This window comes from Thamnophis sirtalis, unplaced genomic scaffold (genome assembly GCF_051295495.1).
Source record: "Thamnophis sirtalis isolate CommonGarterSnake01/CBP01778 unplaced genomic scaffold, rThaSir2_p1.2 scaffold_1, whole genome shotgun sequence".
NCBI classification, from domain to species: domain Eukaryota; kingdom Metazoa; phylum Chordata; class Lepidosauria; order Squamata; family Natricidae; genus Thamnophis; species Thamnophis sirtalis.
Window position 1 is genome coordinate 107174829 of NW_028261381.1, and position 72089 is coordinate 107246917.

The 72089-nt window shown below is 40.1% G+C and overlaps 1 long non-coding RNA gene across 2 annotated transcripts; it reads right to left on the bottom strand.

The window, feature by feature from the left end:
• Positions 1 to 12355: 12355 nt before the first annotated feature.
• Positions 12356 to 40151, bottom strand: LOC106548700 (uncharacterized). Of its 2 annotated transcripts, none has more exons than XR_015697449.1 (3): positions 38501 to 40151; positions 35406 to 35529; positions 12356 to 13917 (listed from the first exon to the last, which is right to left on the bottom strand). It is a non-coding gene; the product is annotated as an uncharacterized LOC106548700 (long non-coding RNA). The 2 variants fall into 2 exon arrangements; XR_015697448.1 differs by having other exon boundaries at positions 35393 to 35529.
• Between the last annotated feature and the right edge of the window lie 31938 nt (positions 40152 to 72089).

Consider the following 72089-nt stretch of genomic DNA (forward strand, 5'->3'; position numbering starts at 1 on the left):
TCGCCCACCGTCCTTTGGTCACAATAGAAGATTCTTTTGTTGCATGGCAGTTAAGCATACTGAGAAATATTTGATGAGAAATTTAATCAAAGGCTTTTTTAAAAAAAAATCTAAGCAAAAGACTCACTCATCTTTATCCACCTGCTTAATAGAGAGCTAATTTAGTCTAGTGGTTAAGGCACCAAACTAAAAGATAGGAGATCATGAGTTCTAGTTCTGCTGTAACATGAAAGCCAACTGGGTGACCTTGAGCCTGATGCTCTCTCCCAACCTAACTCATTTCACAGGAGGAAGGCATGTTTGGATAAGTTTGATGCCTTGAGTTATTTGTTAAAAAAAAAAAAAAGCAATAAAGATGGGATACACATAAATAAATAATAACATCATCCAAATCCTCAAATAGACAGGATTTGTTTTTAATGAAGTCATATTGGGTATCCTGGATTAAGGTCTGAGTCTCCAAATGTTTGGTAATTTTATCTTTAATAGCAGAAACACAAATGAAACAGCCTGGATCTCCCCAGGAGCCCTTCCTAAAAATTGGAGTTATGCTGGCCAATTTCCAGTCGTCAATTACAGAAGCCAAGTATAGAGACAAGTTACATACTTTAGTTAGGACATCCACAATGTCAGCTTTAAGCTGCTTAATATTCCTCAAGTGGATGCCATCAGGGCCTGGTAATGAATTCAATTGGTCAATAAGCCTTAGCATTTCTTCCCTTGTTACCACAGCATGGCTCAGTTAATCTGACTCCCTCCCGGAGATTAGTTGCTAAGGCTCAGGGATCTGCCCCAATTTTTCTCCTGTGTAAACAAATCCAAATAATTTCCTTCAGCTTCTCTACAATTTCCTTTTATCTTCTTAACACACCTTTGATCCCTTCTTCATCCAAGGCACCAGCAGCCTCCTTGGCTGGTGTCCTGCTTCTAATGTAGTTGAGGATTCTTTTATTATACTGTATGTCTTTGCAGTTTTGGTAATACGTTCTTCAAAATTTATGTTTGCCTCCCTCACAGTCTCTTTGCATTTCTTTTGCTAGAGAAGTTGTAGTTTATCTTGGGATTGGTATAGTTACAATGGTTATAGCCTGCCTTTCCTCCTGTAGGAAGTTATCACCCAGCCCTCTCCCAGAAAAATGAAATATACTAGGACATATTGAAAAGGCAGAATATTTCTCTGGATGTGAAAAGAAAGAAACATGTTTTAAAAGACAGAATAGCTGCCTGTAGCTTCCTGCCCATCCCCACTTTGTCAATGGGCCATTAAGAAGGCCAAGCTAGTCCACTTTACATAATAAAGGCTTCTCCACTTCAGCTCCAGGGGATGGGATTAAAGCATGATAATATTGGCCCCAACTGACCACATGGCATCTGAGAACTCAACCAAACCTGCATTCAAAACACAGCCTAGAGAGTTGCCCCTGCATGGCCCTATGGGAGTCTGACAACCAATCAGAATACATTTCTTACACAGGATAGGAAACAGAGAGGTGGGACTGAACAGGTTATAAAGAGTCTAGCAAGCCCCTCCCTCAGCCCTTCTCTTCTTCTCCACCAACATTGAAGCATGTGATCACCTTTTCTGTTCTGGGCTCAAGCCATGTGGCCCTGTCCACAATAAACCATCTTTCCAAGCAGCCTCCGTGTCTCCAGTGTCTTTTTCCCCACTTGGAGCTGAACCCAGAAGGCCATTTCTTTCATCACTCCAATAACTCAAGGTAGGATTTGTGGCACACCTAAACCCTGCAATTTCATCCTTACAGCCACCTCCTGAGATAAATTAAGCTGTGAGGTAATCACTGACCCAAAGTCTCCAAGTGAGATTCATGGCTGAATGGTAAATTGAAATAGTCTCTCTAGTTCTAGTCTAACATTCTAGTCACCACATCCTACCAACTTTAACAAAATAGGCTTCTTTCTTGAAAAACCCATAGGATTATTCTGTAGTGTAGATGATTCTACAGAAACAAAGGGTGAATTTTGAGAATGGAGTAGGATTTTACACCTGTTAGAAGTACTGCATGTTTAAAAGAAGCTTTTAATATATATTTTAATATATTTTTATATAAACTCAGAACTGATGCATTTTCTTGGATGATGGGGTTGTCAGATGCTTTGTCAGTTTTTGTCAACTCTTTTGAAGTGTTTCGCATTCAGATAAAAAAATACACTACTCACAACCATTCTCCATTTATAACTATTTAGAGGCAGTGGTTGAAATTTGAAGAACTGCTGCCCTCTGCAGGAATTTGCCTTTGTTCCATCTTTCTGCCTTGTTAATAAGCTTGCAGGAAAACATAATATGGATGTATGATATTGATTCATTTGAAATAGATCCAGCTACTTGTTAATTACAATGTTAATCCCAAGGTGCAGCACAGATAGGTGATTGAAAGTACCTATGACTTTGGGAAATTACTGCTGTTGGTCTACAGTGCATTGGTATCAACAGGATAGATGAAAGAAGCAAAGGATGAAATATACACAACAGAACCTCCCTGAGTTACATACTTGTGTTTGATGTTGGAACACAACTAAGGCTGGTGGTTGCATTGTGACCTCACATCACATTCTTCATGGTTCTTTTTATCATCTTAATTTGCTATAGTGCAGAGGCCAGACTCTCAAACAAGGCCATTTACAAACTGTTCCCACTTTCAGAACATCTAATGTACAGACAAAGTCATACTTATGAATGACCTTCTATTACTAAAATGATGGACATTGTTCTCCTTCCTAAAGCCAATGAAGCCACACAATATTTTCATGAAGTTTTAATATACAGCCTATTCTCAGCACTTTTCAATGGTTCATGAAAATATTGTGTGGCTTCAGCAGTTCATGCCTGGTGGACTTGTAAACAAAGCCAGAACATTTTGGGTTCAAATACACACAAAGATATGAAGAATTTCAAAAATTAATATTTGTTTAATATTCTGAAACCAGAACTGTTTTGCTGGGATTAGTGGACAGAAAGTTAGAAAAGAGCCACAGAAGACTATTGCTGTATATGATTACTGCTGCAATATTATATTATATGCACAAAAATGGGAAAACTTTGAAATATCCACAATGGAGGAATGATTGGTAAAGATGATGGCAAAAGCAAGAAAACATTCCTTCTCTGGAGCAATCTTATGAAGCAGCCTCCCTCTGGTGATTAGGCTGGCCTGCTTTTCACTGATCTTTCAAAAACTCTTAAAAACCAAACTGTTTTCTTGTAATTAAAATCTTTAACAACAAATTATGAAAAAGAAAATCAAGCTGTTTTGGAGAGCCTTCCTTTAATTTGATGATATCTTGATATATATATATATTTAGAATGTGTAACTGTTTTTGTTTTAGTGTTGTTTTATTATTCCTAGTTATACTTTTGGGATGTTTTGGAATTGTACAATTTAGAATATTTTAAATTGTACTACTTACCCTAGAAATGCCACCAAATGTCTTTTTTATTATAGCAGGATAGAAATACATTAAATAGAATAAAATATTCAAAAAAGTTCTCATTTTGCAGGAACACAGATGTTAAAATGAAGACTCCATCTGGAAAAATGCAGCAATTTATGTTATTAAAAAATCTCAGTTTAGACAAAGAGATTTGAGTGAGATTTTGAGTGAGATTTTGCTTTCCATAATTTTTTCTCAATAATATATCTCTACAATATCTGTAAAATATTTAATAGAAACTAATACTGTAATCCCTCTAAACACATTATTCATTTCAATTACATTAACTTTTCCCCAGAAACCTAATGGCAATTTTCTCCCTTGTAATACCTATAATCATATGTCTGCATATAGACATATTCATTCAAAAATAATGTGACATATTTTGAGAAAATTATAATCCCAAACATATTATTCAATTTAACAGAACAGAACAAAGCAGAACAAGAATAGAGTAGAGTAGAGTAGAGTGCAACGCAATGCAACACAACAGCTTTATTGGTCAACTGTGATTGGACCAACAAGGAATTTGTCCCCAATGCCGAAGCTCTTGGTGTACATACAAACAACAAAGTAATATAATCATAAGATACCAATAGGAGAAGCTAGTAGAAAAGATGAGAAGGATGACAATAATATAGCCCTACTATATGGATGAATATATAAAGCCCATTTTCTTATAACAGTCTATCCAATTTTAAAGGAGATAAATTAGATGACTTTGCAAATGAAAAAGATACTCAAAACAATAGATACCATATTGTTACATGACTTCAAAAACCATCAATAATGATACTAAATAATTATCCAAAATAGCTGACAGTAGGATTTTTTTAAAATAAAAAACTACTTGAAAAACTGTTTAACAGTCTCCCTTATACATTTGTTTGCTTTTAAGAACCTTGCAGGGTGCCAATCAGACACAATGTGGAAGCATGAGAGTGGCTTTTTAAAAGTAGTTGCTTAAAGGCATTTTTATTTGGGCAGGTTTTTCCTTGCAAAAGGCACAGGGCTACCAGATCTGACATGCAACATTCAAATGACCAGTAGATGTCAGGGAAGACTAAAATGTTCTCTGAATCTCTTTGCTTGCCATCTAGTATTCTATCCGATCTTTGCAGGAGCAATTTGAGCAGATCTATGTATATAGTAGGAATCCAGAGTCCCAGTTAATTAGTTTGAAAATCATTTGCTCTTTTAGATTCTCTGACAACTATGATAAACATGCAGGTTTTCTGTGTTTATTTCACAGAACTTGGATCATGGTGAAAAAAGCAAGGGAGAAAGCCTAAACCAGTAGGGAGTATGACTCATATAATGAGGAATAAATCTTGTACCATTCTCCACTGATCTGGCAAATGGTCTGTGACACATAGGAATTCAAACATTTGCTCAGCAGTCCCACCAAGAGTGTTACGATCCTTCTAACGCTTTTAGGTCAAACTTCAACTTCTTTTTACAACAATTTCATTTTTTTTTAGGGTTTCAACTCATCTAAAGATGATATCTTCTGTTTCTTATATATAGCCTTTTTTGAGTAACCTATCTTCTCCATCTTCAGTCACCTACACTCAGCAATCACTTCCCTGGTTGCTCTTGACAGAAACAGTGTCCTACTTCTGTTTTACTGTTGAAAAGATACAGTGTTGTATCTTTTCTACTAATCAAATAAAGGCACTAGAGTCAGTCCTACTACTTTGCTGAAACTTCTAGGAGAACTAACTAACTAACTAACTAACTAACACCAGTGAGCCTGCAAGAATTTCAACATATCTGGGCAGCCCAAGTTAATCAAACATACAAAATTGTTGGCATGCTTAATTAATGACAAGAATAACTTAATGCAATGTATGTATCCCATCAAAATACTTCTCCATATTATATTCTAGAAGATTTGGTTACTCTTGTGCACACGCAAAGGTAATGGAATTCAGGCCTGGGTCACAGAACTAGCAATGGCCCAGGCCTGCCATGCCCCCGAACCAGTTCCCTCGCCAGTTCCCTTACAGCCGCCATTTTTATTTTAGTGATTGCACGTGCACAGTTTACTGTATATTGTTCTGCACATGCTCGAAGAACAATTTACATTGAACAATGCACACACAAGCATTGCGCACGGGTTTCAAACTGGTAGTAAAACTGGCAGAAACCCACCCTTGGGTTCCATGTGCTTGTGAAGTGGTTGTTTTGTTTCACCAATGTACAGATCTACACATGTCTCACTGCATTGTGTTGCATATATCACATTGCTCAGTTTTTGTCTGGGTGTTTTATAATTGCAATGGACAAGCTTCTGCCTTAATGTAATCTTGGGTTTAAATGTATGTTAGGTTGATTGAAAATCCTCCTGAGCTTTTCAGATATTCCTCTGCAACGTATGGAATGACTGACTACATTGCTACATTTGTTATTCTCTTCTTTTTCTGTAATATAAGAACTCTTTCTGGGTCTTTTTTTTTTATTTGATGAAGGCGCAGTAAGAATAACATAAAGTTCTGAGGGATTCCTGGATATGTTTTACTTCTTGTTCTTTTCTCTCTTTACTGGTAGGTAAACTTTCAGCCGGATAGTGTAGGATTCTGATCACTCCATTTTGTGCTCCAGTAGGTGGTGAGAATCAAAATGTAAATACTGATTTCTGTATGTGGGTTTTCTGTAAATGTCAATGTTGAATCTTAGTAAAGGTTTATTAATGTTATTAGTAATAATTTTCTGCATTAAAATATTACTTCAGCGTTCTTTTTCTTACTGTAAATGTATTCAAATGCATTTATAATAAATCTGCTTCCTCTTTCGAATGTAACATGACTGGTCTGAAGGGCAGTTATTTGCATGCTCAGCTAATATGGCAGTGAATATATTATAATCAATGTTGATATTAGGCCTTCCCTAATTTTTCTCAGAATGATTTCAGCTGTGTTGGGAAAACTCTCCATATCTGTGAAAGAAAACATGCCAAAAGAATCTCCATCTTATGTAGATTTCCCAAATGGTTTCTCCTCTACACGTCAGTGACACATCCATCGATATTTTCATGATTGTGCATCCTGTTGAATTATTTTCTATTTGCACTCTGCAAAAAATAAAGCCCAATACTGCATTGAAGCAGCTTCTGTCAGCAGAATCCATTTGTGATGGCTGAAGACTGTCACTAGTAAATGATGTGATAAACTCTCTTCTGTAAATGATCTGGTTGAAACATTTAACCCCAAACCAAACTTAGCACTTCCCTGACAATTTGTGCATAATTTTTCTCTGCATCTATAAGAAAGCATGATGCAAAGTCAATTGGGCATTCACTGTCATATTTCATAACATGTGACATAACTGTGTCAATGCCATCTTCTTAGGCATCACAGGCCATTTCACTGCTAAGTGTGATTTATAACTCAGATCTGATGTCACCATTTTCTTCATTTCTGTGAACATCTGTTTGCAATGTTCTGCCCACCGCCGTGCATTTCTTGCTTGCATTAAAGTGTTAAGAGGGTATGAAATTAATTTGGCAGAAATCTGTTATGGTAATTAACAAACCCACCCCCCAGGAGACATATCTGGGACACTTCTGCTTTAGAAGTGCATCCCACTGATGCATACACTCTAAAGAACACATTTGTCCTGTGTTAAGGCTATAATGCATCAACCTGTATAATACTGTCTTGAGGTAACAATAAAGAAGAATATTTGTAGCTTAGGGTTGAAATGAATGGTTCTTGATGCTCTCTTGAGTTTTGTTGTTTTCTTGCAGATGTTTCATTACCCAAACTAGGTAACATCATCAGTGGGTAATGGGACAACTGTCTTGAGGTTTTGCAGACATACCTCATCAATTTTTCTGGTGACAGTTCTGTCATCTAAAGAGTATCAATAGTTGGACAGCCTTGCAGGACTTGGTCCATGGCTCTTTGTCAAAGCACTGATAGAGATGCTACTCCAATAACGTTTCTGATAGATGATAGATAGATAGATAGATAGATAGATAGATAGATAGATAGATAGATAGATAGATAGATAGAGAGAGAGAGAGAGAGAGAGAGAGAGAGAGAGAGAGAGAGAGAGAGACAGACAGACAGACAGACAGACAGATATTCTCTCTCTCTCTCTCTCTCTCTCTCTCTCTCTCTCTGTGTGTGTGTGTGTGTGTGTGTGTGTGTGTGTGTGTGTGTGTTCCAGCATAACACCTGGAACACCTTGAGCAATTTCAATCAAACTTGGTACACAGATTACTTCCTATCGGGAAAAAAATACTGTGGGGGTAAGACACCCCTAACACTCCTCAGTGTGTGTGTGTGTGTGTGTGTGTGTGTGTGTGTGTGTGTGTGTGTGTGTCCTTCTCTGCAGGAACCCGAGCTGTTGCCCAGTTTAACTCCACCATGCATGCACACGCGGCTCCTGCCTACCAGATGATTTTTGGGTCTCTGCCTCACATGCATGGGGGAGGGGCACATAGCGGAGGCACATGCACATGCACAGAGGGCACACACATGCACGGGGTCCTACACCCATGTGGAGGGTGTGGAGAGAGCTCAAGGATGCAGCGCAAGCCTCCTTGCGGTCCATTTTTGCTCCCAGGAGGCTGCAGGGAGGCCTACTAGGCCTAAAACAGGGCACGAGGGGGTCATGTACAGGCAGAGGCAGCGCAGTGGGGTCGCGTAACACTATATTTGTTTGCCCTGTTTAATACACGATTACGTTAAATAAATACCCAGGCAACGCCAGGTTATTAACTAGTAATGATTTATACATAAAAGTGCATTTTTGGTGATCAACACAAAAATAGGTCTATTTTGTTGAAATGCTCCGAAGATTTGCAAAAATGTTCTTAAGGTGTCTCATCTCCATTTTTTGATGCTTCCAAATGTCATTCTGTCCTGGACAACCTGCTGCAAAAGGCTGGACATGGTTTTTTTTTCCCATGGGTAAAATTCTGGCCATTTTTATTGTTCTTTTAATGGAATGAAATTGAGAAGAGTTCCATAATGTTTTCTTTCTTGCTCAAGGGACCATAAATCTATTGTCCTTTTTAATGGTCTTTACCAGTCCTAGAAAGTCAGGCCACAGAAGGAGAGTCCATTGGTACTTGTTTTCTTGGTATAAGACAGCAGTAGAAAGCAGAAAATTCTACCACTCAGGTCTATGTTTTCTGTGGTCCAGGCAGAAGACCAGGTCATTACTATAGCCAAAGTGGTGACAGAAGTTGAACTCTGGAATGAATGTCTTAAGTTAATTTCTTTTGGAGATGATTTAGACATGGGGGAGCAAGCAGCTGATCTGGAAAAACCCTGCTTTTGACTTCCATTGAATGTAGTAAGCTTATATTTCAACAAGCAAGCATTTATTGGATTGTGATGTCAATCAGATGTATTTTGTTACTTTGTCTTGTTATTTGGTGATAGGCAGAAAGAACATCTACAACTCAATAGCATTATACTTCGCTCACATAGGAGCCTGCAGTTTGAAATGACACTTGCAGCTGATATGAGAGCAGTCTTGTATTCAAATAAAACCCTCGTTCTGCCAAATCCATGTAACAATTTGGTGGTATTCTTGCTGGCTTCCCATTGTGCTTAGAGAAAGCTGTCAGTCAAAAGGCAACATAAAAAGCCACCAATGTACTGACATAGGACTTATTTAATCTTTAGCATAACTCTGCACGATTGCTTGCTATTCAATGAGTCACAAAGCATAGCATTAAATGGTGCTTACTAGAATATGAAATCCTCCATTGATTCCACAGTTATCTTGGCAAGGAAATTTCTGTCATGAGTTGATTTTGGTCTCCATAGCAGAGAAAGTGCACTTACCACGTCAGATCTCTATGTGATTTTGCTTTGTTTTATAAACAAGCCCTTTCTTGTGCCAGGCCATGGGGAACATCAAAGAATGTTCCCCATGGCCTGGAATGGAGCTGAAATGCGAACAGAAGAAAAGAAGGACACCCTAGAGCAGGAGTGTCAAACTCAATTTTATTGAAGGATGCATCAGGGTTCTGTTTGACCTCAGGGGCTGGGGTGGTGGGCATGGCCAGGGTGGACATGGCCAGCTTGACATCACTTGGGTGGCGGGCATCTGTGGTGGGCTAAGTGATCTGCCAGCAAAAACAGCTCCAGAGTTCTATTTTCAGCTGCAACAGCCTCATGCACCCCCCCACCCCCCACCCCCCACCGGAGCTCCATTTTCACTGGCAGAGAATGGCAGGAGGTCATCGCAGTCGAAAATGGAGCTCTTGTTTTTTGCTGAAAGAGGCACCGCTGGCCAGTCCTTTGCTGTTTCTAGGGTGGCCCCACAGGCCCGATCTAAGCAGCATGCTGCTGGATCTGGCCCCCGGGCTTTGAGTTTGACACCCCTGCCCTAGAGCAATCCAAAGAATTAAGGGAAAGGGATAGAACAGAGCCCACTTAGAGAGGACTGTAAGAGCACTATGAAGTGGTATATAAGTCTAAGCGCTTTTGTTATTGCTATTGCTAAGCCACAAGCAGCAATTTAGGTGAGAGTTTAAGTCAGGCGAAATAGAATAAGAGAGTCATTCTGCATGCTGGCAGCAAGGGAAGGCAACTGAGAACACTCTCCAGCCTCTTTAGAGGAATTATACACTTTCCAGAAAGAAGTAATGAATAAGATCCATCTCCAGAGGTGGAGCTTATTTGGGTACTGGAGACAGCTCTGTAGATCTGTAACATGCTGGCTTTGTTTTAAGTATTTCCTGCTGCTCTCCATCAAGGGCTGAAATGCTAACGTTCAAAGGCCAATTGTTTGAGAGATGTTCCCAGAGTTTTAAAAATGCAAATATTAGGATTGCTTTTGTATTTCCATTTACTCTACTACACCACACTGGAAGAGGATCCTCAAAAGTCATTTCCAAGTCCATTAAATAAATATGTGAGGTTAAGCTTTGAATGCCTGACAAAACACTAAGAACTATATCTGTCTTAAGGGACGCGGTGGCTCAGTGGCTAAAACATTGAGCTTGTCGATCAGAAAGGATGGCCATTCAGTGGTTCGAATCCCTAGCGCCGCATAACTGAGTGAGCTCCCATTATTTGTCCCAGATTCTGCCAACCTAGCAGTTTGAAAGCATGTAAAAATGCAAGTAGAAAAATAGGAACCATCCTTGTGGGAAAGTAACAGTGTTCTGTGTGCCTTTGGTGTTTAGTCATGCTGGGCACATGACCACAGAGGCATCTTCGGACAGTGTTGGCTCTTCGGCTTTAAAATGGAAATGAGTACTGCCCCCTAGAGTCAGGAATGACTATCACATATGTGTGAGGGGAATCTTTACTTTTACCTTATATCTGTCTTCTGTAATAACAAGACAGTTTTTGTCCTCTTCACTAATCATTTCTCCTATTTTCTCCCCACATCTTCAATGATACCAAATTTGGTTTACATGAGGCCCTTTTCTACCTTCTGTATATTAAATGAATGCTAAAGGAAACCATCAGAAATACCAACAGTACGGCTTCTTCAAGTATTGTTCAGAATGTAGCTGGTTGATTTCTAATATACTGTCCCTTACCAAAATTAATATTAACTGAAAGTTCCTTGCTTTTTTGTGATGCAGCAAAAAAATTATCTGGTGAGAATTACTTTAGAGAAAAATGTTTAAGTCTTTAAAACCTTCTGTAGATTTTCTGTGCCAGATGTGCAACCCTGTTTTATTACTGTTCAACAGTGCCACCTCCTGGTAGGAATGAAAATTCTTTTGCTCTCTTGGAAATAAGATTGGTTCCTCTCTACCTTACTGCAAGTATTTACAGTATATTCAGGTTACAGACTAACCTGAACAAATGCATTTGGAAATGTATTTTTTATGTCTTTGTTGCTCTAATACATACAAATTATAACTGTTGAGTCTCACAATATAATCACTTCAGTGACAAACAACCCAGTCACAAACTCTTAAATTACAGTTATACCTACACAACAAATCTGTAGTATCTATTGTATCAATAAATGTTGAATAAGATCAAAAGCTTGGCATTGAAACAAACCAATCTCAGTGGCATCAAAAGAAACTGATTTTGGGACCAGGATTTTTGTATAATCTTTTTTAAAAAAATCTTGACCACTTTTGTGGGCGCAGTTTTGTCGGCGCGTTGTTGTGGGTGCGTTTATGACATCGTGGTTTTCTCTCCGCGGTTTTGTCGGCGCGCTTTGTTGTGCGTGCATTTGTCGGGTCATGCCCAACAATGCTCCTTTGCTTAAGATGGATGGTGGATGGCGAATTGTGTATGTATTTCTTTAATTTACCATTATGTTTTTTGTGATATCAATATTTGGTTATGTTCAGGTGTGTGTGTGAATATTTGGTATCTGGAGTTCAAACTCTATGCTACATTTTTTTTGAATGAATTAACCAAGTCATTTTGCTTTTTGTGAAATGAAAGTTGGATCAAGAAACAATGAGTTCAAAATAATGGGGTTTCCTTTAGGAATAAAGAGGGGGAACAGTGCCTCGATTGTGTTCAGTTTATTTTTCTGAGTTTAACTTTCAGGAAATAGGTATTTTATAACCAAGCACACTCACCAATGATAGCCATTTCATGAGAGCATATATGATACCCTCAGAATTTCAATTCTCTATTAGTTTTTCGAATCCCAAATGAGAGATCTCTACACAAGAGCCACTAAAGAAGCTTTGCTCCATGTTGCAAAAACTGCTAGATTAAAATTAGAACAGCCAGAATATTAATGGTTCTGCAGACTGTTCTGAAACTCTTTAGATAAGCTAAATGTTTTGCTTATCTTTAATTCACGTATGCTCTTTTAGAACCTGGCAACATCTTATTCCCTTATGTTTTTAATAACGTATCTTTTCTGTGTATGTTATTTATCCCATAGACATAGATGCCCACAAGTAAATTACAAATTAGTCTGTTAACAAGATGTTCTATCAGTTATATTCTATTTTTTTATACACTGGACTTTTTTGTTTAGCCAGTTTGGTCTAGTAGTTAAGGCATCAGCTAGGAACCAAAAAGTTGTGCTCTAGGTATGAAAGCCAGCTGGGTGACCTTGGGCCAGTCACTTTCTCTCAGTCCAAGTCACCTCACAGGGGTGTTGTTAGGTTTGTCTGCCATCTTGAGTTATTTATAAAAATAATAAAAGTGGGATAAACATAAATATAAATACAAATAAACCTGTATTGTTAAAATATATTATTAGGCTTCAACTGTAACACATTATGCCAATTTCAACTTAAATATAACAGAATATAATATTGAATAAATATTATATATAATTTTATATATAATAAATTTCATCACATCCATGCATGTTTCACCTTTTATTCTTTAATCATCTTGCTACTTTTTTCAATATTCAATCCACTCCATCCTGCCACAAATTTCTTGCTCTTCACATTCTTCTCAACCAATTCACTCTTTCTTCGCATATTTGTTTTCTCATTTGACCTCTCCTTTGTACAACCAAACCACCTCAACATCCCTTCTCCATACTAGTCACTCACATCTGTATTCATTCTGAATTTCTTCATCACTCTTCATTTTTAAACCTCTTACTCTTTTGTTCTACCACATTTAAGTAATCCTTTCCCACTGCACTCAACTTTTATCTTTTTCACAACATGTCTAATTTATATCCATAACAAGTTGAGCAGAAACATACTCAGTTATATATAGTAGCTATTTTGCTTCTTTTGATGTACATTCAACTGTAGAGTCATGCAAAATATAGCATAATTCAAACTAACTCTACACTTTCTCTAAATCAGCAAATGTAGAATAACATGTCTTTCTCACATTTGTACATTTCTCAATGACCCGCTGAAGAGAAAAATTTCTCTTCGGTATACTCTGTGCCTAGCATAAAACCACAGTACACTTTCCAAATGTTGCTTATTTTTATTTCTCATATCCTTTCAACCAAAATTTTGCCAAACATTTTTTTTCAAGCACATCTAATAAGTAATAATTAATCCCACACTCACACAATTTTGTTTTTACGCTTCTTACCTTCCCCTTTGAGCAACAGAACGTAACATTGCCTTTTTCCAAGCAACAATGTAGTTTTCACATGCGTATTAATCAGGTTGCACAGCCTTTCCATAAGCAAACCATTATTTGCATTTAAACATTTCTCCAACTGTCAACGCCTGCAGCCTTACCATTTCCTACGACTTCCTTCTCATCTTTTTCCCCTTGGACTCTAACATTGATGCTATCCTGGCAGTTTTCTTGGGCCTGGTTAGGGACAGATCATCATGGAGAAGATCTATCTATGTGGTTCTTTAGAGTCAACAATTACTTGATAACATGTAATCAATCAATCAATCAACATTTATATTGATGATTTTATTTGTGCTCTTTAACATGTAGCTCCTGTTTTAACACAGAATCTTTTCCTCAATCTTTCTCAAGAGTCTGTGTCTGTTTCGGATTCAAGTCTTCTGACAAATATTCCACCAGCAGGGATGTTCTGAGTTTGATATATCCCTCCTCTTCCTTCCTGGAGCATCCAAATAAGAAAAAAATATCCAACTTTTAGATATATAAACAGTTAAAAACTAGTTCATTAGAGAACTAGTGTTCTCTAATGAACTAGTTTCATTAGAGAAACAATGATGATACAAATATACAGAGAGAAACTAGAACAAATTTAAGCAACAGAAGGATTCAGTGCATTGCTTCTCCCTGTGTCCTAGGAGATTTCCTCAAAGCTAGCAATTCATACGCAAAAGACAAAATAGTCTTCTTAAAGATATCTAAATTCCACTCTTTGGAAAAATGCTCATGGCAAATATCTGCCTTTGCTAAAATCTCATGTAGCAATTCTTACTATCTTCATCATGGCTATTTAATCTCTCTTCGTGGATAGGACATTCTCCTTCTTGATCTCTCTGAATCTAATCTGCTTTCTTCTTCCTGACCCTTCAAGCCTCAGTTCCTAAGCTCAGCCAATTCCATGATTTTCTCACCAATGAAACTTCTAGTCTGTCTCTAAACTGCTAACCAATATTCCTAAGCCTTCTGCACCTTCCAAGCTACCATAGCTTATGATCCGCTATAAGTAATAGCATCCCAGTTGGACAAAATGCTATAGAAAGAAAAGTCTCAAGTTTTCTCTCTTTTACTTCTTGTTTTCTCTTGAATAATCAAAATTCTGTCAATTGGCCATCTCAGCAAGTTCCATCATCTTCAATAACCATTTCTGGGTAAAGGTGGGTCTTTCTTCTTTTGAACATATATTAATCTCACTGCAGTTATCATATATAAAAGCAAAAGAAGATTCTGTCCACATTAATCTCACTGCAGTTATCATACATAAAAACAAAGCTGCCTATCCATCAGTCGCAAAAGGAAAACCTTTGATTTCAATTGTATTTTAGTCTTTAAAATCTTCTGAATCGCTATATGTACTTGCATCCAAAACTTTCTGGGTTTTTTTTCCACATCCACCACAATTCTGCTTTATTTATTTTTTAATGAAGTTTGTGCTGTTGTTTAGCTCTGTGAAGCTGGCAAACTCAGGAAACAAGAACCACTTGAACTTCTGGAAAGATCTTTATTGCTAGAAGGATAATGTAACAAAATCTTGAAAGCCTGTCAAAAGCAATTTTCCTGCTCAACTTGCACCTAGAATAATTAAGCTCTGAGTTTATTTCTCACACTTCCACCCACTCCTGGGCTGAGATCTCTCTTTTGCAGCAATCCTTTTTCCTCTTCATTTCATCACAGGCATCTGGCAAACAATTTCCTAGCTCTTTTTTTAAATTTCTAGGAAGATATACCTGCTGAGAGAAGACAGACATTGTGTGTTTGAGACCCTGCAGACTATGAGTCTTGCATCCTGGGAATAAAATATGATATCACTATGACACCAATGAATATGCAGATTCTGAAGCCAGTGCATTCTTACTGGAAAATATAATGGGGAAGCTAAATAAAGCAGCAGAAATTCTAAATGGTTGCTTTTGGTGAGTGTTAGAGGTTCTTGTTTGCTAAGCCTTAGTGGAAAAGCTGTCCATCAGTAATCAAAGCTCTAATGGTTAGATAAGTAGAGTAGGAAGAGCATATTTCCATCTGATGAGTGAATGAATAAAGTTTTCCCTTGTGCCAAAAACTATAAAGGCCAGCAGCTATATTCCAATAGCAGTTTGGGTTTGCAGACTAGGTTTATAGGGTGACAAGAAAAACTAAATGCCAATGCTTATTCTTCATATATGAGACCCTCTAGAAGCCTCTGGAGTCTAATACAGATGTTTCTTGACATGCCAGATCTGAAATATTTATAGCATTAATTGGCAAATTCCCTTCTTCCCTACAACTATGAGGCTTTGCTGATGCTTCCAAAGTAATAACACTTGTATGTAAAGTGTCCAGGTCATTTACAACTTAGATTTAACTTTCCTCTTGCAGACATTGGGGGTCTGCTGGGCTCCAACTGCATAGCAGGGGAAGGGGAAAGGGTTTCAAAAACTTGTCACAAGAGCAGACCAGGATTAATGAAGTCATTGTCCCTAGGCCAGTGATGGCACATGGAGCCATTTTTGAGGGCACGCGAGGCATTGCCCTGTTAGCTCCAGCGAGCATGTGTGCGCTGGCCAGCTGGTTTTTGGCTTTGATTTTCAACCATTTTTCACCTTCCAGAAGCTTTCCTGAATGGGAACGTTTGGAAACAGACTTCCCAAATGTTTCTGAACTTCCAGTTTGCATGTTGGGCTGTTTTTCTCCCTCCCCAGGCCCCTAGAAAGTCTCTGGAGCCTGGGGAGGGCAAAAAATGGATGTACCGGGCCCACTGGAAGTCAGAAAGCAGGGCCTCTGGGGGGGGGAGGATGCCATTTTCACCCTCCCCAGGCTCCAAGAAAGCTGTGTGTGCATGCACAGGGCAGTAGTGGAGTGGTCATGCACACATGTGCAGAGAGCACAGCATGGGGCATTAAATTATGGGGATGGGCACTCAGGCGAGTGCAATAGTGCGTGTGTGTGTTTTTGTCACCCAAGGCAAAAAAGGTTTGTTATCACTGGTCTAAGATGTCTTGATTATTTAGTTCATCTGGAACTTTATCTTTCCCTCCAAGCCTGTTTCATTCCCGCCTACGCACTGATTTAGAAGTTGAAATTCAACAGCATATTCTTACATCAAACACTTGTCCTGTCAAAGGCAGCAAATATCACAGTGGGCTGTCACTGGCTTGACTGCAACTTCAAAGATAGTTCTCAGGTGTGCCATAATATTCATTAACTGTCCAAATCCAGGCTGACTTGAATCAGAAGGGAATTTGCCTACTTTATAGCTTTTTCAGTTGTTAGGGTAATAATTATCTGGTGTGAGTTTGGTCACTGGAGAAACCATATGGATGCAAGGATTTTGTCATTCACAATGAGTAAAGAAGGCAATATATTTGTTTGGATTCCTGTTATATCCCTCTGGCACAGAAGCTCGACTTCACACAACATGGGCAGAGGATCAGTTGGTTAACCTGGTTAATGTTTGGTAGCATTGCCAGAGATTCAATAGCCATCATGCTAATCTATGAGATTTGCAATTTCTATCTTGTCATATATTTTTTTCGGTTCCACCACAATACCGCGAAGCCCTTATCCGCGGAGACATAAGCGCGAGTGCTAATCCGCGCCGTCCGAATCGCTAAAGCAAATGCGACCTTACCATGCTGGCATAAGGGCGGAGGGCAAATCCGCGCCTTCCGAAGCACTCAGCCTAACCTAACCCTAACCCTAACCCTAACCCTAACCCTAACCCTAACCCTAAACCTAAACCTAAACCTAAACCTAAACCTAACCCTAAACCTAACCCCTAAACCTAATCCTAACCCTTACCTTAATTTAAATCGGCTTTCTGCTGCCGCGCTGTTTTAAAGCGTCCTTCTGTCGCCGCGCTGTTGTCGCGGCGGTGATGACGCGTGGAGATGACATCGCGGCTTTAGCGACGCGGTTTTATCACCGCTATTTTGACGAGCGTGGTTTTGTCGTGCCACGCATTTTTTCCATATGGAATTTGTATTTTCTTTTCCTGCATATTGTACTTTCACTCTAGCTTAATAGTAGAAACAGAAGTAATATTTTTATTTGGTGTAGTACCCTAGGTTTTTTTTAAATTTCTTTCCTTTTCTTCCATGTACATTTCCCACCCCAAATATATTCTTGTCTTACAAAATATCTTCAGAGCCTCTCATTGCCCTTGCAGCTTTCACTATCTTTATTAACCTTTTATCATGATCTGTAAATTCATTCCTGGTATTTGTTTTCTTCCTTTGCCATGTATAATGCATAATTAGATTTATACTTCAACAGATGCTCAATAAGCAATCACCATGTTCATTCATTCTTGCATCCATTAATGGTGGAATTATTTTTTTCTCTATTCTCTCATCTTATTCCCACCCATTCATTCATGGCACTTAAGAAAATAATGTTTTCCCTGAGTTTACATCCATTCAAAATATTGAATGAATTTTCCCAAAACTCTGGTTCTTCTATTTTTATCGTCATTCACTGGAGCATAATACACAACCATCGCTAATTTATTAATTCCTATTTTTGTTCACATCTTATTAATTAATTAGTAAATGCACACCTTCATTTTCATGCCTGACTACATGAATTCCATACCACAAGATCAAATGCCTTTCATTCATTCAGCTGTATTTCATCTTTCCTCTTTCTCATAGTTTCACAACTCAAAGCATGTCTACTTTTATTTCATTTCATTAATTCATTAATTCATATTCTTTACAATGTTCACTTATAAGTTTTCATACACCATTGTTGTTTGGATGGTTTCCATGGAATATATTGCAAATTGAAGTCAGCTCTGCAAAAGCAGAAATGACCACTACAGCAAAGACAGAGTAGCTGGTTAGTAGACAAGAGATATGCCCACATGCACTATTTGCAGGGATACTGTAGAACAGCAAGTTTGAGCATTGGGAGATGAAAAGGCTTTTCCACGAGTTTGAGCATTGGGAGATGAAAAGGCTAGCCATCTTTTCCCAGCCACAGCAAAGCCTTGTAAAGCAGAGGTCTCCAACCTTGGCAACTTTAAGACTTGTTGACTTCAATTCTAGAAATCTTAAAGTTGTCAAGGTTGGAGGCCCCTGTTTTAAAGGATTCCAAGTTTGCAAACCTCACTTTCTAATCACTTTTGGAAATTACTGATTAAATATTTCTAAGCTTTTAGAGGCCTCCAGATCAAAAAGTCTGAAAACATTTGGTGAATCTGTCTTCAATCCTGAATAGAAAAAAAAATAACAAAAAACAATAAATATTCTTTAGAATTTAAAGAATCTGAAAAAAAACAATAAAAAGGTAACTAAGATTTTGCTTTTAGAAAGTTTTAAATGGACTAAGTCCAGATAAAATTGGAATATTGAAACTTTTTCAATAAGATTTTGGAATTAATCATTAAGAACAAGAAGGTTTGCAGGTAATAGATCCTGTTTTGGTTTGAACAAGACAAAATAAAGCTAAGTAATGTCATGATTTCAAAAACTGAACACTACAGGAAGCTAAAGTTTTAGGCAGAGAGAAGGTTTACACACCTGCAAAATACTCTAATAATGAAAATACTGAAGAAATGTTTGGAAGAATGGAATCAGAAAATAGTAGCCATGATAGCAACAAGGTCAATAATGATGTTTACTTCTATAATAAACTATATCCAAAAGATGTTATTGGGGAAAAAATTATAGATGTAGAATAAATTTTGGCTGACAAGATATAAATGGTATCAAAGGGGTTTACAAGTGACAGAAGAAGAGAATGGTTCAGAAAAAAGATGTTTCTCTCGATCTACAAAAGAAATTGGCTGAGATGTAAAATTTAAAAGGAAAATGTAAATGATTAACCAAGAGAGTAACCTGCATAATTTTTTTCCTATTAGATTTACAAAAGAGGCTTGTTAAAATCTTGAAGAACTCTGTAGAATGGAACAAAGAAGAAATGAAGAAAAATCAAATCCTATGACAATGTTCAAATCCTATGACAATGTTGGAATAAATTACCAATTTAGACTGTTAGCAGTAAAAGGAATATAAAGTTTGTTTATTTGATCATGATTAAAATAAAATAACCCTTTGAATTGAATTGAATTGAATTGAATTTTATTATTTATATGCCGCCCTTCTCCGAGAGGACTCAGGGTGGCGAACAATTCAAAAGGGGGAAAAGGGGAACATAAAAACGAAATACAAATAATAAAAATAAGCAACAGTCGCACAACCATACATGTCGAGAGGGGAGGGAACTCATCACCCCCAGGCCTGCCGGCAAAGCCAGGTTTTGACGGCTTTTCAGAAGGCCTGGAGAGAGGTGAGGGTGGAGAGAGGTGATTTATGGACTTTCTGCTGACACCAGGGCTAATGTTTTGTCCATTGTTTATAAATAAAGGTGGGATACAGGATATGAAGAGATAAATGTTTGTAATGTTTGAGGGGGTGAACAGCCACTAAATTTATTCATATATTTGATGATAATTAGAAATCATTTTGTTTCTCTTTCCTTATTATAGTCTTACTTTTCTTTGCAACAATGACAACCAAAGCCCAACTTTACAGCAAATGTGTGCCATAAAAGTTTTAATATTTAATGTAAAGATTATCTTCAGAGCCAACATATTATTATCCATATCCCAGTAAGTAGGAGCTACATACATGTGGTGAGCTGAACACAGGAAACAAAGTAACAGGATATGTATATGTATGTATGTATGTATGTATGTATGTATGTATGTATGTATGTATGTGTTGGGTATAAAGATATACTAGAATAGATTTATTGTACAAGGAATGTAGGTTTCATAGCTAGTTTTTATAGATAACATGACTTCTGGACAATGCTGTATGATCCAATGAATTTGTATTGATGTTTCATTAGACATATTGCTAATTTCTTCGGAGCAGTTCTGAAATCCAGCTTGGCAACAAATGTCACATTCTTTGTTCAATGGCTAACTTTTTTCACTTTTTAAAGCATATTTTTCTTGCCAATTTGGGTGAATAGACAGGGAAAAAAATACTTTAACAAGTGGGAAAAAAGCTTCCGATGATCGTGTGGCTCACAGCTGAGCTGTGTGATCCTCAGAAGCTTTTTTTTTACTACCAGTTCGCAGAATATCACCATTATATATATTACACATAAAGAAGCATGATTGGAACTGTTTTGTAAGTCACTAAACGCAAAGGTGTTGGTAATGGTTGACCAAAATGTCCAGATGACACCAAGCTGCTTATCCACTCCCTTTTATTAGTGAATAAGCCCCAGTAAAGAAAATTTATTTATGTTTTAGAAAATATACCAGCTGTCAAGTGCCAGGGAAATCAGGAGATCCAGGCAGTTTGGGTATAAAGAATTATTGCAAGCTTAAGTTCTCTACAAGAATCTGAACGACTAATGGCCCAAGCAAACTAGCAGTAGGTAAGAGTCACAGGAATTCAAGGTGTGTGGACTTAGATCTCTTGAGGGTGCAAAGGGACTTATAGCTGATGATGCATTTGATCTCCCCCTCAGACTCAGCCTAGTCATATCCTAAACTAGCATTGCGCAAAACTCCTATATACTGTAATAAAAGTACTGCATTAATGTACAATTGCCAGCACTTCTTACTATTACCTGTGCTAACTGGTGGTGCTGGGAGTTGTAGTTCAAAATATTTATAGATTGCCCACCCTCACTTAATTCAGTGGATCTTATTTCTGAGTACATGCACAGGACTGTGCTGTAAAGGAACACAGATTTCATGAATCCAGCACAATCCCGAAAATACAAGAATTCTCCTTATGGCAGTTTTCATATTTGAGCATATAACTGTATCTAGGTAAGCAGACTACAGAATATGATGCAAAATTTAAAACATAATAATGGAAAAGTAAGGCTCCAAGGTCTGAATGCTAACTCATACGCATCACATTAGCATAACAAATATAGAAAGAATTACCTGAAATTAAAGACAATATATAAAGAATGAGACTGTAGTTTAGCTCCTATGCTTCCTACGCATGTGAAGCTAATGCTGCCTTATTTGTAGAGATTTTTGAGGGACAGGGGCTCCTTGGTGACATTTAAAAAAAATTGGTAAAATGTAAATGAACGTCATATTGCAGTTAAACCCAATTTTTATTTTAGATGAAAGTAAATGGCAGGGGGAGGAGGACGGGGACTTACCAATTAGGAAAAACCAAATTGTGCTACTTTTTTTGACTGCAAGGCTAGTATCCTAGCAACAGCTGTGCCTGCTGTTCCCTTTCTTGAGGCTTTGCTGACTCACCAGCTGATTCACTCTGACAGCATCTTTATTTGGCTTCTGATTAGCATCACTGTGTGTGGCTTCTGTGCCTGCCCTAGGCCAACCTATATATAGCTTCTGCTTTTCCCCCCATGATGCAGTGAGCTTCACCAGTGATGGTCCTTTCAGAGGGTGAACCGAGGATCTTTTTATTTTTATTGTTTTTGCTCTTTGCTAGACATGTTCTCTTTGGCACCCAGAAGCAGTAATTAAGCTGAAGGAAACAAAGAATTCAATCTGTATAGTTAACATCCTGAAAGGAACTCTCAGTTTTTGTGCACTTGCCAATAGCTGGAGGTCTGTTCTCCTATCGAGGAACATGTGCAATCTACGTGCGCACCAAGAACCCCTGAACATCACAGGAAGCCTCAATGAACTCAAAAGATCCTCCTTATGCAAACAAAGGTTGACACTTAAAGCAAGACAATGTGCTTGAATCAGTTCCTTTCCCATTAATGCAGCTTTACATTAGACCAAGCTGTAGACCAGAGTGAGATAGCTTTGATTCACCTTACTTTCTCTTCTGCCACTTTCAATATCTAGAAGGGGCCGGTCTGCACATGCTCCATGGAAGCCACTTTCAGCTATTAGATGAAAACCTCTACGGAGGAGACCACAGCGATGCAGCATATCAGATTTGCTTTTTCTAGGGTTGCATTGCAGCTGCTTTAAGGAGTTGCAGAGGGATGCTACATTCACATCCAAAATACCTTTTTGCCTTCAATTTGATGTGCTGCAAAACCCAACAATAATGGATATCTTAGAAATTTATAGGGCAACAGAGTAACTCTCGTGTAATGTTCTTTCTTGTCACCCTATACCAAAAAAAAATGTATCTAGCCACTGGACCCAATGGTGCACAAGAAAGTATTAGAGCAAATATATGTCTAAGCATGTATTTTCAGACAAATCAACTATTTTGACAATGCAGATCTCCTTTTCTAGATCTGAGTGAATATTTAAATCAACCATACTGAAAATATTTAAAGATTGTGAAATCATTCAGTGAGAAGAATAAATGAGACTGAAAAAAGTGACTGCGACTTATGTTTTAAAAACTTGCAAAAATAGAAAATCAAACAGAGAAGGCCAAACCACCAATGTCTAAGAGAAGGTCAAACATGCAAACACAAAGAAACCTCCAGAAGACAGATTAATATATAAGATCATTAAGCAGAGTGGCATATTAATTATTAGCCAATAACTCGTATTTAAAGAATGAAATAAAATGGTGAGATAGACATGATGAAGAAATGGTTAATAAGCTCAGAAGCAAAAAAAAAATGAATTTCACGTACCTATTAAAGTTACCAAATAGATACCTAAGGAAAACTAAATATAGGAGTAAATGCAGACCATTATTAGAAAAGGATAATTACAGCACTCAACTTTAAAACTAGTGTCCTTATTGTAATTTTCACTCTTTTTATTGATATTTATATCTTTGCTTGTGTCTTTGGAGAGTTTTTTACACTGTTTCCAACTGTCTTTCATTATTTTGCAACATTGCTTTTATTGATTGTAGGCTATTCACATATCATGTAGAACGTTTAAGGAAAGAGAGAATATATAACAGTTATAATCCTTTTCTGTGACCTCTGATTTAAGATATGGATTATCTATCTAGACGATACTTGGGCTATTGGACAGAAAATATATGGAACCGTTTTCTGAATCTTGCTAAGAAATCAGATGGTTGCTGCCTAGCTCTATGGACTAAATCTGTATACCAGGAGTGTCAAACTTGATTCCATTGAGGGACACATCAGCATTGTGTTTGACCTTGGGAGGCGGGGTGGGGGTGGCCAGCTATACGTCACTTGAGTCAGGGGTGCTTGTGGTGGCCCAAGAGCTCTGCCAGTGAAAATGAGCTGTTTCCAGGGAGGCCCTGTGGGTCAGATCTAAGCACCCCACGAGCCAGATCCAGCCCCCGGGCCTTGAGTTTGACACCCCTGCTGTACACTGAAGTCAAGCATTAGAATGGGGTTGCCTCAAGAAAACATGAAAGAATCTCAATACTTGTTTACTTCCTTTTACTTGTTTTAAGAAGCAAAGAGGGAAAGGCAGATGATATCTCATCACTGAGAGATTTTAGAACTAAAATGTCACAACTAGGACAAATATCAGGGCAGCTTTCCTACTTGTGACATCAGCCCAATTTTCTTTCTCTTTATCAGCTGAGGGAATGGCAGAGAAGCCTGTCATAAAACATAAAACTCGGCTTATGAAATTCTGCATAACAATGTTGGTTCTTATGATACTTGCAGTAATTTATATTTTGATGGGGTTGAGAAAAATAAGGAAAGCAGGAAGAGGAATTTTTCAGAGCATGGAAGATGGAAGAAGGAGCAGTTGGAAATGGATAGTGTTGGTGCAGAACTAGCACAGAAAACATTTCAGATTCTTAGATGAGGAATAACTCTAATAAGTGATTTCCTATGGTGAAAATGTAAAGAAAAGAATAAAACAAATCAGAAAATCATGGTTAACAATACATCACGTAGCTACTGACTAGGACTATGCTTATTTTGTAATGGCTTTTTGGGGGGAAATATGTTCTGTAAGCACTGAGCTTCTCTGCTATTTATTGACCATGTCATTCTGAGATTGCAAGATTGCGCATGCGCGAGTTTTGGATGGCCTCCGGCAGAACGAAACCACTGGAAAATACTATTTGCCTAGCGATTACTCTGGCGGCGACCCCAGAAGCAGGAGGAGGATGTTACAGGGGACCCAGCCAGACGATCGGCTTGAGTGGGGCTGCCTTTGGCCGGTTTCTACCTTGTGTGATCGCGACCGTCTTGGAGACCTCCTTTGATCAGGGGGTGAAGATGGCGGCGGCGGATAGCTTCTTGCAGCGGCGGCGTTCTCTGCCTGTGTCTTAGAGTCCTCAGAGACCTTGGGGACCTGGGAGGCCTGAATGATCTGGCGTCTTTAGAGAGCGTAAGAGAATTTTTGGTCTGTTTTGTCAGCGTGGACCTGGTGAGGGGGTGGTCAGCCTGAATGGTGCCTAGGGTGATCAAGCGGCTAGCTTGCGGCCGCCATTACGGCCCTCCTGAACTCCTCCTCCCCTCAGCGCTTTTCAAACTGCAACGGCCGTTTTTCCATCTTACTGGGTTTGTGAGAGCCTTTGGGACTTGCGGAATTAGATCAGCTGGTCCTCCGCTTTTAAGGAGGGGGGTTATGGGGTGGTGTGGTGCCGGACAGAAGTGGGCAACTGCTATTACTTGTTATCTCTGCTGCCCCTTTGGGTGCCCCCACCCCATCTGACCGGAGTTTCCGCTGCGGCAAGGCCCCCCCAGTTTGCCCTTTTCTGTGGCTGGGGGGGGGCTTCTCTTTTTACCACCTTTATCAGCTATGCTAGCTGGCTCCCCCAGTTCATCTTTATGGACCAAGCCCGTTGGACTCTCAGTTTTACATCTTTGTTCCCGGACTACGACCATTACCGCCCATTACCATCGCAGGAACTCTATCTTAGCCACCTGGACTATTACCTCTCTTCCATCACACTATCAGAGAAAGAGGACACCCTATCTCCTTTGTACCTCATCGGCTTTGACTGGCCTACTGTGCCTTCGTTCCATGAACTTACGATCCTACGTACGGATTTACTCGCCCAACATTAACATCTTTTTAAATATCTGCGCAATTTCTCTCATATGTAGCGTGTATGTGGGTGTGTGTGAGTGAATGATCCCACCTTTTTTAACTTAGTGTAATCCCTTTTTTTATTATATTGTTGTATTTTTAATTTCCTGTGGGGGTTGCGTGAGTGAGCGCTTGGGTGTGTATGTGAGGATTCGGAGTGAAACCGGGCTTCCCCCACACTGAGTGCTCTGCAGAAGTGTTAGGGGGGACCTGGGCCTATTCCCAACCTCAGGATGATTGATTTGAAGTGCCTGCCAGGGAATGTGGGGGCTATGGGGGTGGGTGGAGGGACCACGGACGCGGGAGTGGGCCGGAACATTATGGTCTTAACAGGGAGAGGCAGATATGGCGGGGACTTCAGGGCTAGCCATTACCGGGGAAGGAGGGTTCGCTACATCACAGAGATCCCTCCTTCCGGCCCTATTAGTCCCACTCCAAGGCCAGATGGCGTGAGTAATCAGGACCCTGGTCTCAGGCTGCTGTTGCTAAATGCCAGGTCTGTAGTTCACAAGGCTCCCCTCGTCCGGGACCTAATTTTAGACGAGAGGGCAGACCTGGCAAATATTACTGAAACCTGGCTGGGCCCGGAAGGAGGAGTCCCCTTCACTGAGATGTGCCCACAGGGTTTTCAGGTGCTTCATCAGCCGCGACCCCAGAGAAGGGGTGGGGGTGTGGCTATTGTTATCTGAGAGTCTCTAGTTCCTCGTAGGATCCCTGCTCCGGAGCTTGTCGGCTGTGAGTCCTTGCTGGTGAAGTTGGACCTCGAGGATCAAGTGGGCTTGTTGTTAACATACCTGCCTCCCAACAGCGTTGCAACAGCCCTCCCCTCGCTCCTCGAGTCAGTAGCCGAGCTGGCAATTGAGTTCCCCAGGCTTATGGTGCTGGGGGACTTTAATTTGCCTTCGCTCAGTGAGCACTCTGATGGAGCGCAGGAGTTCATGGCTTCCATGACAGCCATGGGCTTGACCCAAGTAATCCGGGGCCTGACTCACTCAGCGGGTCACACGCTCGACCTCGTATTCCTCTCGGAGCAGTGGAGTTGGGATCTTGGTTTGAGGGGTAGTGAGATCTTGCCCCTGTCATGGTCGGACCACTACCTACTGAGGCTTGACTTTCGGAGGCCAACCCCCCACTATAGGGAGGAGGAACCAATTAGGTGGTTCCACCCCAGGCGTCTTATGGACCCTTTGGGCTTTCAGACGGCATTTGGGCGTTGTTCTTGATACTCTCGCCCGCAGTCCAGCTGAGACCTTGGTTGCTGCTTGGAACTCAGCAGCGTCAGAGGCTCTCAACCGGATTGCGCCTTTACGGCCGATCCAAGGCAGTGGATCCAGGAGGGCTCCTTGGTTTACTGAGGAACTCCGGGAGATGAAGCGCCAAAAGAGACGCCTAGAGCACCACTGGAGATCCAGTAAGTCCGAGTCAGACCGAGCACTATTAAAATCCTGCATCAGAGCCTACCTCCGGGCAATCCGGACGTCAAAAAGAACTCACATTGCCGCTCTGATAGCTTCCGCTGAGTCACGCCCAGCCGCCTTGTTTAGGATAACCCATTCCCTCCTGAATAGGAGGGATACGAGCGATCCTTTGCAAGGTAGAGCTGAGGAATACGCCCAATTTCTCGCGGATAAAGTTGCTTGGCTTCGGACGGACCTGGACTCCAATTGCGCAGAGCCAGCAGAGGCACCGGGGGAGAATCTGGAGCGACATCTCTGGATTGATTTTCAACTCGTTACTCCTGAGGAAGTGGACAAGGCCATGGGAGCTGTGAGTACCTCCACTTCTGCGCTGGACCCGTGTCCCTCCTGGCTGATTGCGAACAGCAGAGAGGTGACATGGGGCTGGATCCAGGCAATAGTTACCGCCTCCCTTCGGGAGGGGTTCTTTCTTGATCTGTTTGGGAATCTTTTGCGTTTGTGCATACCAATAAAAAAAAGTATACTTTGTTGCATCTATCTCCAATTGCTTCAATCCATGAAAAGTCTCCCAATTCCAGTGGACAGAACATCAAATAAATAAAATGCTATCAGACTGGTTTATGCACCAGTTCTTAAAAAATACTTCCCATCCTTGAGCTTATCTTCTAAAATAAAACAAAAGCTGACAAAGATTTTATCAATTAGAAAAAAGGTTTCCAGAAAATTAGTACTACACTGCAAAAAGAAAAGATCTAGCACAAATTCTTGGCTTTACTGATTGCCTATTTCTTCAAATTTAATAGTATTAAAGCATCTGTACCACTGTTTCGCTGTTCCTGGATTTCCCTCTTCCTGGGGATTTTCCAGTTATGTTAGTTCTGCCAGGAAGAAAGATGTTAGTCTTCTGTTTTTCCCCGTCCTGGTTCTCCTTTCCTGGAGTTCTCCTTTTCATTTTAAAAGAACCAATATTTTCTATATGTAATATAGGGAATATCTCCCTTAGAATGTGAGTCCTCTCTCCCTCATGAGAAAGTATATTCTGATTAAGATAAATGGATTCTCTCTGAATCTGACTTCCACTTACATTGCAGCTTCATCCACAAGAGGGGGGAAAAGACATAATTTGATGGCACCACTATCAGATCTACTTTGCCATTTAAATAAAATATAAATACATTCAGAATTATTTCAATTACACATTCCTATGATAAAGATTACTGGTATAGATTTTATAGCTACAACTTCAAAAATTCTAAATCGCTGTGTAAATGCTATAATTTTATGTTGTATATTATCAGTGTGACTATCTTAACTCTCTGGAGATTTAGTTAAATGGATCAATAGAATACCTATTGATGATGTCAACATTTCTTTACCTTTGACAGCCTACATCTTCATCTCTTTGCTTGCAGAGAATAAATTCAGTACCTTCCAGATGTTAGTGAACTACAATTTCCACCAGCTCTTACTAGAGTAACCAGGGATGAGAAATATTGACAATTGTAGGTCATCAACATCTAAAGTATCACAGGTTGTTTCTCCCAAGAGTACAGAATTTTTGTCCCATATAATCAGTCTTTCAGGCTAGGAATCTTTTATTCCCATCCATTGCACATGCAGGAAACCTGATAATAGCATCGATGATAGATAAGGCTGCCAAATCTGAGCTGTAAAAATCCAAATGATCACAAAATGCTGGCAAAGAGATAGAGAACTCTTTACTATCAGTATTTGTGCATACACTAAGTCACGGACTAAAAAATGGAATAAGGTCATCATTTAAAGCAGTTATTTTGAATTTTTCATAAAACTCTACTTACTACCTAGCTAATATTTAGTTGTATTAGCTTTATTCTTGACAGGAATGAAAGTTTGTCTTGCAAAAGCTCATAGAGGAGTGGCTATTGAATTGCAAGATTGATGTTAGCCTTGCAAGATAATCTAGGCAGGAAGCATAGCCAAATGAACTTATTCTATTTATTGTAAAATTATATTAGCAGAATCTGAAAGTACATTTTCCCCTCATTGTTTTACAGCCAAAGATACTAGAGTGGATCCATTCCCCTGGCTGTGACTCTTCCTCTGTCTCTCAAGGTCATTCCCACATACCATTACAACAAGGCAGGCTATAATAAGTAATCAGTTTAAGACTGAAAGTGTCAATTTACAACAGTTATTCTGATGTAAGTTGTAGTGATTCTTTCTCAATGTTATACTCAATTTTGGATGAAAAAGCCAAATAATTTTATGTTTGTAAAATGGATATACTAAATTGAAATAAACATTGATAGATTGTTCTTTTTCTTTTCTATTATCAATATTCTAAGCTATTCTAAAGTGAAACTTTTGAGTCTGTCAATAAAAAACTGAACAAGTCTGTGAACGTAATGACTGCATATTACAAGGAAAACCAGCTGAAGTCAAACTGCTTAAAAACACAATTTTGTGCTTTCCACTTAAAAACCGTGAGATATGATGGAATTGCACCACTCCAAAGTATCTGGGAGTAACTCTGGACTACACACCTATCTTTAAGAACCATTGTTTTAATACCAAACAGAAAATATTTACTAGGAACAACATTTTGAGTAAAATAATAAGTACAAGATGGGCCCCCCAATCGCACACATAAAGAACTTCTGAATTAGCTCCATGTTGCTCTGTTGAATAATATGCCAGCTCTGTTTGGTACAGATGAAAAGAAGCAAAACAGGTGGATGTGGCCCTACATGAAACAGTGAGACTGGTCAAGGGGTGTCTAAAACATTGACCCCAATACAAAAGATGCATTACCAAATTGATATCAAACACCACCAAAATTCTGCTGGAAAGTTGTTAAGATATTTAAAATGCAATAGCTGGAGCAGTGAAGGATTGGACAATGAGTAAGAACACACAGTTATAGCTAATTGCTATAGTTGAAGCTATAGTTGAAGAAAGCTGGCCACTGCTTGAGGGAATCTGAACTATGATTGGTTGCTATGAGTGAAAAGGGGAAGTTTTCTTATTTCCTGCCTTTTTCTTCTGTGTGTCCTGTGTGTTCTCTGTAATTTACCTCATGTAATTTACCAAGCCTTCTGTCAGCGTTCCAAGTATCATGTAGAATTAAATCAGAGTCCAAGGCAAAATGATCCTTAAAGTTCCAATTTAATAAATCAGACATCTTAGCACATCTGTGGAATCCCAATTCTGAAGAACTTCTTGGGATTCCCCCCAGTTAAAAGTTCATGATCTTGTCCCCACACCCACAAATCCATCACATGGTCCAATCGTCTTCTTCCACGCTGGCATCTCCACCCAGCTGCTTCTGGTCAAGTGCAAAGTTGCAGAGACAAAAGATGACCTTGGTCTTCTAGAAAAGAATGACAACAACACATTCCACAATCCTACTCCTTTCTATTCCCCCCTCCCAACTACTACACTAATGAAACAGCATAATGAAATAAGAGAGAGTGTGGCAGGCCAAAGATCCTAAAAGAGATATAATTGCAGGCCTGACACCTGCATTGATTTATCTGACCATCCTTATTATTTACTGTAAATATATTTATTTATTTAAAACTACAAGTTCCTGTCAGCATCTCTGACTCCATTTGTATATTGGCTGCACAATTTCCTGACAAGTTAAGGGCCCAGAAGCGCCCTGAAGTGCCAGTAGTATTTTTCTTAGGTAAAAGTTTCTTTGTGAGTCTGAGAGAGATTGAGGAATATTGGCCTGTAAAGATGGCACAATGCTTCTTATAGGAATGGGAGGAGGATTTCCTGTGGCTACTCTTAATGAGACAAATTATCTTTCATGGAGCCTAAAGACGAAGATGCTTCTCTGACAAAAGTGCTGCACAGAAAGAGTGGGTTAAAGCCACACCCACAGAAAGTCGCCTATTATACGGCCATCAACCTCCAAGGTCAACCCTGAGATGGAGGAACAACTTCCTCAAAACTTCTTCCCCCAGCCCCTTTTACATGTGTTATATTTTTTTATTTTATACTGATCTTATTTGCTCAGTATTGAATGTTATATTTTTATAATTAATTTGAAGGTGCTCCTTCAATTTGAAGGTGAATAAGGAAAGATTCTAAACTATCTAAATGATAGAATATTAATAATTTTGAACTATATTATACAAATGTATATTGAAATCACACAAAGTATTATGATTTATAATAACATAATAAAAAATGGGGAAATGCTTTGTTGTTGTCTAATTGATCCCAAACATCTTCTTAAAGACTTCCAGTGTTGGGGCATTCACAACTTCTGGAGGCAAGCTGTTCCACTGATTAATTGTTCTAACTGTCAGGAAATTTCTCCTCAGTTCTAAGTTGCTTCTCTCCTTGATTATTTTCCACCCATTGCTTCTTGTTCTACCCCCAGGTGCCTTGGAGAATAGTTTGACTCCCTCTTCTTTGTGGCAACTTCTGAGATATTGGAACACTGCTATCATGTCTCTCCTAGTCCTTCTTTTCATTAAACTAGAACATACCCAGTTCCTGCAACCGTTTTTCATATGTTTTAGTCTCCAGTCACGCGAGCGATTGTGGGTGCACCTCGGTACACCCACGTTACACCTATCCTCCGCAAGCTGCGCTGGCTGCCTATTGGACTCCGGATGCACTTCAAGGTGCTAGTCGTTACTTTTAAAGCCCTACATGGTATCGGACCTGGGTACTTGAGAGACCGCCTCCTGCCAATTACCTCCCTGCGACCAATTAGATCCCACAGATTAGGCCTCCTCCGGATTCCATCAGCTAGCCAGTGTCGACTGTCGACCACCCGGAGGAGGGCCTTCTCTGTGGCTGCTCCAGCCCTTTGGAACGATCTCCCCATGGAGATTCGGACTCTCACCACCCTTCAGGCTTTCCGCACAGCCATCAAGACCTGGCTGTTCCGGCAGGCCTGGGGCTGAGAGTTCCCAACTGTTGCGGCTGTTGTGATGTTTTTAATTTGTCTTTGTACTTGTTGTTGTCTTGTTTTGTCTTTTGTATTGCCCCCTTTCCCTATTGGTTTGTCAGCCGCCCTGAGTCCCTTTGGGAATAGGGCGGCATACAAGTTTAATAAACCTAACCTAACCTAACCTAACCAGTCCCCTAATCATCTTTGTTGCTTTTCTCTGCACTCTTTCTAGAGTCTCCACATCTTTTCTACATCGTGGTGACCAAAACTGAATGCAGTATTCCAAGTGTGGCCTTACCAAGGCATTATAAAGTGGTATTAACACTTCACGTGATCTTGATTCTATCCCTCTGTTTATGTAGCCTAGAACTGTGTTGGCTTTTTTGGCAGCTGCTGCACACTGCTGGCTCCTATTTAAATGGTTGTCCACTAGGACTCCAAGATCCCTTTCAGTTACTACTACCACCTATACTGTACCTGTGCATTTCGTTTTTCTTGCCTAAATGTAGAACCTTACCCTTTTCACCATTAAATTTCATTTTATTAGATAGTGCCCAATGTTCATGTTTGTCAAGATCCTTCTGTATCTTAAGCCTGTCTTCTGGAGTGTTGGCTATTCCTGCCAGCTTGGTGTCATCTGCAAATTTGATGAGTTCCCCATTTATTCCCTCATCCAAATCATTGATAAAGCTGTTGAAGAGTAAACAGAGGGCCTAAAACAGAGCCTTGGGTACTCCACTGCATACTTCCCTAACAACAAGATATTCAGAATAGAACAGTGATCACATGATACTGAAAGAATCAGTATCTGAGAATTCAATACTGAGTACTGAAAGAAAATATCCAAAAGGCTACTTCCAATAGGAAGAGCAGAGGACAATTATGAAAGACACTGGTGTTTATGAGGTAACTGAGTTAAAGAAATATTCAGCTGCTTAATATAGCCTGAGGCAAGAGGAAAATTTAATTATACTCACCCACACCCACCCACAAACATATATATACATCAGAGATGGGTTCCTACCAGTTTGCACCTATTGGGTAGAACTGGTTCGTCAAATCTACCGAACCGGTTAGAAGAGGTTCCACCAGTGGATCCGGAAAGCAGGCCACACCTACAGAAGAGGTTCCAAAATTTTTTGAAACCCACCACTGGTCCTTGGATGTGATTATTCTATACTATCATTCTCATATTTATAAAACTCGGTGCCTCTGTGAAAGGTAAGGATGACTACTGCATTTGTGGGGCAATCAGAACATTTCGTGTGTTGAAGTTGTTTTAACGCAAACCAAAGATGCCTTTTAAAAAACAAGTTTACTTCATATTCTTATGCATGCCAGTGCTGTGTGTGAGGTAATTTAAGGTGGTTCTGACAAGTGCCATCGGCATCTTCATATCCGGTCACATGGGTGGCAAGCCACTCCCATCCGGTCACATGAGTGGCAAGCCACTCCCACAAAGGAGAACACATCCACCTAGTAGGTTCGAACAATTTTTGAAACCCACCACTGATATACATATACATACACACACACACACACACACACACACACACACAGAGAGAGAGAGAGAGAGAGAGAGAGACATTGATTGATTGATTGATTGATTGATTGATTGATTGATTGATTGTACTGGGTTGTTTCTAATTAAGAGGATCTCCAGAATGCTTATTGCAGACATGAAAATCACACCAAACGAATGAGCTAACCATCATTAATATCAGAGAGCTAAGCTGTTCCTATATAGAAGGAGGAACTCTAGTCAACAAAACAAAACCTGGTGCTGGCTGAAGCTCAGTTCATGAACTACTTCTTGGAAAATTACCCCCTTAAAAAAAGACAAAATTATCAGGACAACAATATACTATCTCAGCATATTCCGCATGAATATATAGGGAAAGCAAGGAACAAATTCAGTGAACTGTATTTCATGAACAAAGTGTCTAAAGAATTCTCAACTGAAATTCAAGAAACTATTAAATAGGAAGCAAATGAAAACAGCTTATATTGTAATAGTTGAAATGATATATTGAATATTATTGTGAAATGACAAAATGCAAAAAAGAAAAAATAAGTGACAGGAAAAAAATCCCAAATAATTGTTAATTCTAAAGAAAAACAAGAAGAGTAAAAGAGATATATAAGCAAAGAAAAGGGGGACAATAATTGCTCTAAAGAATAGAATAGAATAGAATTCTTTATTGGCTAAGTGTGATTGGACCAATCACTGTTGTATCATCTGCAGATGCCTTAACAGATGGATTGTTTGAGATGCAATCATTGGTATATAGAAAGAAGTGGAGAAAGCACACAGATCAGGGGGGGGCCTGTACAGGTATCTGATGTGATTTTGCCTAGCTTCACCTGCTGCTTCCTGTCTGTTAGGAAGCTTGTGATCCACTTACAAGTGTGTTCAGGTACCGCTAGCTGATTTAGTTTAGTTAGAAGAATGTCCAGCATGATGGTATTGAATGCTGAATTAAAGTCTACAAAGAGGACGCTTGCGTAGGTCTTTGGTGATTCAAGATGTTGTAGGATATAGCGCAGAGCCATATTAACAGCATCATCTGTCGATCTATTTGCTCAGTATGCAAACTGCAGTGGGTCTAACAGCGGATCCATGATGGTTTTCAAGTAGGACATCACTAGCCTTTCAAAGGGGCTACTGTACAGACCTATTTTAAAAAGATGCATATGATAAAGGAATGCAAAGATCTAATGAAAAACAATAAAAAGAAGACATACATAGAACACTTATAGAAATAAAAAGACAAATAATTGACAGGAAACTGGAGCCTGACTGTTCAGAAATGGGCTCAAAATATTACTAACAAAAAAGCGGCAGGAATTGATGAAATACTAGCAATATTCAGATCCAAGCAAATTTGAGCATTTTTATTAGTGAAGCATGTTGCAGATATCTCATAGTGGCACTCAGCCAGATCTCTGTAGCTTGCCATACAAAGGCAACATGTCATCCTAAATATGGGTGTTGGTATACAATTCACTGATACCATAAAAGCAGAGAATTTAAAATACTTCATAGCCCTTATTGGCGCTGGAATAGACTTGAAAATAAGAATTATACATTTGGTAGAATTTGTCTTGCCTGCTGATTAATTGCAACAAGAGTAAAATCCTGCATATTATCCCTTTTAGAATTTGCTTATTGTATATCTCCAGCTTTGGGCTGCAGTTCAAACCAGAAACAGAGCCAATTGTCATGTCAACCTAATTCAATAGTTCCATTTATGTCAATGGCAATCATTTTTTGCATGTATGTTACAAATGAAACCTAAGATATCATACTTTGCTGTCTTGTATGCAGTACCATAATCCAGATATAAACACTAACTACCACACTTTGTGGTTCATTTTGCAGCTTATCTATGGGCTTGGCAAACCGTGCAGCGCAAAAAAAAAAACAGGCCAATGGTCCTTCCTGTTGCATAAACATAAACACCTACTATCTGGAATCTCCTTTTACAACCTTCCCAATAATTGGCAACTGTTATCTAATTTTTATATCATCTTACCATATTGTACTTATCAGCTAAGCATCTTTTATGCTAACATATTTTAATCTTCTGCCAAAGCAAAGTTACACAAAAAAAGTAAACGCAACCCGGACTTTAAATCCTGGTTTTGTACAGGTACTTTTAAGTAGTGTCATGTAATGGTTCCTGCAGTGCTTCCTATGGAGCTGGCCACAATCAAATACCTTTAAAAAGTACCTCTTGACTGAAAAGAGAAGAAATGGTCTCAAAAGAACATTGAGCTTTAATAGCACTGTCTTTCATTTGCTTTTTCATTTTCATTTTGGTAGTTTTGCGTCTTCAGGCTTTGTATCCTGGATACCTGAAAGGAAAAAGCAAGGTTAATAAAGCTCAGAGCTGTTTTAAAAAGGCCTGTTTTGTATTTAGCTGAAACTCAGAAGTCAATATGATGGAAAGTGTGATCAATCAAGACTTGTGGTTCAATGCTTCCGTTGCTCTAAGGCATTAGCAGTGGCCTCCACTGAATGAACAATCCATTGACTTAAAATCTGTCCATCTTGTTCCATTCCAAGCTGCTGTATCTATATCAGTGTTTCTCAACCTTGGCCACTTGAAGATGTCTGGACTTCAACTCCCAGAATTCCCCAGCCAGCATTCACTGGCTGGGGAATTCTGGGAGTTGAAGTCCAGACATCTTCAAGTAGCCAAGGTTGAGAAACACTGATCTATACAATCTGGCCGACATCATCCATCTAATGGTTATCTGTGCAGCAATAACAGATATATTTAAAGAATTTAGGCCCCACTCTTGTGCACCAAAGGATACCCCAGAGCCGATAATAGGATAATAAAAATAAGAGAGTTGTACTTCCATGGTTGCTATTGTTACGTGCCATGCCAATAGCCAATTCTGTCTGCTGATCTGATTGCCAAAATGACTGCTTTCCTGGAGAACACATCCATACATTTAAGCATGTTGAGCTTACAATTACCACATGTGTGCACGCGCGCGCACACACACACACACACACACACTCAATCATATTCCTGAACAGGGTAGTTGTCCTGGCAAGATTTTTTTAGAAGTGGTTTGCCATTGCCTCCTTCCAAAGGCTGAGTGAAAGTGACTGGCACAAAATCACCCAACTGGCTTTATGCCCAAGGCAGTACTAAAACCCATAGTGTATAGTTGAGTGCCTTAAATGTTGTATATCTTCTATATAAAGATAATAAAAGAACAGCATATTTCTTGGGAACAAGAGAAAATAAGAAACATATTTTAGCCAGAATAACTTCAGTTTGCTTTCTTGGGAATCAATTAAACTTGTGCTTGAGTGTTTATTTCATTAGCTCAGCTCAGCTCAGCTCTCATATATATTCATTTCCTCAGCATACCTGTTTTTACTATAATTTATTGTGTAAGTGCTTTATCTGCACAGGTATTCCCTTGAGGGTCTGAAGTTACTGTCAATTTTAGCAAATCCAAGCAATAATGCTGTATCATATGCACAGTTACCAACTAGCAAATCACAATGACCTCCCTTTGTGTCTAATTTGCAGTGCAACATGAAAAGGACTGAAAAACTGATGATGCTTGGCTAATATCATGGGCATACAGAGAGAGAAAAACATGAGCTGGACTGTTTTTAATTCTTGTTTAGCATGCACAACAAATGTTCTCTTCTCCTTTCGTAGATGCTGCAGCGCTTCATCAGTTATTCAGTACACAGCACACCAGATTTGGTACTGTACTTTAGAAAGCTCCCTCTCCCTCTCTCCCTCCCTCCCTCCCTCCCTCCCTCCCCCACCTTCCTCTCCCTCTTCCTCTCAATAGGGACTGGTGATCTGCACTAATCTCACTGTCTTTTTGTCAAGAGAATAAATTACACCCCTCATTCAGATACACACAAATGTACTGTATCTTGATGGTTTCTTCTCTACTTGCTCATCTTTTTCCTCATTATACAGAATCTTTGATGTAGCTCAAACAATACAGTGTGGATTTTGTTTTCGATGACCTAAAAAAAAAACCTTGGGAAGTCAGAAACCAAGAAACAGATTCAACGACAGCTTTACTGTTCCTATTGATATGTTCCCATAGTGGCTTAAGGACATTTTTAAAATTCTACTTTAAAATTCCAAAAGTAAGCTTAATTATATGTATTTTAAAACAGGGTGCTGTAGTTTCCCTGGGGATGATGTCACAGAATGAGTCAGAAGCTTATGGCTGGAAGCCATTTCATTCAAAATGAGTTTTCTCACCATAGAAATAATGTCTGTATTTCTGCAGGTTCAGCAGTGAGTTTTCCATTGTTATGTTGGCAGGGATCTGGCTCACCAGCAAACTCACCAGAGGATGAGTAGAAATAACCTGAACATCATAGCTGTTGCTACATGCCCCAGATAAGTATAATTAAAGCTCTTGCTGCTTCTCCCATCCCTGGGATATATCAAATGCTTGCTTATTTAGAGAAAAGAAAGAAGCACTCTATGCATGTGGTTTGATCACACAAATCATTTTACGGTATGCAATCCATAAACATTTCAGAAAGCTTCAGACTCATCCAAATATGTCATGCTCCTTGATACCAGTGTGATTTAAGGTATTCTTTCACCCAGTTCTTGGAAATGCCCTCATTATTCCATTGTTATTTCAGTATGAATACAAGAGAAAGACAAACATATTATACGGTTTTCAAACATTTCCTATCTTGTATGGCTGCTGACTTTATCTCTTCAGGTAGAGACAGTGGTGGGTTCCTACTGGTTCGGACCAGTTCAGCTGAACCGATAGAGGTTTGGCAATCTGGGTCTCTGGAACCAGCAGTGACTCAGGCCTTCCACGCCCCCAAACCGGTTTTGCTGCTGCCGCCGTAGGTACACCAACTTGTTTTTAGCTTCGGTGCATGCACAGAACATTTTTATTGAACTGTGCATGTATGCATGCGCGCAAAGCGCATAAAGCGCAGACATAAGTAAAATGGAAGTAGCGCCTTCCAGAACCCACCCCTGGGTATGGAGTAAACTTTATGCTTTCCCAGTTCAGAGAACAGAATACACAGGAAATACACTATTATCTGTCAAGAACTTGCGAATTGTATTGATGTTGTATCGAGAAATATGGGCTATACATTCCTGATGACTTCACATATATAATTCCAAAATTGAGAGGACGGATGTACAGAGTGGAGATAACATAGATGGGGGGGCTCTGTTCCTACAAGTTGCACGTGAAACCTGAATCCAAAATTCTGGAAGAGCAATTTATTAAGCGTTATTTTCTCCACATGCCAATAAGGGGGGGATGCTATTGTAACAAAAGGTTGACCTACTTTGTAACTTATTGACCTTAGGATAAACAAACACTGTTCAGAAATTCTACTTCAAGGTATGGGTTCTCCAGGCATCGAAGATTTGCAGATCTTGTGGTAGACAGCTACAACAAGGCAATTAAAGAAGGAGAAATTGGTAGCAGATTCTGTTAGCAGAATTGAAATCTATGAGAATGCCAAACTTTATTTGGCTGCAAAGTAAAACAGCAAAATCACCCCAGCAGAACAGCATTAATCAGCCACCATAAGAGCAAAGAATTTAGTTACTTAAAGGATTATCTTAATATGAAACAAATCTACCATCTTAGAAAAATAAGAAACTTAAGAAACAATGTGAAACAGACTAAATAATAAATACAGAGTTTAATTTTCTGTGGCTCTAATATTACTTCAGGAAAAGAGTATGCTAAACGAAGTCTGCCATATTTTGGCAGAAAAACTCCAGACAACCACTGGATGACAATATCTTTCAGGGAAATATTTTTTTCATAGATATTATTTTAAATATTATTTTAAATGCTACTTTACCATAATATGATTTTATTATGTTACTTTGAATGTGCAGGTTGTAAGATAGACTATGCACATAGTCTATACATATAGGGATTTCATTGAATTATAAAGTTGGAAGATATGTAACAGGCCATCAGGTCCAACTGCCTGCTTACTGAAGCTTCAATGTACCATCCTTGTTAGATGACTATCTAGCTTCTCTTTGAAAACCTCCAATAAAGGGAGAAAGTACACCATACAATAACCTATGCTCTGGAGCAAGTAAGAATAAGTCCTAAACCTCTACAACAGGGGTGTCAAACTCACAGCTTGCGAGTCGGATGTGTCACGTGCTGACTCTGCCCCCACCTGGTTTAACGCAGGGGGGGAAAGCCACCATGATGACAGGAGTGTGATACCCCTGCTCTACAATGTGGTAACCTTTGGGTGTTTAAATATAGTTGTCATGTTCCCATTCAGCTCTCTCCTTTGCTAGCCAAACACACCAAGATCTTTTAACCAATGCTCTTAGGACTTGGTTTTCAGTTCTTTCACCATCTTGGTAGACCTTCTCTAGACTTATCAATATCCCTTTTAAAGTGGAGTGTTCAGGATTGAACACAATATTTCAAGGCAGTCTAAAGAGAGATAATTACGTCCCGCAATCTGGGCTTTATGGGCCTCTTCAAGATTTTAGTGGTGTTCTTTGTAGCTGTGTTACACTGTTGGGCCATGTTGAGCTTGCAATCCACTAGTACACCCAAGTTCTTCTCACATGTGCTGTTCTTAAGCCAAATTTCCTCATTCTCCACATTTGTTTAGAGTTTTTAGAGTTTTATTATTATTTATAGGCCGCCCTTTTCCCTGAGGGGACTCAGGGCGGCTTACAAAATATAGGGAAGGGGGTACAAAACAGTAAACATGAAACAATACATGAGTAAAAATAGTACACAACATTCATTCATCATTCGGGTGGGGACAGATTTTTCTTAGTTCCTACTTGCCTAACTTAATGTTACCTTAACTGTTCTAGCCTGCCTAAATATTTTTGAATTTTTCCCTCCTCTCTCAAATATTAGCCATTCCTCCTAGTATTGTCTACAGATTTGGTAAGCATTCCCTCAAGTCCTTTGTCCATATCATTTATAAAAATGTTGAACAGCACCAGGCTTTGTTCTTACTTTAGACCAGTGTTTCTCAACCCTGGCGACTTTAAATCCTGTGGATTTCAACTCCCAGAATTCCCCAGCCAGCTGTGCTGGCTGGGGGGTTCTGGGAGTTGAAGTCCACAGGACTTAAAGTCGCCAGGGTTGAGAAACACTGCTTTAGTCTTATCTGAACCATATTTCCTTTTTTGCTTTCTCCAGTTAGACATGGAGAAATCCCAAGGTCCTTTTGTGATCATTATTATTATTATCTACAAATGTTTGCATGGGCTAGAGAGACAGAAACATCAGTGATAAACTATCATATTACCATATCTATATTATCAAATTATACAAACAGCTGTTTCAGAGATTTAGAAGGCATTTCTTCAAGGCCATTTATTCATCTACAATGTGTTTGCAGTTGAGGAGTTGATTTGTTTATTCATACTCCTGTGTTTTGGTGCCATAAATATATTGCAGCAACAGGATTAATTGTAGCAGCCACAGAGTCCTAAGGGGGAAAAAAGCAGGTATACCAACTTTGCCAAGGTGGATTATGAAGAGGCCGCACGTGCTGAGATCAGGTTGATGAGAAAATGCTGGCAACCATTTCAACAGAGCAAGGCAGGATTCCTTGCAGAGGTGGGTTCCTACCAGTTCACACCTATTCAGTAGAACCGGTTCGTCAAATCTACCAAACCGCTTAGGTTCTACCAGTGGACCCGGAAAGCAGGCCACACCTACAGAAGAGGTTCCAAAAATTTTTGAAACCCACCACTGGTCCTTGGATATGATTATTCTACACTATCATGCTCATATTTATAAAACTCAGTGCCTCTGTGAAAGGTAAGGATGACTATTGCATTTGTGGTGCAATCAGAACATTGTGTGTGTTGAAGTTGTTTTAACGCAAACCAAAGATGCCTTTTAAAAAACAAGTTTACATCATATTCTTATGCATGCCAGTGCTGTGTGTGAGGTAATTGAAAGTGGTTCTGACAAGTGTCGTTTGCATCTTCATATCCGGTCACATGGGCGGCAAGCCACTCCCATCCGGTCACATGGGTGGCAAGCCACTCCCACAAAGGAGGCCACACCCACAGAGTAGGTTCAAACAATTTTTGAAACCCACCATTGATTCCTTGCCATGCTTTAGCGAACTAGCCGGTTGAATAAAGAGTTGGTCTGCTGAGAGAAAATGAAGGATACCTTGCATAAGTCATTTGTTGAAGATGGGTAGTTATAGAAATCAAATCAACTACATAAAAATAAAGAAGCCAATAGCAATAGCAATAGCAGTAGACTTATATACCGCTTCATAGGGCTTTCAGCCCTCTCTAAGCGGTTTACAGAGAGTCAGCATATTGCCCCCAACAATCTGGGTCCTCATTTTACCCACCTCGGAAGGATGGAAGGCTGAGTCAACCCTGAGCCGGTGGGATTTGAACCGCTGAACTGCTGATCTAGCAGTAGCCTGCAGTGCTGCATTTAACCACTGCGCCACCTTGGCACCTTGGCCAACCATGCTTAGATGAAAGATCTATTTCATCAGCTCCACGAGCTGGGGTGGAGTCCTTGCAATCTCATTCTTTCATCTTATCCTTTATGTTTCTCGGATCAAGGAATGCCATATTCCACCAATATAGGATATGATCCCTGTTAGATCAGGTGAATGGATGAGGCAGACTCAGGCTAACAGTAACAACAGCTCTTTATTAGTGAACACTATGTACAATCCAGCGAAGACCTTTGAGTATTTTCCTGCTGGATCAGAGGATCTTGGTGGAAACTATTACCATACTGTCTGTCAGTATGTAACAATCCCATGTCCAAATGTACAGTATGTCTAACTTCATACCAGGCATGTCAATAAATCTTTTTTCCAGAAAGTCAACCCTGCATTTGGTAGTGAGCTAATACTTGAAAATTTATAGAGGTGTAAATTGATTAGATCACTTGCTTTATTGCAAACAAGAAAAAAAATTGCTTTACACAGAGTTCTGTCTACTGCAGAACATCTATGTGTATCAACAACAGAATTATATCCTAGGCCTTTTCCTTCTGTTGTTTCCTGTCAATGGAATTTTGGGCATTTTTATTTTATTTTTTATTTTGCAATTCTGAGAGGTAGACATACTTCTTCCATATTTACCTAAATATTCTTTCTGGGCTGAACGATCTTGCTAACTTCTGCATTTAAACTACTTTCTTTCTTATTTTATCCTTCCCCTCTCCCTCTCCCCCCCTCTCTCTTTGAAATCCACAAAACTTAAAATTGCCAAGAACGAGAAACACTGCTTTGTTTGAAACAATTATCCATGACCAGACACTGTGCTGCTGTGGCTTCTCATTTCTAATTTCTCCTAAATCCTGGTCCTGCAAAATGTGTTATGACCCCTGACCTAGGTATTATGGATGTTTTAGCTCCAGACTATCTAATTGAAATGAATCTTGCCTCCACTTATGCACCAGCTACAAATTACAAATTTCTTCTCTGCAGATCTTTCTCTAATTTACAGTCACTCAGTTCTGGCAGTACCTGCTAAATGATGTACAACCAAGTTAATAAAACCATTAGAAACATGCTAATTACCTCCTGCTTGTTCATAATACAGTATAGTCTCCTGTTTTCTCCAGGATAAATTTCACTCAGCACCTCCTCAAACAACAATTGGATTATGTCAAAGCCCAGAATCCTACAGGGTTTCATTTGCAGCTTCCAAGCCGTGTTTTTCTGCTGGTCCCTCCTGGTGCAGGACAAGCAGACTGGAATATGTGATTTATTGGAAGAACTATCCAGACACAGATTGATCAAAAGATGCCTGCCCCTTGTTTCCTTCGACAATTCAATTTCATTTGTAATATCCTCACAAGCCATAACCACTTGACTTAAGTGAAGCTAAGAGAGGTAGAGAGAGTTAAAAGGGAGAGTGGTGTTCAATCAACAAAGAAACAAAAATAGAGGAACAGACACAGTACTAGCCACAACAGGAGAGAGAGAAAGGAAGATGCATCTGATTAAAGTCCACACACCTTAAAGTTGCTAAGGTGGAGAAACACTCCAACAAAGATACAGACTCTGAAATATATATATTTATATAGCCTGAGTTCCTAGCTTTGCTTAATTAGAGACATTAACATCCACTGCTCCCAAGAAGTTGTGCCAGTTTCAGCTGCTCAACAATCTTAAATAGGCAGTATGATTTAAGCCTTGGCATTCAGGCAAGGTCAGGCTCTGACTCTTTGCTATGAATTAGTAGCCCCTAGTGCCAAGTAGTTGATATCCTCTTGCCTTCTAAATTGCAGAATTTTATGCTAGTTTCTCTTTTTCAGCCTTGGAATCAGAGAATTCCATAAGAGGAAAGGAAATGGGAGGACTGGGAAAGATTTGGCAGTCCGCACAGATGATTAGTGGCCTGAAATGATGGCTGAGTAAAGGCATAAACTAAGTCATTTTAAGTGAAGTCAGTTGTAAGTTAAAAGATCAGGCTGACTTTTCTCCTTATAATTTATAAAGCAACGAAGCTAAGGTAGAATTTATTTTCTCAATAGCTCCATTTGACTGTGATGTAAGAATAAGTGGAGTTTCACATCAAAGAGCTGAAAAAGTGCTCTCCAAAAATGCTATGAATTATGGGCCTGTCAGAGGATGGAAATGAGGGACAAATACTATAGGGAGAGATGGGGAGGGCGGGAGGGAGGGAGAGAAAGAGAGAAAGAAAGAGAATTTTTGAATATTTCTTGGGTTCTATCTTTTGTTTACTGCCCAATGTTTAATTGGTTAGATGGACAGTCATACTAACTTGTTTATTAAATAAACAAATTGATGAAGCCTGATTTGTTCTCCAGGCCTATTATAGGCAAGTTTCTTGAAATGATATACTTGCATACTATATATCCATGCTTAGTGGACTATGAAATGTGTAAATCCACACCTGAATTTGCTACCCAGAGATACTAAAGTAAAATTTAAATTATGTACATTTTGAAAGCAATGTTCCTTTTTATATGGATTGCATATCCAACATTGGACAACAGGACAACAGGAGTGGTGGCTCCAATTCTGAAGGAATGCAAGTCAGATTATCAGGATTTCAAGGGCATTGTCAGCTAGCATATGCAGAAGATAGGCCTTGACTCCTCAGGTTTGCTTCCTCCTAGTCCCACCTCCCCTAGAGCCACTTGGCCCCTTTTTTCACATCCAATTAGGATAATTTCTGGGCGACCCAACAATATACATGGGAGATACCCCAACGCCATATTACCTCTAATGGCTCTTGTCTCAGTTCTATCTAGAGAACCTATTCTAGTGACTGACATACAGTGTAGCCTTCCTCAGTAATTTACTGATTGATTTCTGCTGCCACCATTGCTCAAGAAGATAATCCAAATTCTGTTCAACTCATTGTCCCTATTTTGTTAAATGGTGGAAAAATATGTTTGTTTCAAAAGCTTTATGCTATTTGCAACAGCTTTTAATATATGACAAACAGAGGTGGTATTCAGCCTTTTCTTTCGGGTTCGAGTGAACTAGTAGCGGCGGCTGCAGGAGGCTCTGCCCATCTGCCCCGACGTAATGCGTGACCTTCTGCGCATGCTCACATTTGCAAACTGATAGGGAAGGTAAGTGAATAGCAATAGCAGTTAGACTTATATACCACTTCATAGGCTTTCAGCCCTCTCTAAGTGGTTTACAGAGTCAGCATATCACCCCCACAGTCTGGGTCCTCATTTTACCCACCTCGGAAGGATGGAAGGCTGAGTCAACCTTGAGCCGGTGAGATTAGAACCGCTGAACTGCAGATAACAGTCAGCTGAAGTGGCCTGCAGTACTGCACCCTAACCACTGCGCCACCTCGGCTTCCCACTGCTGATGACAAAGTTTATTTATTTAAAACATTTACATAGTCACCTATCTTATAACAAATTCTGGGCAGTTCCCAATCATAAATTAAACCATTAAAACCATATTAAATCTAAAAAACAAACATATTAAAAACAAAAACTCGCACTAAGTCAAACTTTCCACATGCAATTACCTCTTATCTTCCCTTAAGGCTTGGGGGGAGAAGCCAGGTCTTCAGTGCTTTTACGGAAAGCTGGAAGGGTGGGAGTCTGCTGAATTTCAGAGGAAAATGTGTTCCATAGGGCAGGGCCTGCCACAGAAACAACATGCTTTCTAGCTCCCTTAAGATGGTAATATTTAAGGGACAGGACTAGGAGCATGCCTACACTTTCTGACCTGGTAGGAGGAACAGATGTCCTTAGAGAAAGGCTGTGCCGCAAGTTACTGAAGTTATTTTAATTCCAGTCCTTTTGGAAATCTAGCACAATTGTTTTCCTCTTCAGTTTTGTTTCCTTTAATGAAAACCTGACAGTTAACTGCATTTTTTGTTTATTTTTGGAAATTCTCAGGAGTTCCCTGAGAACATTACTAAGGCTTGATGGACTGCATCGTTTTAAAAAGCTATTGATTTATTCTTTTAAAATTCTGGGTCAGCCTTCTTGCCACAGGTCAGCTACAATTGAAGAGGATATATATGGTTTCTGTCTCTCAGCTAAAAAGTTCAGGCTGTTTGGGAATGAAACAGAAGTCAACTTTCTATATTGGTTAGTTCTTTAAAATACTTGGATTCCCCAGGGCTTCATATCACATAAAAGGACCCTGCTAAAGTTGCAATGAATGGCAACTTTATATATATAAACTTTATAAGATATGTGTTTGTGTGTGTGTGTGTGTAATATTGTATATATATGTTATATATAATTATGTTATATTTAACATACACTACTTTTTATATATTAAAGGAATTGCTTGCAAAAATGTACATTGCATGCATGTTCTTTTTTTAAAAGTCATTAATAAATAGAACAAAATTTATTTTAAGATGGGAAAAACTAAGGGGACTGGTTTATCCATCTCACATTCATAGAATGAAAGGGTTGAAAGCATCCATGGGAATCATCTAGCCTGCAATCTAATACTACAGGATCACTAACAGATTCTGTTCAAATCTCCAGCAAAAGAGAATCTACCATCTCCCAGGGTACATCTGTTCCATTGTTGAATTGCTCTTACTATTAGGGTTTGTTTGTTTGTGATGTCCAACCCAAATCTGCTTCTTTAATGTCAAATGCATTGCTTCTTGGGCTGTCTTTTAGAGCAGTGTTTTTCAACCACTGTGCCGCAGCACACTAGTGTGCCGTGACATAGTGTAAGGTGTGCCATGGGAAAATTACTTTACATATAGTCAGTATAGGCACAGAGTTAATTTTTTTTAACATTTTCTAATGGTGGTGTGCCTCGTGATTTTTTTCATGAAAAAAGTGTGCCTTTGCACAAAAAAGGTTGAAAAACACTGTTTTAGAGCAATACTGAACAATTCATTTTGTATGAGAGATACTGGAATTCACTTATTATGTCTCATATCAATCTTCTGCTTTCTAACTTAAAAGCACCCAACACCAACATCTCCAACTATTCTTCACAAGTATTTTTCTATGTACCCCTTATGATATTGTTTGTTGTCCTCTGGAAATATTCTAATTTGTTCATTCCTTCCTAAAATGAAATGCCAGTGCATGGGCATAATGTAGCAACTAACAAAATGTTTACATTATATTACTATTGATGCAGCCTAAAATTGCATTTGATGCTTTTAGAGCTGCATCCTTTTCATAAACATTATTGTCAAATATTGTTCTCCCCATCCTATTTGATTTTTCCCACCCAAATACAAGATTTTTCATTTGTCTGTTTTGAAATTAATCTTGATGAGTTTTGCCCAATGTTTCATCTTTTAAGTTCCTTCTGAATCTTAATTACAGAAACATAAGTTGGAATGGACCTTGAGTTCTTTTGGTTCAAACCCATGCCCAGTGCAGGAATCAGTTCAAATTTAATTTATTATAGCAAAGAAATACAAAAACAAAAACATGCCAAAACAAAAATAAAAAATATACCCATTCAAGTAATTTCTAATGAATGATGGAGTATCATGACTCCAAGAGACAGATCGTTTGACTGGTTAATAGCTCTCATGGATTGGAAACTCTTCCTTATTTCATTGACCTCCCTCTGTGGAGCTTCTATTCACTGGTTGCTGCCCTACCCTTGAGAGCTTTGTGCAAAAAAATCTACCCTGTCTTCCAGTTACAGTTCTTTAAATATTGGAACACTGCTATCATGTCCCCCTTTAACTTTTGGCTAAACATATCCAGTTTGTTTAACCACTCTTCTGAGTATATCGCCTACAAGCCAAGTGAGCAGATTCCATGAGATCAGTGGTGGGTTTCCATTTGTTTACAGCCAGTTCGCACATGTGCGCATGCGCAGAAGCGTTCGGGCGGGTGGGTGGAGCCTCCTGCCCCTGCCACTATCAGTTCACCCAATCCAGGCCAAACTGGGAGCAACCCACCCCTGCATGAGATGAACAATGAAATATCAGCGTTTCCATTGAAATTAATAATGAATGTTGAGTTGACTCTTATAACCAAGTTGATATGGATCTAATAGAAAGTCTTTTTTGCAAAGAGATAACCACACCAGCATGTTTACCAGCACCAGCAGCTATGTCTCCATCATTGCAATACTGTCACATTTGGAGAAAAGACAATTTCTCACAATGTCTTGAAAGAACATTGCTTCAAGACATTTTGGAAAATTCACATGGCTGTGATTCAGGTATCTGGCACTCATCGCTATATCTTTATCTTTTTTCTAGGAAGGCTCAGATCAAGGATCTCTGCCAGGCATTTGATGCCAACCATGTGCTGGGCCTGGACTTGTTTGCAAAAGAATCCAATAAAACAAGACGTCACAGTGCTTGGAACTGTGATAAACAAGCGGGCTGAGAAATAAGAAATACTGAGCTGATGACATTTTCTCATTCTGCTCCTTTCTTCCAAATGAAATTTTCACTACATGTTCTTTCTTCACCACTGCGTAGTATTGACCAGTCTGTTCCTTTCCTCTTCCTGGATTTACCAACCCACAATCTAAACTTAGTTGTTTTAATTTAATACCGTATCGTATCGTGCTGTTCTCTCTTATCCTAGGAAATCTATCATAATTCCACTAAATTATTTTTACAGTTGCAAGTTGCAAAAGGCAATTCTCTGTTGTTACTAATCAAGAAGGTTTTTAAAACTAATCACAGCTGCTACTTAATGTTTTCCTAATTATGGAAAAGGTTAATCCATCTTTCAAAGCAAAAAAAAGGGTGTCCAAGTGATTACAAGCAGCTGAGGCAATCATCTGGCATGCAAATGAACCCTTTAACTCCGGGGGCCCCAACCTTTGCAACTTGGTGGTTTGGCCCAGCAGGAGGGCATGTGAGTGGAAGTCGCATGTCCACAAATGCACAGCTCCATTTGTGTGAGCAGCGTGCAATCCCTCCACTTGCACAAATGGAGCTTTGCGCACAAGCGGAGAGTGCTTGCACTCACACGCGAAACTCCACTCGTGTGAACAGAAGGTGCTTGAGTGGAGGTCGCTTGTGTTCGTGTGCGAAGCTCCATTTGCGGGAATAGAGCTTTGTCTGCAAGCAAAGTGCCCTCTGTTTGTGTGAGAGGAGCTTTGCGCGCATGCGTGTGCTTGCCGCTGCTCATGCTAATGGAGATTCGAGCACGTGTGCATGCTTGGTCACTGCTTACGCTAGTGGAGCTTCACACATTCATGCTTGCCCATTTCTCCCATGACCCAGTTTCGAGTGGGCTGCACCCCAGGGGCTGGAGACTCTTGCTTTAACTGAGTCATGAAATGATAACAAACATTATTTTCCAAGTCCAAGGAAATTGACTATTTATTTATTTTTAGTTAAGTACCATAGTTATATGTACTACCTGTCCTAGCAGATGTTATTGTCTGATTTTGTCTTTACATTGGCCATTGCTCTGCATAGTATAAAACTATTGTTTGGTTTTTCAATCTTTTAAACATTGCTTCCCACCCTCCACAAAGGCAATTGTCAAGTTTTCTATTGGATTATTTAGATTAAAATTCTATACTGGGTATGCATGCAATAAGTTAAAGAATCAGTAGTACCGATAATCCTCAATTAGCAAACAAAATTGGGATCAGCAATTCAGTCATTAAATGAAGTGGCTGCCAAGTGAAATTGTGAGTGGGCTTATGATCTTACCTCAGCTTTCCTTTCCTTTCCAGATCTCTGAAGATTGTGAATGCTAGAAACTGGTTGTAAAATTACTTTTACATCAGTGTTGTAACTGCAAATGGTTGCTAAAGGAGGTGTTTGCTAGACAAGAAATGGTAGTGAAGGAAATTCCAGAAGAGAAGGATACAAGGAATGTGTAGGAAGTTAGCACCCATGCCTCTCTTAGAAAAATGAAATATCCTAGGAAATATTAAAAGGGCAGAATATTATATTTCCCTGGATGAGAAATGGAGAAACATGTTTTAGGCAGGAAACAGACTCATTCTTAATACCCCACATACACACCTTTGTCAATGGGCAATTAAGGTCTGAGACAGCCTATTTTACATAACAAAGCTATTTCATTGCCCTTCGTTGCACCACCCACCAAGTTTCAACCAAACTTAGCACACAGACAACCTACAGAGTTAGCTATGACCTCTGACAGCAATCAATCAGGATACTCTTCCTGTGCCCCAGGAAATTCAAACCCCAGAGAGGGCATAAAACCCAGGGACTCTCAGCATCGCTTCCCTTTTCACCCAGGAGCTCCAAGGCATGTGATCCTGTCCACCACTAAACCATCTTTCCAAACAGCCTCCATGTTTTCAGTGTCTTTTTCCCCACTTGGAACCGAACCCAGATGGACATTTTTTCCAACAAGTGCCATTGCCATGACAGCTAAACGTAAATCTGAAATTCTAGCAGCAATATACACTAAAATGGCAGAGCTAAAATAGAACACATTTGTGGATAAAGCATAGATGAGAGGCTCACTTACATGTTGGGGTGGTAACTCTCAAAATTCCTGGTAATGCAGCTCAGTTTTCCATTTTACAGGAATTAGTGGGGATCCTAATCCCAATCAGGGCCCAGCAACTATCAGTAAATTACATTGTGGGGAAAAAGAAATTGCTTCTGAACCTCAACCCTGAAGTGTAAATCCTTCTTATCTTAGCTTGGCAGCAGTCCCTGAATCTGTTTCCATCTCTACTTCCTCCTCCCCATGGCAAACTAAACTACAGGTAGTTCTTAACTTACAACAGTTCATTTAGTGACCATTCAAAGTTACGTCACTGAGAATTAAGACTGATTTTCACACTTATGACCGTTGCAGCACCCCCAAAGTCACATGATCAAAATTTGGAAGCTTAGTAACTGGTGTATATTTATAACAGTTGCAGTGTCCTGGGGTCATGTGGCCCCATTTTGCGACCTTCTGACCAGCGAAGTCAATGAGGAAGCCAGATTCACTTAACAACTTAATAACTGCAGTGATCCACTTAACAAATGTGGCAAGATAGATAGGTCGTAAAATGGGGCAAAACACACTTAATAAATGTCAAACTTTGGACCGAATTGTGATTGTTAACTCAAGGACTACCTGTAGTCCATCTCCAATCCTGGTTCATATGACCAAGTCCTAAAAAGAGAAATCATTCAGGATGGGCTTTATTCCTAGAGACTGTTATTCTCAGCTGTCTTGAATGCCCATTAGGTATGCAGGGGTAAAAATAATTAAATAAAATGTGTAATAAGTTAGTGAATGATTTGATTGCATAGATCGTGTGGTTCAGGTTTACATCTGGGTGTCCTCCTGGACTCGCAGCTGACACTAGAACACCATTTGTCAGCTGTGACCAGGGGGGCTTTTGCCCAGGTCTGCCTGGTGCACCAGTTGCGGCCCTACCTGGACTGGATTACTGTAACGCGCTCTACATGGGGCTGCCCCTGAAAAGTGTTCAGAGACTACAATTGGTCCAGAATGCAGCCGCGCGAGCGATATTGGGTGTACCTAGATACACCCATGTTACACCTATCCTCCGCGAGCTGCACTGGCTCCCTATCGGTCTCCGAACGCGCTTCAAGGTGCTGGTTATCACCTTTAAAGCCCTACATGGCCTAGGACCCGGATATCTGTGAGACCGTCTTCTGCCACATACCTCCCAATGCCCGATAAGATCTCACAGGATGGGCTTTCTCCAGGTGCTGTCGACCGGACAATGCTGGCTGGTGACTCCTCGGGGGAGGGCCTTCTCTGTAGCTGCTCCGGCCCTGTGGAACGAGCTACCCCCAGAGATCCGGACCCTTCCCACTCTCTCGGCCTTCTGAAAGGCCACTAAAACCTGGCTATTCCGGCAGGCCTGGGGCTGTTGACCTCAAGAATGAGGTCCAGCCCCACCTAGATTGAGTGTATGATGTGCTGTTTTTTAATCTGTTTTCTCTTCCCCTATTTTTAACTTTTTTATCTTTTTACTGTTGTATTTTGTAAGCCGCCTGGAGTCCTTCGGGATTGGGCGGCATATAAATTCATTAAATTTACAATTTACAATTTATCTTCAAGAGCAATTTCTCTCTTTCTGTAACGTTATCTATTGTTGCCTGTTGAGGTTGCAAAAGATGCCCCTAGATTGTCAGTTCTTTTTTCTCTCTCTAAAATGAAAGGAGAAAAATAATCATGAGTCGCCCTTTGGAAGAAGTTGGAGCTGTGACAGCTAGAGATCCAACTCCTTCCAAAGGGCAATTCACGGTTTGTTTGTTTTTTTCCCACTTTACACAGAATGAAAAGAATTGACAAGCTAATGTTGAAGCCTAAATGCGGACCTACTGATAAAATACATATTTGATCTCAGCTTCTCTATTTATTTAGAGACTTTTAATACTTCACTCACTAGTCTATATGGTAAAATAACAGGAAAAGTGCCCGTGAGGTTTTTTTAATGCTACATATTTTGGTTTCAGATTTACTTTGATTCCAAAGTTTTTAATGTTTAAAAATATATTTTTTATTTCTGCATAATTGCTGAACAACTGAGGACTCTGATTTAAACAGAGTGCCTCCTGGATGCACATTTGCTGCACTAGAGGGAGTAGGACTCTCGTGTCTGATATGGGCAGCTCTGCCTGAAATCAAGCTAATATATTCAGAATGCTGCATTGAGACCATCAACAATCCAATCCAGAGCTGCTAAATACACTTCACTGAAGCATGAAAAAAAGAGTACAGGAAAACTCTAGAGCTCAACATGTAACAAGCCTCTTCCCACAAGAAGCCCAATTTTATCCTTCTTCTCAAAACTGCATATTTAAGCTCATTAATAATTGGAGATCACCTGCCAAAGTGTAAACAGCTACACAGTCAGTTTTTCTCTTTCTCTCTCTCGCACATATAACTGGAGAGAGAGGAGAGAGGGGAGAGAGAGAGAAAAAAAAGAGGGAGAGAAAGAGAGAGAGAGAGAGAAGGAGAGAGACAAAATATGATACTACCCTGTTTCCCCCAAAATAAGACCTCCCCAGATAATAAGCCCAATTGAGCTTTTGAGCACATGCGCTAAAATAATTTTTTTCCATTTCCATTTATTGAATTTATAGGCCGCCCAATCCCGGAGTGCTTACAGAAATAAGAAATATTAAAAAAATTAAAACAAATAAGACACAACAAATTAAAAGAAACACAACATGCACCAAGTCTAAGCGGGGCTGGACCTCAATCAAGAGGCCAACAGCCCCAGGCCTGCCGGAACAGCCTCCCCTGAAAATAAGCCCTCTCTGAAAATATTGCAACACAGCAGCAGCCATGAAGTGACCACGCTCACCACCTCCTGCACCTCAAAAATAATAAGACCTCCCTGAAAATAAGGCCTAGCGCTTATTTTGGGGTCATAAGAAAATAAGACCCTGTCTTATTTTCGGGAAAACACAGTAAGAAGAAGTAACAAAACTCAAAACAGATGTATGTATTAATGTCAAGATATTACTACTTGTTGATACAGGTAGTCCACGATTTACTACCACAATTGAGTCCCTAATTTATGTTGCTAAGTGTGAAATTTGTTAAGTGAGTTTTGCACCATGTTATGGCTTTTCTTGCTACATTTGTTAATCATTGCAGTTAAGTTAGTAACACATCTGTTAAGTGAATCTGGTTTCCCCACTGACTTTGCTTGTCAGAAGGTTGCAGAAGGTGGTCACATGATCCAAGGACACTGCAACCATCATAAATATGAATCCGCTGTCAAGTGTCTGAATTTTGATTATGTGACTATGGGGAGGCTGCAATGGTCATATGTATGAAAAATGGTCTTAAGTCGCTATTTTCAGTGTCATTATAACTTCAAACAGTCACTAAATGAACTGTCGAGGGCTACCTGTACAGTAGACGTGGTATTCAACAGGTTCTGACCAGTTCTGGAGAACCAGTGGAGGAAATTTTGAGTAGTTTGGAGAACTGGTAAATACCACCTCTGACTTACCTTGCCCCCATCTATTCTCTGCTTCCCAAGTCACAACTGATCAGGAGGGAATGGGGATATTGCAGTGACCTTCTCCTGCCACACCCACCAAACCATGCCCACCAAGCCACACCACACCCACCAAGCCATGCCATGCCCACCAAGCCACACCCACAGAACCTGTAGTAACAAATTTAAATCCCACCACTGTTGTACACACATGAAAGCTGCAAAGGCTACTTTATCACACTTGAAAGGACATCCTTGTCTTTTAACTAGCTGGCAATACCATTTTCTATAATAAGATGGAAACGGATATTGCTAAACATAGATCATTAGGTTTAGATTTAGTGATGAATGCCAAAATTATTGCAACACAGTATGCTCAACTAATCACGTAATCCCCATTAATAGGAAAACTAAAAAGTATGTCCTTTCTGACTTCTAACACAAAATGTTTTCTTTTTAAGTAATTATGCCTAAGGTAATTAGGTACTTTAAATTTAGGTAATGTAAATTATAATACTTCTATTGAGGTAATTACCTGATTAGATAGAAAACCCAAAGTGGGAAGAAAATCAGAACAAGCCCATAGCCAAAAAGGGGGAGGCATGTCTTTTGGAATCAGCCTGGGTTGCATCCAGAGATGCTAAGGACATGAATAAAATTAAGCAATTGTGCCCAACACCGAGACCACTACCTGCAAATGGTTGATTGGTCTCATTCGAGACAACGATGAAATCGCATACAGACGGGAGGCTGAACAGCTAGCGTTGTGGTGCGACTGGGACAATCTGGAACTGAACACACTCAAAATCGTAGAAATGGTGGGAGACTTTAGGAGAAACCCTACCATACTACCACCTCTTATAACACAGTATCAACAGTAAAGACCTTCAAATTTCTAGGTTCTATCATATCTCAAAACCTAAAATGAACACCTAACATCAAAAACATCATCAAAAAGGCACAAGAACGAATGTTCTTTCTGCGCCAACTCAGGAAGCACAAATGCCCAAGGAGCTGCTGATACAGTTCTACACAGCAATATTGAATCTGTCATCTGCACCTCTATAATTGTCTGGTTTGGTTCTGCAACCCAACAAGACAGACACAGACTTCAGAGGATAATTAGAACTGCAGAAAAAACAACCTGCCTTCCATTGAGGACCAAAGAGGGCCGTGAAAATATTTACAGACCCCAGGCATCCTAAACATAAATTGTTTCAACTCCTACCCTCAAAACGACACTATGGTCTATTCTATTCTATTCTATTTTATTCTATTCTATTCTATCTAAACTGGTTGCAGCCCACCACTGAGAATAAGTCAACCACCTCTTCTCTGTAACAGCCACTCAAGTATTGGAAGATAATTTTCATGTTACCCCTAAATCTTCTCTTTGTTCGGTTGCATCCATTATCATATTTGTCTCTCTTCTTTGCACTCTTTCTAGTGTCTCAGCTTCTTTTTCTGTATTGTGATCAGTATTCCAAATGCAGCATCACTAGTAGAATATAAAGCTGTACTATCAATCCACGTGTAATCCAATCCAATCTAATCCAGTCAATGTATAAAGGAGTGCAAGGGTAACTTTGACAAAGAAATGGAAGAACCATGAGCAGTACTATACCATTAAAATAGTCCCAAGAAAGGTTAAAGCATCCAAAAACAACTCAACAGAATCCCACCTTGATTCAATGTAATAGTGTTTGCCAACCTCAGCACCTTTAAGATGCATGGATATCAACACCCAGAATATCCCACTGAGCAGTCAAAATTGCTGAGGTTGAAAAATACTGTTATGTAGCATCAGAAGGAAAAGGCTTTCACTTTTCTGTTATTATACCCTACAACAGTGATGGACAACCTTTTTGGCGTGGTGTGTCAAAAATCGGCAAAAAATTGAGCATAACTCGCGTTGTGTGTCACTTCGACAAAAACATAATTTTGCACAATTTATAGTTTAAACTACAAAAATGTATAATTGCAATATATAATTGTATTTAATAAACCAAAAACAAATTATTTAACATACCTGCTTAGTAACTTCTTTGTTCATCAGTCGATTTCGTATGTTGCCCTTGATATTATTGAACTTGTTTGGGGTGCCGTGAACCAGGGCTGTGGAGTCGGCTGCTTCCAGCTCCACATCTTCATCAACATGCCGCTCCAGCCCACCCCTGCTATGAATATTCCTAGTGACGCGAGGGCGAAGAATATGAATATTCATGGCGGGGGTGGGGCGGAGCGGCATGTTGATGAGGACGTGGAGCTGGAAGCAGCAGACTCCACAGCCCTGCCGTGAACTGAGATAAGTGAGGGGGAGGGCGAATTCTTTAACTAACCTGCCTATTACTGACTGGAGAGAGGCGCGCACTGTTCCCGCGCTCCTCTCCTGCGGGTCCTCCCTCGCCGTGCTGATGACGTGTGTGCACACGGCACGCACGCCTTACCAGCAGCCCCTGCGCTCAGAAAGGGGCGGCAGCGATACAGTAAGTGAGTGTGGGCGGGGGAGATCACACGTCCCGCCCCCCTCCCCCGTTCCTCCAGCACAGATTCTTTCATCCTCGGCGGCCGTGCAGGAGCCGAGGATGAATCGCATGAAATCCTGTGCGTGTCTCCCCAAATGGCTACGCGTGTCAGCACTGACACGCGTGTCATAGGTTCACCATCACTGCCCTACAACAATAGCAATAGCATTTAGACTTATATACCACTTCACAGTGCTTTACAGCCCTCTCTAAGTGATTTATAGCCTATTGCCCCCAACAATCTGGTTTCTCATTTTACCCACCTCGGAAAGATGGAAGGATAGAAGGATGAGTCAACCTTGAGCTGGTGAGGCTGGCAGTCAGCAGAAGTAGCCTGCAGTACTGCATTCTAACCACTGAGCCACCACTGCTATAGAGTTATATAGCAATTCATAGTGCTTTACAGCCCTCTCTAAGCAGTTTACAGAGTCAGCATATTGCTCCCAACAATCATAAAAGTGCTGAGGTTGGCAAACATTACTATGTTTTACTGACCTTGAAGGATGGAGTCAACCTTGAGTTGGTCAGTAATGAACAGCTGGCAGTTGGCAGAGTTAACTTGCAGTACTGCATTTTAACCACTGTGCCAGCAAGCCTCAGTGGAGAAATCCAATGAATTGGAATTGCAATAGTCATTGTGGTGTCTGTTTTCTGAGTAGGGTTCCTTGCAGGCAGAGATGAGTTGCAAATCCCAGCACTACTGGTTCGCTCATGCTCGTGCACGCGCTCACGTGTGATTCTTAAAGAGCCAAGGTTAAATGCAGCACTGCAGGCTACTGCTAGATCAGCAGTTCAGCTGTTCAAATCTCACCGGCTCAGGGTTGACTCAGCCTTCCATCCTTCCGAGGTGGGTAAAATGAGGACCCAGATTGTTGGGGGCAATATGCTGACTCTCTGTAAACCGCTTAGAGAGGGCTGAAAGCCCTATGAAGCGGTATATAAGTCTACTGCTATTGCTATTGCTTTTGCCCATGCACAGAAGCATCCAGGCGGGTGGACAGAGCCTCCCACCGCCACTACTGGTTCATCTGCTTGCAGGGCTGACACAATGCAAGTCCATTTGTTTTATTCTTCCTGCCTAAAGATGTAGAGGCTGAGTAGCAGTAGTGAGTTACGACCGGTACTCCGTGGGCATACCGGTGCCTGCCGGGAGCACCAGGTACCATTCCGGTATGGTGCTCCGGAGGACCCACCCGCCACCCGCCATCCTTACCTGTTTGAGCTCTTCGCGGCTTCCGCGCACACACAAGGAGCGTACGGTGCCTGTGCGACGCTCCGCCGCGTAGCTGGAGCATTTGCGGAGGCGTTGCGGGGCATCACAGATAATAAGTACACGTGTGTGCTACATGTGTTCATGTGGTGGACACTGGGCCCCGTTGCACCATACCAGTTGCAATGGGATCTGGAACACACCACAGCTGAGTACATCTACTTTCAGCATTTCAACAAACAATACACATAGTTAAGGCATCCACTACACTTAGGACATTGTTTTGGGGACAGGTCCTTTTTTGCTATAAAGTAATTGATAAACTGGTGCTAAGGAATCTTGAACTTCCAGTCACTGTAGACTTCCAGTTGCCAGTAGACAGCATAAGTAAGGTTTGCTTGGAGTTACTGGAGTTATATGTCAGCAAACTCTCAAGAGCTCTGGTTCCCTATTCCTGAATCTAAAGATTTAAAACTGTGCAAACTAACAAATGTTATGCATCATTCAATCTATGTTGATTTGACTTCTATGTAGGTAATCATTGACTTACAACAGTTCATTTAGTGACTGTTTAAAATTACAACAGAACTGAAAAAAGTGACATTACCGGTATTCATTTATAACCATTGCAGAATTCCTAGGTCATATGATTTATATTTGGATGCTGGACAATTGGTTCATATTAATGATGGTTGCGGCGTCCTGGGGTTATGTCATCAACTTTTGCAACCTTCTGACAAGCAAAGTCAATGGGGAAGCCCGACTCACTTAACAACTGTGTTACTAACTTAACAACTGCAGTGATTCACTTAACAAATGTGGCAAGGAAAGTCATAAAATGAGACAAACTGATTTAACAAACTTCTCATTTAACAACATACATATTGGGCTCAATTGTGGTCATCAGTTGAGGACTACCTGTATGAATCCAGAAGGTAAGAAGTTAAATATGATCTATTGTGTTTAGTGGACTCTGTGGTTATTTGTAGCACTCTATATTCTGATTTTTGATTCTATGGAAGTTCTTTTTTTTACTGTCATTGTTTTAATTATATAGTTACAATGATTATTATACAAATCAAATCAAATTGTAAATAGTGACAAATAATATAAGGACATATAGTCAAACTATTATCCAAGGCACCTGAGGGCAGGACAAGAAGCAATGGGTGGAAACTAATCAAGGAGAGAAGCAACTTAGAACTAAGGAGAAATTTCCCGACAGTTAGAACAATTAATCAGTGGAACAGCTTCCCTGCAGAAGTTGTGAATGCCCCAACACTGGAAGTTTTTAAGAAGATGTCGGATGGCCATTTGTCTGAAATGGTATAGGGTTCCCTGTCTAGGCAGAGGGGTGGACTAGAAGACCTCCAAGGTCCCTTCCAACTCTCTTATTCTATTCTATATTGGAAGAGATCAGGATACTGCGTCTTCTTTTTTGTACATTTACCTAGTCCCTTACAAAAGCCATCCAAACTCACAGAAACAATAGCACATCAGCAAAATAACAGCATGAGATCCTGTAATTACACAAAACCTAAGGTCAGTTTGCATATATGGTGTTATCTTTCATCAGCTGTGACTTTGATTGGCACCTAGGACTGTAACATAAAAATAGCCCTGAAGCCACCAATATGTCCTAACCTTGCGCGTAAATGCCTGAAGAGTTTTGTACAGCTCTACGTACAAATCTATTTCAAAAACCTACTTGCATTTCAATTTGTTTGGCTGCCCACTTAACATGCAAAACTCATTATATAGTAAGTGTGAACAACTGGGGGGGGGGAATCTATGTGGCACATAGGGTGAAAGTTCTTGCCATGACTCTCTATCCCCTTGCATATTGAATATTCATCCATTAGTAATCGAGCCCCATTTCTGCAGACCCAAACATCCATCATGCCGCCAAAATTTGGCAGAAAACTCCCAAATAACAGCAACTTGGTTTTCACTCAATGTTCTGCCAGGCTGAAAACAACTAGAATGGCAAATGTTATAAATAAAATAAATGTACTTCGTCCCCAGCAGCAGTAACACGAGGCTTTTATTATTTTAAAAAATTCAAAAATGGGGGAAGAAGCCTAAAATTCTAGCCCCGTCCCTTTCCTGCAATGTTTTTGCATCATTACTGGGCTCCCATAGCTCTCATTACAAAGTGCTGCTGGCAGTCACAAAAAGTTGCCCAAGCCTGCTATAAATAATGCCTGAACCGTCCTTGGTAGAAATATATCCCTCAAAGCAATGAACTGTGATGGCGGCATAACAGCATCCACTGCTGGCCTAATAAAATGAAAAGAGTAAAGACCAGGCATGCTCTGGCTGCCAAATTTCTGGCCAGCAACAGGAGAAAAGAGGAGCTGCCTCCTCTCTCTCTAATAAGATGAAGTTGAGTACAATTTTGGGCAAGGTCTCCTCCAGCCGCAATTGGTAGAGGCACTTTTATAATGTCATCCAACAATAATCTGCTGAACCTCTTGACCCTGCCACTCTCGCATGCGGTTACCATTTTAAGGATGGAAAATGTTGCTGTTCTTCAACAGTGGCTTCAAGTTGAGGCTTTTTCCTCCCAGGAGAGGCATTTTAAGAGATTAAAAAGGCAAAGGTTCCGCTCGCAGATTCCACTCGCTAGTTGTTCCCGACTCTTGGGGTGGTGCTCATCTCCGTTTCAAAGCCAAAGAGCCAGCACTGTCCGAAGACATCTCCGTGGTCATGTGACCGGCATGACTAAATGCTGAAGGCGCATGGAATGCTTTTACCTTCCCAACAAATGCAACTACTTGCATTTTTCATGCTTTCGCACTACTAGGTTGGCAGAAACTGGGACGAGTAACGGGAGCTAACTCCATTACACCGCGCTAGGGATTCGAACCGCAGAACTGCCGACATTTCTGATTGACAAGCTCAGCGTCTTGTTTTTTTTTTTAAACTAAATAATCACATTAAAAATACACTAATATTCACATGAAGGTCTACCTGTCAGGGAAGATCAGCGGTGAATGGCAGGCTGATTGGAAGAGCTGGGGGTGGGGAGGCAATGCCAAGGCTGGCAGGTATGCCAGAAAGATTAGTGGACATGCAATGGGAAACTCAGGGCTGGCTGAGTTGATGGGTTGATTGGAGACCGATTGCTGAAAACAAGGGTGTGAAGGTCTGACGTGTAAAATGAGGAACACATTTAATAGACATTCATGTAGGGAGGCAAGAAGGTTTCTACAAAGAAAAGAAAAGTAGGCAAAATGCCAAAATGCTTTGGAAATCCTGATCTAGAGCTATTAGATGTAGATTGCAGTAATGCAGATGATCTATAAAAATGGCAGCAAAGAGCTAGCACTTTCTGCATCTCCTTACAGCCCAAATGTGGTTATCCAGAGTCCCCCAACTTTTCCAGCATACTGGGGGAGGGGGGAGGGTATGGTCCAGTGAGAGCGGCTGGCAAGAGCAGGCGTGCAGCTCCATTTGCACAAGCAGCCAACTCTCATACAAATGGAGGGCATGCACACTCATGCACTCGCTTCCATGCCCAGTTTTCAGCAGCTCACGGTCCAGTAGTGGTCTGTGGACCAGGGGTTGGGAACTCCTGTGGTAGTCCTTCCTGAATTCACATAATTGCTAATATAAATGTACAGTAATGAATATTCCTCTGATAGTTATTTTAGCACCAGCATTAAATTCTCATCAGGCTGTCATCACCCAAAACCTTCTTTCTCTACCTTCCCACCCTATATAAAGCTGTTCACAGATTTTTGTTTTCAAGAGAAGAGAGAGAATGGCATGGATTAATGACATAGAAAATATAGCAATTTTCTCTTCATCTTCTTTTTTGTTTGTGCACAAACCTACTAACCCTTGTTATTTCTGAGAGTCACAGGTGATTCCATTTCCTTTGTGATTTATCTTGATAAGAGCCCATTTCACTTTTTATTTCATTTTTGACAATCCACCCTAGTTTACATTAGTCATGTGTTATTCTCATTTTCAAATAGTGCTTTTTCTCTTTTCCTGGTGTAAGTCTTGCCAACAACACCTCATTGACTGTTGTAATGATCTGTGGGAATATCCTTGAGAGACAGGGGGAGGAAGAGTCACAGCCATGGCAAAAGTCAGATAAGAGACATTTCAGCCCACAGAAGGAATAGGAGATAAGGAAAGTGCCTCAGAAAAGATCCTCTCTAGTTCCGGGAAAGTAAAGGCAAGGGAAGAAGGATGTGCCTTCAGATTTGCAAGATTCTATTACTATAAGGTAAAGATAAAGGTCCCCCTCGCACATATGTGCTAGTCGTTCTCAACTCTAAGGGGCAGTGCTCATCTCCATTTCAAAGCTGAAGAGCCAGCACTGTCTGAAGACTTCTCTGTGGTCATGTGGCCAGTGTGACTAAATCCCGAAGGCGCACACAATGCTGTTACCTTCCCACCAAAGTGGTCCCTATTTTTCTACTAGCATTTTTATGTGCTTCCGAACTGCTAGTTTTGCAGAAGCTGGGACAAGTAATGGGAGCTCAGTCCGTTACATGGTGCTAGGGATTCGAACCACTGAACTGCCAACCTTTCTGATCAACAAGCTCAGTGTCTTAGCCATTGAGCCACCATGTCCCTCTATAGTCCCTGTTACTATAGCCTTAGAATAAAGGTAGTGTGATGGTATCAGTTTCTCATCCAGACTACCTCAAAAGGCTGACACTATCTTGGTGATAACATGGTCAATGGCAGAGATCTGTTCAGGTACTGACATATACATACAATAACTCCAAACAATTCATGCTGTCTGGGGGTAACTATAAATCTCCCATAACTGAAAGTTCAGGATTTCTCAGCACTAGTTTATGAATTATTTTCAGGCATACCCTTTAAAGTCCTTTAAAGGACTTGTCCTCTAAATAATATCCTGAATTGGATTCTTTAGCTCTGTTGTTTGTTTCAATGCATGAAATGCTGAAAATAGATATACTCAGCCCCCACCTCTTCAGACAGGAAGAATAAAACAAATGGACTTACATTGTGTCAGCGCTGCAAAGAAGACTACTCAGAAAATAGACCCCACAAGGACTATTGGAATTCCAATTCATTGGTGCAGGATGTAAGAGAAACTTGAAAGTCTGCCCCCTTTGACAGTATTTCTCAAGCTCAGCAACTTTAAGTGGCGGCTGGAGAATTCTGGGTGTTCCCATCCACATATCTTAAAGTTGAGAAACACTGCTAAATAGAATCAAGGTGGGATTATGTTGAGTCATTTGTGGATGCTTTCACCTTTCTTGGGATTGTTATAATGGAACAATATTGCTGAGGCTTCTTCCATTTCTTTGTCAAAATTATTTTTGCACTCCTTTACAGAGTTATTAGATTAGATTAGATAATTAGATTACATTAGATTAGAATCAGAATCAGAATCAGAATAGAGCGGGAAGGGACCTTGGTAGTCTTCTAGTCCAGCCCCCTGCTCAAGCAGGAAATCCTATAGCATTTCAGACAGGTGACTGTCTTAAAAACCTCCAGTGATGGAGCATCTACAACTTCTGGAGGCAAATTGTTCCACTGGTTAATTGTCCTCACTGTTAGGAAGCTTCTCCTTAATTCCAGGTTGCTTCTCCTTGATTAATTTTCATCCATTGTTTCTTGTCCAGTCCTCTGGTGCTTTGGAAAATAAATGGACCCTCTCCTCTTTGTGGCAACCCCTCAAATATTGGAAGACTGCTATCCTGTCCCTCCTAATTCTTTGTTTCTTTAGACTTGGCCAAACCCAAATTTTGCAACCATTCTTCATATGTTTTAGTCTCTAGGCTCTTAATCTTCGTAGTTGCTCTTCTTGGCACTTTTTCCAAAGTCTCAAAATCTTTTTTGTAATTGGTGACCAAAACTGGATGCAGTATTCCAGGTGTGGCTTTACTAAGGCTTTATAATTATAATTATGGGAAGATTGTAAATAATACATTAGACATCAATTGATAGAACTGCTTTATGCTGCACTAGTGAGGCCACACCTGGAATGCTGGTCTGGTTCTGTTCACCATAATGCAAAGAAGATGCTGAGATCCAAAAGGAGTACTGAGAAGAGCAACAAAAATTCATGATAAGGACATTTGACCATTTTGATTGCTATGGCATGTCTTTTCTTGTCCGGCAATAGTGAATGGTCCTCCATGTCTTGGGCTACGGAGAGATCGGGCACTTGGCTTCTGTGGAAGCATTTGCCTGCATAATGCCTGAAAGGTGATTTGCTTAAGAGTTTTTCAGGCATTATATAGGCTCCTTACATCCCTGGCTCTATGATTCATCAGAAAAGTATTTTAGGCCTGCTTTTCAACATATATTAAGCAATCTTTTGAAAGACCAATAAACCTGTTTTCTTTTTTAAAGAAAAGCAGTCAGCAAAAAAGCAAGTTAATGCTCTTTACAATCTCTGCACCAGGCATGTGATTTTTTATGCAGATTATTGCATAAGATTATAAAATGCACGGATTAGCTTCTGCGATATTGATAAATCTTTGTCTAGAAATAGTCTGGCTGACAGATTGGTGAGTTGGGGAATAGGCCATGGAAGCATCCTCCCACTTCACCACATACTTCTCCTTCCTCCCACCAACTTGGCTGCTGAGACAGCACAAATTACACTGATATATATTTTTTTCTACCAACTCAAGGCCTGGAGGAGTGCATATTAATGCAGCTGTAAGAAAGAGCCTTAAAAGACATGTTGCCCTGCTCTTTGCCCAAGGCAGAGAGATCTTGCTACTAGTAAAGTAAGCAGCACAGATCATCCCATTTATTGCTCATCGTGACTGGAAAGTAAAAGAGAAGTATTGCCTATTATATAATGTGAGAATATGAACAGGTATGCAATAGAAGCAATTCGGTTTACATTAGAATTGGATTTTCATTTTTTTTTTCTGACAGAGTTCCTGACCAAAAAAAAACTTTAAATAAGCTTAGTACTTGTACATGAAATGCTGATTCTCTCATTGATAGGTAATTAGCTAAAAGTCTTAGTTCAACAACCAAACTGCTATACCACACTGGCTTTCGGAAATGATTCTCTCTACAATATTAAAAGAGCAAAGAGGCAAATGTCTTTTTTTTTTAAAAAAAAAAAACCTTTTTAACCTTTTTTTTGTTGTTTACAGTTTTTTATTAGTTTATAATAAAAAATACAAAATACAAAAGCAAACAGTAGGAAAAATAAGGGAGGGGAAGGGAGAAGTGTAGAAAAGAATAGAAAAAGAGGGGGAAAGGGTGTTGACTTCTGACTCTCTCTGGTGCAGTAGAATAAGACAGTAAACATCAAACCTCAATTTTTTACTTTTCCATAATAGTATAAACTAACCATTTCTATAACAACAAATCTATCTAATCAGTAAAACCTAAAATCATAGTTTCATTTTTTTCCACCTCAAGCACAAAGTCCAGAAGCAATTTCCAAGTAAAAACAAAAGAACTTTTGTTTCCTCCCCCCAAATGCCTCAATATTTACATTGAAATTATTCAGAATAACCAATATGAAATGAGATCTACGATTGTTTGAATTATGTATTACACTAAACCGTTATTTTGCTAAACTAGACCCAGGCGCCCATCTACCTTTAGCTATGAGAACTCACTGGGTGATTTTGAACGAATCATTACTTCAGTTCTATCTGTCTTACCAGTTGGGAGTATTGTGAGAACAAAAGGGATCTCCACCTTTTGCTTCAGAGCAGTGTTTCTTCAAATGTGGTTCTCGGACTCCTGGGGGTCCCCAATACTCTCTCAGGGGTATTTGAAATCACAATTATTTGCCAGCTTAGGTTGAAAAATAATATGATACTAAAATCCAATCGAACAATCATGAGAAGGAGTAGTGGAAGTGGCTGCATCCATTTTGATTTTTAATATGGTGATATGATACTAATTATTACATGCAAACAATAGCTCTTTTGGGGTCCTCCGTAATTTTTAAAAGTGGGAAGGGGCCCGGAGAGAAATATGCTTAAGAAACACTGTTTTAGAGGAATGAGGATGGGAATTTAACTGAAAATAATAATAATAAAGTAAATCACTTTGCAGCAAAGTCTTATAGGAATTTTAACTTTCTCACAGTTCCTCGTGGAATTTAAGTGTGCTTATTTATTTGCCAAAAATACAAGAATTCACTTTCATCCTGGAGCATCAGCAGACCTAGCTATTCATAAGGGCATCAGATGTGTTATAAGCTCTTTATAGTGCACCTGTTTGCTGTTTTACCGAGTCATGACCTTGCCCACCATGCCTCACCCTCTTGCCATAATATGTTAATAAGTGAGACAAGTGGGGGTGCATATCGCTTATCTAAAAGGCAGAATGATTTCCCTTGACTTACACAGTGGAGAAAGCACCGTATCTGCAGCAGATAGCCATTGACCTGCTGATAGCAACAGCAGTGAAGAAACAGCCAAAAGAGAACCAGAGCAGAAAATGAGAAGAAGAATAGAAAAAAGGTGACTAAGCAGTATTCCCTGCTCATTTTTCCAGAATGGATCCAAGTTCCATTTGTTGAAATCTGCTTTTGCAGTGTCTCGCCATCCACTTTATAGATGAAGAACATCAAGGAGATGCAATTTTTAGGAATATAAAGTCGAACGCGCGAACTCACATGCCCATAGGTATCTGTCAGAACAAGGGAGAGAGTGTTGATGGCATTTGCTTACAAATAAATCAAACCTCCATTATAATAGGTTGGTTGTTTCCGATTAGTTCCTCTATGTGGAATTGATGGGACAAGGAAGCAAAGCAAGCCACAACAAGAGCAGTGGTGAGCAGTAAATGGTTGAGACAAGGAAAGGAATCCCTTCTGGGCAGCCCAGAAGCAAATGTCAAAGGCACGGCAATCTACTTTCAGTAAATTTTATTAACATGTATTTGATTTTTTTTTAAATATACTTAAAAAAGCACTCAGACCCACTGGATATGGACTGGATATGTCTAGTTTTTATACTTCTCTGTGACTTCTCAAACAGTTGCATCGTGGCCAAACGTAATCTCTCTCCTAGCGATAATGAGAATCAAAAAGATATTACACATAGGATATGTCAATCAATAGAATAGCTTTGCATTCATAAGCAGAAGTTTCAAATGACCTGGCTAAGCATAAAATAATCCTAAATATAGCATCTGCAAGGAAAAAAGGCAGGATGTACAGCTAGCTATGAGTAAAAAAGAGGAAGTTGTTTACAAAACAGGCTTGTGAAGGCAAATGGTCAACACTGACCTATTGGTATGAACATGACATACTGCATATTTCATGCTTTTTGCTGACATTTATGAAATATTTGATGAGCACTGGAAAAGTAATTATACTAAGATTACAAAATGAACCTATGAACATGATATAAAGGGTTCATTGATTTTACCTATGAAAACTTTCAATATCAAGGGGTAGGCCCCTATGCAGAGTAAAGCTGCGTAATGCAAATCTCCACCTTGATATGTACAATTGGGCTTAAGCACTGTGGGCAGGAACCTAGTCTTGGGTGGGGAATAACACCAACTCTCTTGGTTTCAATACCAGATATGTGTTGTAGTGTACATCTCAGCTCTTCATAAATAAAAAGCATTTCCCCCCTTTAATCTAGTACAAAGGTGCTCCATTATAGTCAAATAACCATTTTGGAGAAACATAAAAGATAAATATAAAGGTCCCCTTCACACTAGTCGTTCCCAACTCTAGGGGGAGGTGCTCATCTCTGTTTCAAAGCCAAAAAACCAGTGTTGTCTGAAGATGTCTCTGTGGTCATGTGGCCAGCATGAATAAATGCCAAAGGCACACAGAACACTGTTACCGCAATGGTCTCTCTTTTTCTATTTGCATTTTTACATGCTTTCGAACTGCTAGGTTGGCAGAAGTTGGGATAAGTAACGGGAGCTCACTCCATTATGCAGCGCTAGGGTTTCGAACTGCTGGACTGCCAACCTTCTGATTGACAAGCTCAATGTCTTAGCCACTGAGCCACTGTGTTCCTTAGATGGAGAAACATACATACATCTAATAAAATATACTTTCCTTGATTTGTCTAATGCCACCTACTGTAGTGTGCAGAATTACACAGGTATCTTTTGCAGCAACCTGAAGTAGATTCCAGGTTCTTCCAAAAATAAGCTTCTCAGAACTCTGAGTAATCATACTTATTAGGCAGAGGATTCAGGTTACAATACAAGATTTCCAGTAAACACTGTGTTTTCAAATGAGGAACCTATATATAGAGAATTGAAGGCAGCACTATTCTGGCTTGTTTTCTTGTGGTTTTCGGGTGTAAAATGGAGGAGGACTGTCTTTTTCTTTTCTTTTTAGAAGACAGGCCAATCTGCACTTGCTGATAGTTTTGGAAACTGCTACTAGATTTCTCATTGAGTCTCATGCTCACGGTGTTATTTACCCAAAACTGCTTTCTGTGCAGCCTTATTATTACAAACTCCTCCAAGAGAGAAAGATGTTACCGTTTGGGGAGATTGTTGATTGTATTTATTCTTCTTCTTCAGGAGAAAGCATAATAAAGATAATAATAGCTGCAACAATAGCAACTGAAAATTAAGGTAATCACTTTGTAGTTTAGCACTGATGTGTGAATTCAGCATGTTTACACCTTTTATGCTTCACTGGTGCTTTTAAGTTCAACACCTCCTTGTAATGTCTATCTAAGAATCAGGTTATCAGGTTCCTTAGGAAGTTTCAGTTGGATAAGAGTAACCACAGCGCTCATTTTTGTTACAGATAACACAGCTGATAATCATGACTGCATACTATTAGAATTTACTTTGCACTCCAACATTATTCCTCAGTACTCACAGTTTTCCATACTCTTTAAGACCACCAATCCTACCTACCACATACACACCTTGGTATTTTAAAACACAATATGGGTAGCCTTCAATCTGTGACCACAACTGAGCCCAAAATTTCTGTTGCTAAGTGAGATAGTTGTGATGATGGCCATAGGTTATGCCTTGATTTACCTTTCCCAATAAGCAACCAAGTGGGAAGATCATTTAAGAGCAATTCATTAGAGTACTCTGATAAAGAAGGGTCTCCCTGTGAGAAGGAAAAATGGCTTAAATTTACTTTTATGGTTAGCACAACAAAGAATTTCAAAGCAAAAACTGATTGGTTTAGAAACAGTCATCTGTCCAGTTACAATAAAAGGATTAAAGCATCTAATAATATGTGAGAATCACCATAGAAAAGGGCATTGTGTTCTGAATAAAAATAAAAGAAATGTGGGCAAAGAAGCAGTAATGGTATCCTCTTATCTTCGCTACCTGTTTGGAACCAGGAGCATGCGCTACTGAGCATGCACAGAGTGTCTGTGATGACATCTGGGCAGGTGGGTGGAGCCTCCTGCCACCGCCTGGGGCGAATCAGCAGAATATCACCTCTGGTAAGAAGAACATTCCCAAGGTTGAGCTTGACTACATTCTTTGTTCATGGAGGCTTGAGGGCAGCTAAAAATGAAACTGTGATCTACAAGATATCGAACGCTCTCCTGCCAGTCCAGGTTTCCAAAAGAGAGGCTTTTCTCGAAAGTTAAGGCTTAGGGGAAATTAGCAGTACAATTGAAAAAGCAAATTTAAAATGCAAGAAAAGCCATGTTAGTTAGACAATGCAACACAACTACAAAAAACAGGTTTCAAGTATCATCCTGTGTGACCCTCATTTGTTAAGTGAACTTTGCCCCATTTTGTGCCACAGTTGCTAAGTGAATCGCAGCAGTTATTAAAATAACACTGTTATTAACTGACTCTGGCTTCCCCATTGACTTTGCTTGCCAGGAAGTCACAAAAGATGATCACATGATTCCAGGACACACATCATAAATATAAATCAGTTGCTAAGCATCTGAATGACCATGATGTTGCTGCAACAGTCGTAAGTGTGAACGACGGTCATAAGCCACTGTTTTCAGTGCTGTTGTAACTTCAAATGGTCTCTAAATGTACTGCTATAAATGAAGGGCTACCTGTACCTCAGGGTTGTGTATATGAGTGTGTTTATGAGAATATGAGATCTACTATACCCAGGATGGCAAACCTATGGCATGCGTGCCACAGGTGGCACGCGGAGCCATATGTCAGGGCACGCGAGGCATTGCCCTGTCAGCTGGCCAGCATGCATGCTCGCACTAGCCAGCTGAGTTCAGCCTTTTTTAAAGCCTTTTTTCGCCCTCCCCAGGCTCCAGAGGCTTTATAAGAGCCTGGAAAGAGCCTCCCCCGCCCCCCACGGAGGACCTCTGGAGCCTTCAGGAGCTTCCCTCAAACCTCCGGAGTGCAAAAACCCGGCCCTATGGGCAAACCAGAAGTTCGAGAACGGACTTCTGGTTTGCTCGTAGGGTCGGTTTAAGCCCTCCGGAGCCTTCAGAGACCTTCAGGAGGCTTCCCTGAAGCCTCTGGAGAGCAAAAAACGACCCTAAGAGCAAACCAGAAGTCACTTCTGGGTTGGCCATAGGATTGTTTTTAGTCCTCCTGAGCCTTCAGGGAAGCCTCCTGAAGGTCCCTGAAGCCTCCAGAGGGCCTTTGGGGAGGGTGGAGGAGGCTGTTTTCACCCTCCCCAGGCTCCTATAAAGCCTCTGGAGTCTGGGGAAGGTGAAAAAAGCATGCAAAAAATGGGGGGAGCTCCTGTTATGCGGGCATGCACACTGGGGGGGGGTCGCGCATTGCATTATGGGTGCGGCACACCCACACAAGACCTCCCTGTGCTCCCCCCACTTATGGCACACAAGCCAAAAAAGATTTGCCATCGCTGTACTATACAATCTAGCTCCGAGATGGTGAACCTATGGCATCCGTGCCAGAGGTGGCACGCAGAGCCCTTTCTGTGGGCACGTCGCCCCAGCTCAGCTGGTTTGTTGTCAGGTTTCTGATGCACATATGTGCGTCAGCCAACTAGTTGTCAGGTTTCCACTGCGCTGAAATGCATGTGTGTGTGTGTGTGTGTGTGTGTGTGTGTGTGTGTGTGTGTGTGTGCAGGCACGCACACCTACCAGTTTGGCAACTGTGTGCCTAAAAGGCTCGCCATTACTGATCAAGCTTATTGGCAATAGTATCATTCATCTAGGCTGAAATGTGCAGATGGTTCTTCCTATTTTTTCTTTATTATTTTAACATTATTTTAATGACTGGCAGTATGAATCAATCAGTATGAAACACATAAAGTAAGAAATTAGACTATGGCCTTTTTGTGAAGTCCTCAGTGCTCTCTGAGCTTGGTTGTTTTCTTGCAGACATCTCATTACTCGGTTAGGTAACAAGGCTTTAAAAATTGCCTTTTTCCATTTGAGAGAGACAGGCCATTGACCCTACTGAATGGGAGCATCAGATTTATACTGATAGAAGTGATGTGATTTATCACCTGAACACCAAATTAAATGTTCAACAGCAGACACTAGTCTGGCAATCTCGGTTACTGCCTAATAGCTGCAAACCTGGGGAGGGGGGAACATTTCTTGTGAGAATGGCTGGCACTTTTTATTTTGCTGTTGAGAAAGCAAACACTTCAGAGAATCCCAGTTGGAGGAAAAGATTGCACTAGAGAAAGGAGAGGGGTGAGACGACATCCTGCTCCCAATGCCTTCCCAATTCCTTTAACCTCATTTTAAATATTGGATTCCCCCAGAATTTTAGCAAGCATTGCCCGTGACCATGCTGTTTGGGAATTTGGGGAGCTGGAGTCCAACACATCTGAAGACCCCCAGGCTGAAAAAAATTGGCATAACCCTTCCCTAGCTGCTATTTTGCTACATCCATCTGTTGTTTTGTTGCAGTCACGACCTCAGTGCTAGTTAAAAATCAGGAAGTGGTGGGATTCAGCCAGTTTGCACCTATTTGGGAGAACCAGTTGTTAACTTTCTAAGCAGTTGGGAGAATTGGTTATTGGAAGAAATCTCCTTTTGTTTTCCCCCCCCACTTTACACTGCTAATCCTGTAAGGAAGGCAGGAAGGAAACATGGTGTTGTTTCTAGCCTAATCTTTATTGACCTGCTTACAGAAAGTGCCTCTCCGGTTAACCCTTATTACATTGTAACAGCTAAGGCAAAGCGTCCATCGATGTGAGTGACATTGAGTTGGCCATACCCAGCCAGTCACATGACCTCACCGAGCCATGCCTAGCCAGCTAGTCACTAGGGCAGAGAACTGGTTGTTAAATTAATTGAATCCCACCACTGCTGCTAACACCTTTTCAGATTATCATGTTTTCTTAAAAGGTATAAGCTCTCATGAGCTCACTTCACCATGAACATGGAATGACTAAACTGATGCAGGGTTGCAAGATGGGGGAAGACTGGGGAGTAGCATTCCATGATCTGATGAAGTGAGCTGTAACTTACAAGCATGTATGCCTGTTAATAAAATGTGTTAGTCTGAAAGGATGCTTTCTGACTTCTGACTACTACTGACTAGCATGGCTCTCTTGCAGTATCTTTTCCAGTGCTAACTGGAAACTAAATCCACAGGTGCTGAAAAACATCTATTTTGACCATAAACATCTAACTTAAGAAACTATTTAAAAGCATACTTCATAAAATCCAAATAAATGGTTTAGCATACAAAAGATCTTCCTATGAACCTAATATTTAGCTAAAAAGTGATATGACTATTACGGATTAGAGAGACTCGTTTCAGCTGTAATTTAGTTCTGTGGGAAAGTTTCTACTTGACCTGTTTGTAATGAACAAATCCTTTGGCATATTTATTAAAGAAAGGTGTAGCACTGGGAAGCAAACCAGAAACTTAAGCAAGCATTTGAGAAGAGCGTGTCTTGACAGGCTATATAATACCTTTTACCAGAGACAAAATTAAGCCATCTACACTGCTGAAACAGGTG